This window comes from Pelobates fuscus, chromosome 9 (genome assembly GCF_036172605.1).
Source record: "Pelobates fuscus isolate aPelFus1 chromosome 9, aPelFus1.pri, whole genome shotgun sequence".
Lineage (NCBI taxonomy): Eukaryota > Metazoa > Chordata > Amphibia > Anura > Pelobatidae > Pelobates > Pelobates fuscus.
In genome coordinates this window covers 26,664,813-26,736,901 of record NC_086325.1, presented here as the reverse complement: position 1 = coordinate 26,736,901, position 72,089 = coordinate 26,664,813, and the positions used below count along the sequence as shown (strand labels likewise).

General features: G+C 42.8%; 3 protein-coding genes across 3 annotated transcripts; 2 read left to right on the top strand and 1 right to left on the bottom strand.

Annotated features, from left to right (window-relative positions):
- The first annotated feature begins 6,080 nt into the window (after positions 1-6,080).
- Positions 6,081-12,669, top strand: LOC134572606 (peptidoglycan recognition protein 1-like). Its single transcript, XM_063431673.1, has 4 exons — positions 6,081-6,221; positions 6,589-6,793; positions 10,212-10,330; positions 12,105-12,669. Exons 1-4 carry the CDS (start codon positions 6,173-6,175, stop codon positions 12,281-12,283), a joined length of 552 nt encoding a protein of 183 aa, XP_063287743.1. The 5' UTR covers positions 6,081-6,172; the 3' UTR covers positions 12,284-12,669.
- A 42,287-nt stretch (positions 12,670-54,956) lies between these two features.
- LOC134572601 (peptidoglycan recognition protein 1-like) lies at positions 54,957-58,356 on the top strand. The gene is made up of 4 exons (XM_063431666.1): positions 54,957-55,005; positions 55,426-55,627; positions 57,557-57,675; positions 58,020-58,356. The coding sequence occupies exons 1-4, from the start codon at positions 54,957-54,959 to the stop codon at positions 58,196-58,198; spliced, it is 549 nt and encodes a 182-aa protein (XP_063287736.1). The 3' UTR covers positions 58,199-58,356.
- An 866-nt stretch (positions 58,357-59,222) lies between these two features.
- LOC134573626 (zinc finger protein 614-like) lies at positions 59,223-59,717 on the bottom strand. The gene has a single exon (XM_063433410.1). It carries the CDS (start codon positions 59,715-59,717, stop codon positions 59,223-59,225), a length of 495 nt encoding a protein of 164 aa, XP_063289480.1.
- Between the last annotated feature and the right edge of the window lie 12,372 nt (positions 59,718-72,089).

Here is a 72,089-nt window from a genome sequence, read left to right as displayed (position 1 = left end):
CTAGGAACATGGGGAGACCTGGGGACACGGAGACACCAGGGACACTGGGAGATTAGGGGCACTGGCTGGGATACATGGGGACACTGGGAAAATAGGGCACACTTGAAGACATGGGGACACAAAAACCAGGGACACAGACACTAGAGACACTGGCTGGGAGACATGGGGACACTGAGACACCAGGGCCACAGACACTTGGGACACTGGCTTGGAGACATAGGGACATTGAGACACGTGGGGCACCGGGAGACATGGAGACAGTGAGACACTGGGAGACTAGGGGGCACTGGAGACATGGGGCACTGTGCCTCCTCATGTGTCTCTGTGTCCCCAAGTGTCTGTCATAATGTCTCCCAATGTCCTTTAGTGTCTCAGTGTCCCCATGTCTCCCAGTGTCTGTCATAATGTCTCCCAATGTCCCTTAGTGTCTCAGTGTCCCCTACAGGGTGTAGCCTGGGTGGAATTAAGTGACAGTTTTTCTTTTATTTCTCAATGAGAAACTTCCCTGTGTTTAGGGGGATTTTGTGAATATACATGTAACAAATTAGAGACTCTTCAGAACAATATTTGTAGAGCCTCCCAATTACCTATAGTAAAAGTACAATTGTTTGTTTAACCCCTTAAGGACACACGACATGTCTGACACGTCATGATTCCCTTTTATTCCAGAAGTTTGGTCCTTAAGGGGTTAAAGGTATACTATAGGCATCAAAACAGCTTTATCTAGTGAAGCAGTTTTTGGTGTATATAGCATGCCCATCCAGTCTCACTGCTCAATTCACTACCATTTACCATTTAAAACACTTTAGTTTTTGGCCACGCAGCCCTAGCCACACCTCCCCTGCCTGCAACTCACAAAGCCTGTAAGAAAGAAATGGATTCATTTTCATCCTGATCTTAAACTAGAATTAAATTAGAAGTTCTTATCTCCTGCTTTGTAAATTAAAGGATCACTATAGTGTCAGTAAAACATAGCGGTTTTCCTGACACTATAGTGCCCTGAGGGTGCCCCCACCCTCAGGGTCCCCCTCCCGTGGCGCTGAGGGGGTTAAAACCCTTTCAGCCACTAACCTTATTCCAGCACCAGGCTCCCTCAGCGCTGGTGACCTCTCCTACCCCGCCGACGTCAGCTCAGCCGAATGCGCATTTCTCAATGCTTTCCTATGGACGCTCTGCGTGATGGAGGCATAATATGCCTCCAGATGCGCCTCCGGAAGACAGCCACTAGAGGCTGGCTTAACCCCAAATGTAAACATAGCAGTTTCTTTGAAACTGCTATGTTTGCATCTGAAGAGATAAAACCTGAGGGACATTGCACCCAGACCACTTAATTGAGCTGAAGTGGTCTGGGTGAATATAGTGTCCCTTTAAACTGTAATCACACACATAAGGCCCCTGCAGCCTCTAGCAGACTACCTATGTGAGTCCTACATTAACAATTCACCTTGTTGCTTTCAGCTAAAAGGTAAAATCTTTAATGAGACAGAAAGGGGCATTTTTCTAAAAACCTAGACACTTATTAACCCTTAATAGGGCACACATGGGGTTGGCGGAAGCACAGTAACATGGCTGTGTAATACAAATGCAAACATGGATGAATCCTTGCGCTTAAACTCCCACTACTCCTTGGCGGCAGCAATGACTATAGTACACATCAGCCCCAATACATATAATAAAATCAGATAGAGACATTACTAGTGCACTATCCCAAATCCCTATTTACATTTAAATAACTAGAGTGTTTTTAGTATCACTCTGCTGGCCATTGAAGTGTAAGCTCACCTGCCAAATCAAGACAAAACCACTTAGGTGAGTCCTCTGCTAACAATTTACCGTGCTGTTTTCAGCTAGAATGCAAAATCTTTAGAGACAGAGAGGGTTATTTTCTGAACCCCTACACACGTATTAACCCTTAATAAATCCTTAATGGGGAGTAAATGAACAAAAGGGTAGGTAGCCTAAACACTGATCAATTGATCTCCATTTCCCTATTTCTTAACCTTAGACACTTTTTTTTGTTTAAACTTAAACAATTGTACTTTTACTCTAGGGAAATGGAAGGCCTTAATTTGTTGTGTGAATTCATAAAATTCCCTAAACATGGGAACGTTTTACATTGGGCAATAGAAGCAAACTGTCACTTAGTTCCATCTAGCCTACACCCTGTTTTTAGTAAAGTAATTATGTGGTTGTTTTTTTCTGTTTTAATTTATATCTTTGTTCAAGTATAACCTTTAATAAAATATGTTTTTTAATTCAATAATAAGATCCATGCAGAGTGTGGAGACGCTGAACGTCAGTGCAGCATGCTGCATACTATGCAGCACTGCCCTAGGAAGCACCTCAAATAGCCGTTTTAGGAGTGGCCATTAGAGGTATCACTAGGGAGCAATGTAAACACTGCCATTTATCTGAAAAGGCAGTGTTTACATAAAAAAAGGCCGCAGGGACTGACTATACTAACCAGAACAACTCAATTAAGCTGTAGTTGTTCTGGTGAGTTTAGTGTCCCTTTAAAACTCCAATAGTATTTTCAATGTAGTTACACAGATTACTACAGTACATATATGAGAAATACAAAAAACACATAGTGTAAAACTGTATATAAATAAAGTGCAAGGTGAGGGATAGAATCACACTCACATGATTTAGAGCCATACCAGGTTCTGTGTAGAAAGTCTCAGGGTGCCTATACAGGTTAGGAGAAATTCTCCTCTTAGCAGGACATGGAAATCCCAATGTTTGGGTTAAAAGTATATATTTATTGGTAACACAATGAATATAACAGGATTAAAAAAGTTAAATCAATTAAGGCAATAAAAGGTAAGATGGTGTACCTAATTACAGCAGTGTGTATAATGCAAAGTAAATGTCAGTAAGTAAAAGCTCACGGCTGGCATTACCACTGCTTTAATTAGGCACGCCACCTTAGCTTTTATTGCGTACTTTGGACTCTTGTTTAGGTGGTGATGCCAGCCGTGAGCTTTTACTTACTAACATTTACTTTGCATTATTCACACTTCTATAATTAGGCACGCCACCTTACTTTTCATTGCTTTGATTGTTTTTACTTTTTTAATCCTGTTATATTCATTGTAAACTTTTAACCCAAACATTGGGATTTCCATGTCCTGCTAAGAGGAGGATTTCTCCAAGCCTATATAGGCACCCCGAGGCTTTCTACACAGAGCCTGGTACGACTCTGAGTCATGTGAGTGTGATTCTATCCCTCAGCCTGTATGTGGCCCTGTAGAGTGGCTACCTCCTCCCTCACCACCAAGATATTTGCTGCGAATAAAGCCTTGATGTCACACGGGAGGGCCAACTAGCCGGTAGATTAACATCCATCACCTGCACACCTGGTCTGGCCTCTGCTACCGCTCGGAATTCATCCAGGGTGTTCAAGTCATCTGCCCCTGAAGTGTTAGGCATCATGTGGCCCTGGCCTCTACTCTAGCAGGCCTGAGCTGTGGCATAGGAGGTCTTGTACCTGTAGCTTGTGAGGGATGTAGAGTAGCTGCTACCATCAAGTTTGACCCAGCCACTGTTGCCTTCACCAAGTTAGGTATGTCCTGCGCATGACTGTGCTCTGAAGAAGGTGAGGGCTCCCGTAGGGGTGCTCTTGGGAGCACAAGTCCCTGGGGCCTGGTGGAACAGTTCACAAATGTCAGGGGATTTTTGGAGTGTGGAGCCTCTGGATGCAGTGTTACAGTGCCCCATACTTCCCCAAGAAGTACAGGAGAGTAGACAGTCTCTGTCAGTCAGAAATTGAGAGGTAATTATCTGCTTTCCATAACAATTTCACTTTATATATATACAGTTTTATACTATGTGTTTTTTCATATTTCTTCTAGATGTACTGTATTCTATCTGTGGAACTACATTGAACATACTATTGGAGTTTTAACCCCTTAAGGACGGAGCCAAATGTACAAGTTGTGAATGAAACAAAATGTAAACAAAACCTGGCATTTGCGCTATATGTCTGTCCAACCTCTTTCATATTAAATGCACCCCCCTTATTATATATAATTTTATTCAGGGAAACAGGGCTTTCATTTAATATCAAATATTTAGCTATGAAACGTAATTTAATATGAAAAAAATGGGAAAAATAAGATTGTCTTTAATTGTTTTTAGTTCTACATGACATTTTAACTGTCAATGCCATAATACTGTTTGCTTTTACTGCAATACAATACACATTTTTGTAATCAGCAAAGTCTCACGTGTAAAACAGTACCCCCTATGTACAGGTTTTATGGTGTTTTGGGAAGTTACAGGGTCAAATATAGCGTGTTAAATTTGAAATTGAAATTCGCCAGATTGGTTACGTTGCCTTTGAGACTGTATAGTAGCCCAGGAAATACATTTACACCCATAATGGCATACCATTTACAATAGTAGACGACCCAAGGTATTGCAAATGGGGTATGTCCAGTCTTTTTTAGTAGCCATTTGGTCACAAACACTGGCCAAAGTTAGCTTTAGTATTTGTTTGTGTGTGAAAAATGCAAAAAACACCAATTTTGGCCAGTGTTTGTGACTAAGTGGCTACTAACAATGACTGGACATACCCCTTTTGCAATACCTTGGGTTGTCTGCTATTGCAAATAGTATGCCATCATAGGGGTAATTTTCATTCTTGGGCTACCATAGGGTCATAAAGGCAACGTAAGCAACCTGGCGAATTTTAATGTGAAAAAAATGAAACACAAGCCTTATATTTGACGCTGTAATTTTTGAAAACACCATAAAACCTGTACATGAGGGGTACTGTTGTACTCGGGAGACTTCGCTGAACACAAATATTTGTGTTTCAAAACAGTAAAAAGTACTGCAACAATAATATCGTCCGTGTAAGTGCTGTTTGTGCGTGAAAAATGCAAAAAACGTCACTTTTACTGGCGATCACTTTTGTGTTCAGCGAAGTCTCCCAAGTAAAACAGTACCCCCCATGTACAGGTTTTATGGTGTCTTGGAAAGTTATAGGGTTAAATATAGTGCTAGCAAATTAAATTCCCTTTACTTTCGGCATGGGTTGTCAGGCAGGTCCCGCTAATTGTAATTAATTAGGATACCTAATTATGTAAAATTATTACATAAATATATGTGTAGAATTAATATATGTATATATATATATACATATGTGTATATATATACGTATATATATATCATTTTTAAAAAATATTTGTATTTATATATAGGTATATTTATAGTGATATATACGTATATATTTATGTATATAGATATATATATTATTTCGTCCTACGTGTATTTTGATATAAATATATATATATTAATATCACAATACAGTTAGAACGAAATAAAACACATCTATATATTTTTTACTATTTTATTTCTAATTTTTTTATTTATTTTTCTTTTTACGTATTTACATATTTTTTTTATATTATATATAAATATATATATAACAATAATTCTATATATATTTAATCAGTATCAGTCTACGTGTAATTTGATATTAATATATATATATATATATATAATTATATATATATTAATATTAAAATACACCTAAACAGTGTATGTGTGTATCTGTGTGTGTATATGTGTGTATATATATATACTTAGATCATATATATATATTATATCTAAGTATATATATTTTTTTACACTTATTTTAACTGTATTTAATTTTATTTCCAGCCAGCAGAGGGACTAACTGTCATTACAGTTAGTCTCCCTGTTGGCATTGCTGCAGCCAGCTATCCCGGCCATGTGATTGTGAGTTGTGAGGTCCTCGCAAGGACCTCACTCTCACATGGCCCGGGGGGGGGGCTGAAGAGGACGGAGGTGCCGCGGGGGGCTCCCTGGGAGTCCCCCCAACCGCGACTGCCGGCGTGGGATGTAGACTGCAAACCCCCTACACTGGTTGTCTTATGGGAAATGCAGCCTGAGTCCATTGTAAAATCTGCAGAGTATTCACACACTGCCCTGTACCCTCTACTAAAATCTAAAGTTTTATAATGGACTACATCTCCTTTAACTTCTTCCTGATGTCCTTTTTTGGTCTTAAATGGGTTTATGGGAGTAAGCTGTGTACATATTTGACAGCACATATGAAGTACAAACACTCCTAACAAAGCATTTTTGAGCTTTGAATTAATTTTGATTCCAGGTATCTGATGTGTTATCTGAAAACTAAACCATGAAACTCCTCGTTATCCTTCTGTTGGCTTTCTGTGCCATAACGCATGGTAAGTGCTTTAAATACATCACAGTTTAGTAGATAGGACAGGGAGTTAAACAAAACACAGTGAATGGGGTGTTAACCAGGCAAACAGGACACAGGTTAAAAACACACTATACAATATGAGAAACATAGTACTCCTCCCCGGGTCACAGGCAGGGAGGGAGGAGCAAAAAGCAAGGGGTAATTGGTGTTTTAAGACACACAAGGAGGAAAGTGGGGTTAAGCGTAGAGGCACAAAAAGGGTGGAGGAACACACAGATAAAACAAATTACATTTCAGTGCGGGGTATAAACCTGCAGTTCCACCCATGTACTAAATAACTTCTGTATGGTTCTGGCACTGAATTCTCCCTTTCTCTCCATTTTTACCAGGATGTCCCACCATATTATCCAAGTCAGCATGGGGAGGGAAGGCTGCCAAATGCAGCAGCAATCGTTTACCCAGACCAGTCAAATTTGTGATCATCCACCACACTGCGGGGGAATTTTGTTCCTCACAGTCTACATGTTCTGCTCAAGCCAGGATTGCCCAGAAACATCACATGGACAATCAAGGCTGGTGTGACATTGGATACAAGTAAGCTGCTTAAAAAGAGAGGTCTTCCAAAAAAAACTTCATTGGGCAACGGGAAAACTTTGCAACTACAATGTCCTGTGATTGGAGGTCAATGGGGATATGATATAAGATATAGTAAAACAAAAGAGGACTATTGGCATGGGAATCTGCAGCCTTAGGCAAGAGGAGGCAAGCTCCCCCTCCCCACAGAATTTGCCTTTCCTTTAATTTAAATGTGTCCCTATGAGTGACAGTGCCTATACACATTACGGTTCCCCCACCCCACCCCGATAAGCAGTGCTATTTGCTAGAATGTACTCAATAGAACAGATCTCTAATGCAAAACCAGCCAAATTAACTGAAGGCTTCAGAGTATGATTTCTTAATCCAGTGCGTTTATCATTTGATGCAACATACTGCTAAGATCAGGGCCGGATTAACATAGGGGCTGATGGAGCTGCAGCTCCAGGCCCAGGCCCATGGAATAGGCCCATTTAAAAAAAATATATATATATATTTTTTTTTTTTACACACTACTCTTAGGTTTGCCACCTGACTGGTATTTTACTGGCACAGCCAGTATTTGAGGCTGCCTGGCCGTGCCGGTATTGCAGTAATACCAGCAATACAAATGCTGTGCTCCCATGTCTCTGTGTCCCTAGTGTCTTAGTGTCCCCAAATGTTTCAGTGTCCCCATGTCTCTCAGTGTCCCCAAGTGTCTGTCTCCCAGTATCTGTGTCCCCATGTCTCTGTGTCCCTAGTGTCTTAGTGTCCCCATGTCTCCCAGTGTCTGTGTTCCTAGTGTCTCAGTGTGCCTAGTGTCCCCATGTCTCCCAGTGTCCCTATATGTCCCATTGTCCCCATGTCTATGTCCACAACTGTCCCCATGTCTCCCAGTGTCCCCAAGTGTCTGTCTCCCAGCCAGTGTCCCCTAGTCTCCCAGTGTCCCCTAGTCTCCCAGTGTCCCCTAGTCTCCCAGTGTCACCTAGTCTCCCAGTGTCTGTGTTCCCATGTCTCTGTGTCCCTAGTGTCTTAGTGCCCCCAAATGTTTCAGTGTCCCCATGTCTCTCAGTGTCCCCAAGTTTCTGTCTCCCAGTCTCCCAGTGTCTGTGTTCCCATGTCTCTGTGTCCCTAGTGTCTTAGTGTCCCCATGTCTCCCAGTGTCTGTGTTCCTAGTGTCTCAGTGTGCCTAGTGTCCCCATGTCTCCCAGTGTCCCTATATGTCCCATTGTCCACATGTCTATGTCCACAACTGTCCCCATGTCTCCCAGTGTCCCCAAGTGTCTGTCTCCCAGCCAGTGTCCCCTAGTCTCCCAGTGTCTGTGTTCCCATATCTCTGTGTCCCAAGTGTCTTAGTGTCCCCAAATGTTTCAGTGTCCCCATGTCTCAGTGTCTGTGTCCCTAGTGTCTCAGTGTCCCCATTTCTCCCAGTTTCCCTAAATGTCTCAGTGTCCCCATGTCTCCCAGTGTCCCCATGTCTGTGTGTTCCCGGTCTCTCAGTGTCCCCATGTCTCTCAGTGTCCCCGGGTCTCACTGTGTCCCCAGTATCCTAGTGACATGGGGACACACTGAGACATTGGGACACTGGGAGAAATGGGGACACTGAGACACTGGGAGACTAAGGGACTGGGCGACATGGGGACACTGACACTGTGATATATAGGGACACTGAGACACTGGGTGACTTGCGAGACTGAGACACTGGGAGACAGAGAGACATTGGGAGCAATCCATCTATACAGCAGAATCAAACTGTGAGTAGTTTGTTGGTGATTTTACAGAATTTTCATGTCACTCCTTGTGATTATACAAATGATTAAGGCTGGTATTTTTTCCCAAGAAAGGTGGCAACCCTAACTACTCTTCACATACTCTTGCTTAAAGGAGCACTACAGGGTCAGGAACACAATCATGTATTTCTGACCGTATTATGTTAAAACCACCACCACCCTGGCCCCTTCTTGCCTCCCAAAGTATAGTAAAATATAACTTGTATTCAAGTCTGCAGCTGCTGGCTCTGCCTCTGAACTGACTGTCTGCTGACATCATCAGAAGTGGTGGTCTGAGCAAATTACAATACTTGCCCATAAGATTGGCTGAGACTGTTAACTAGGCAGATCAGGGGCCGAGCCAGCACAAGTCCAACATAGCCCTGGCCAATCAGCATCTCCTCATAAAGATAAATTGAATCAATGCATCTCTATGAGGAAAGTTCAGTGTCTGCATGCAGAGGGTGGAGACACTGAATGGCAGTGCTGCACACTAGGCAGTACTGCCCCAGGAAGCACCTCTAGCAGCCATCTAAGGAGTGGCCAGTGGAGTTATTTTCTCTGAAAAGACAGTGTTTACTGCAAAAGGCCTGAATGGAATGATTCTACTTACCAGAATAAATACAATAAGCTGTAGTTGTTCTGGTGACTATAGTGTCCCTTTAAGTTTGGAAGCTTAAGAGGGATGTATGGGAACAACACCTGTGTGGACTGGCTGACAATAAAATTAGTTTAGGTAATGCTGTTGGTCTCTCTAACACTGTGATATGTCCCCTCCTTTCTTCTACACTCACTACATACGCCTTTTCTCTGTCTCACACTGTATACCAGGAACTTCTGCCTGCTAGTAAGAAGATAAGGAGACAAGTGGACCAGCGAGTGCTAGGGGACAGTCCTTAGAAAGCATGGAGTGAGCGCATCATTAGACGCATTTATGTCAATCTCAGAATGCTGCCTGCATAGTATGCCCTTAGTTGGCCAGCCTGCAGGATTGGCGGGCAGCCTGACATGCATTCATGCCAGGCTGTCCTTCAAATTCTTTGGACAGACATGCCCCCTTTTTGGGCATGTTCTCCCCCTTTTTCAGGTCTGGTGACGTGATTCGCACCAGTGGCCCACCCTTTTACCCCGCCCATTGACTTCCTGCTTCACTGGACACTGCTGTTAGGGGGTATGGATTTACTTGAAAGATGAAAGCATAAATTAGAGAGAGATTAGCATAGAGTATGTGTTTTCTTAGAGCTGCATCCTATGAGTTTCCCTCCAACACCATCTCCATCAGATACATGACGCTTGGGAGGTATGACCGTTTTAGTGTTTTTGGTCGATAAGATTCTGTAAATAGGCCCATCATAATTGTCAGCACCAGGCCCACTGAGCTCTTAATCCGGCCCTGGCTAAGATATATTTGTTACCTCTGATGTCTAAATTAAAGAGCCAGTAATTGGCTCAGCTTGTCTTCCTGGGTGAGGAGATGGGGAAAGAAATGGGAGACTATTTTTATTTTTATTGCAAAGAGGGAGAAGACCTAAAAGAAGAGATTCAATCTCTAGAAAGGGTTTTACAATCAGCAGAAAGATTAGCAAAGAAATCGACTTTTTTGAAATGTAATAATTTATATAAATGATGATATATACTTATATATTTATTTTTTATACTTCTAAATTTAGCTTCCTAGTTGGGGAAGATGGGCAAGTATATGAAGGACGTGGCTGGGCAAACGTTGGAGTTCATGCTCCACCGTACAACTCAATTTCCATCAGAATCAGCTTTATTGGAACATTCACTAGTGAGTTGGTAGAGTGGGGTACGATTAGAAAAAACAATAAGATAAAATATTAATATTGAGTAAATGCGTTTCTCTGTCATACAGGCCCTGGTTAAAAAATTAAAACCTTTTGGATAAATTATTATAAAGTCTCCATTTATCATGTTATGTCGTTATTCTATTCTGATTCGACCTTGTTGTATGTTTTAAAAACATGGTATGCATTTGATCTAACACAGACATTTTATTTATTTTGATTTCAGCTAAACAACCATTTTTATTAGTCTATTCATAGCTATTTATGTCTTAATCTATTTTTTTTAATATATATATTTTTTATATAATATAAGCAGATTTAACATTGTAGCTTCAGCTTAAGAATATACGATTATGTTATAGTCAAGTTTAGTCAGAGCGTGGGTTAGGTTAGTGACAGCATGAGTAACCAATCATATAAGAACATTAAACTATGCATGCATGTAACCTTAGGGAAAACAGTCCACGTTGATATAATTTGACCAGCTGGATAAGCACAGAGTCACTTATGCTGGCATTACAGTAGTGAGCACCACTGTCATCCACTGGCTGTAACGTGTTGTCTGACGATCAAAGGAGTGAGTCAGGAGGCTTGTGAGTTTGTGGCAGCGGTTGGTGGTCATGACTGGCAGCGGTATATCAGTCCTGAACTTTGGTTGGGGCATTCACCCCACCCCGGTCATAGGGAACAAGTAGGTGTAAACCGGAGGGGTTGCTGGGCTAGGTGTTGCTTGTCTCCACCTCCAGTCCTTGTCCGAGTCAGTGATAGCTGCAGTGAGGCAGTGTGCAGAGTTGGCGGCCCGTTGGGAGCAAGGTAACCGCAGCCTCCCGCCCCGGGCTGGTGAGGAGGCCAACATCTTCTTGCCACGGACCCAGTACCCCTGATGGGCCAGGTCTCTCCCGGGTGGGGAGCAGCGGTGGGTTCCAATGGTGTGTCGATGCCTATGGCGGTGGACCCTCCGTCGATGTGGGCGATGTCTTAGGGTCAAGCCCTTGGTGGCCCTCAGCCCAGGTAGGCCAGTGGCCGGAGCAACTAGGCCCGAGGGGGTCTCCTGCGCTCCCCGGTTCACAGCTCTCCGCGCCTTCACGTGTGGTTGAGGCTGCAGCTGAGCTACCCGGTGCCCCAGAGCTCTCCAGAAGTGCCGAAAGCGCTCATCAATTCGCTGTATGAGTCGCTCTACTGGAAAACTAGGGGACAGTCCTGATTGCTCGCTTGTATCGTCTCGAGGATGAGACGCTGCTGCCATTTTGATGCAGGTTGCTGTTCTCCGACTGAGTTGGCAGTTAGGCCTGTAGATTGCTTCTAGGCCCTGGTTTGGACTAAAAGGTAAGTGCCGTGGTGGCTCGTCGTGATGGTCCAGTGGGGACCGGGATAACCCCCGCTGGTCTAAGGGGGGGGAGGTTAGGAGTGTTTCCAGAGGCTTGTGTTGCTTGTGAACAGGGAGATCGGCTGCCTCTCCTCCGCTCTGTCACAGCAGGCCGCAGTGTTGGATCGCCGGTCCCCAGCGTGTATTAGACTTTGCTTAGGCTTCAGGTCGCTTTGCTGGACCCCCCTTAGTTTGTGGTTCTCGTTGGTGTGTTTAAATCACTGGTTTACTGGGGTTAAAGTCCTAAATTCAGCCCAATTTGCAGGAGCTCAGGACACACACGTCTGCTCTGCTTGATAGCTAGGCTCCGCCCCCTTAATCTATCTTTTTATATCCATAATTTTTGTAACTTTTTTTGCAAAAAATTTATTTTTAACATTTCTTCCCTCCAGACCGTGCTCCCAGTGCTAGCGCCCTAAATGCTGCTCAAAGTCTGATAAGGTGCGGGGTCTCGGGAGGTTATATCAGTTCAAGTTATATTGTGAAGGGACATCGCAATGTAGGGAGCACAGAATGCCCTGGAGCCAAATTATACGCAATCATTAAAAAATGGAGCAATTTTAAGGCTTAAAACTCAAGCATTGTGCAATGAATTACATTTTTTTGCTTTATACGTGTCATAATCAGTGGAATTTTTAAAGTTGCATATGCAATTTCCTTCATACTTGCCATCATTTTATACTTGTTGACATGCTGTAGGTATGCTATTTTTTGCTAAACAGCTCTGTGCATGTGCAGAGCCCTTCAAAGCAATAACACAAGACAGATCCTTACAGTGAGATGCTCACACACATGTATGCTTTAGTTTTAATGACATCTCTCAAAAAATGGTGACATGATGATAAAGAATACACTAAGAATACACTATTATCAATTAAGGAGATTCTTGCCATGCAATAAAATGTTCAGCTTTTTCTTCTGACACAGCAAATGCTAAAAAATGTTAATCTACTTTAATCCACATTGTGCTTTTAGTTTACTATAGAAACCTGCTTTTACAAGGAAATATTTATGTAATAAAATATATATATGTAATTTTATATGACTTGTTTGTTATTTTAGACTGCGCTTCTTGTCTTTTTTGTATGTGTGTGTGTATATATAGGTATATTATTGATACCGGAGAAACTGACGGAAGCCAAGCACAGAGAGATGGACACAGGTTTCTTCAGGAAGGAAGAGATTCTTTATTGGATCACCGATCGGGACTCAGAGGGACTAATGTCACCAAAATACAACAAGTTCTGAGCCCCGGACAATAGTGCAGGCTCCTTATATAGGCACATAACTCCTCCCATATTAAGCTCCACCCGCACATTCTCTTAACCAATCAATACAAATAAGAATTAACTTCCTGCTTGACCGCATGGCTTGTCCAGCACAATGGAGGAGGGGAATACTACATCCGGTATTCTTGCACATGCTCCGTACACTACTGATCGTATCTTTGCCACGTGCAACCAACCGACCGATACGTCAGCATATGCACGTACACATGCCACGTGGTAATCTCGGCCTACTAAATTTATTTTTACCGAGATTCCACCACATTCCCCCCTTTGATGCCTCTGATATTTCACAATTACTTGAGGCATCACTTAACCTTGGTTTGCATACACCTCAGGTTACCATGAATCAGACCAGACTTTTCTATGATGTGAATCCCTCAACACTCCTCTTCCTGCATTGGTTCTCCCTGATTTAGAGCCTCATATTTATATATGGCCATTATCTGTGCTGCAGCCTTCCTCTCTGCTATATTTTCTATCAGGCTCTGCACAGACCTAACTACTAAAGGAATAAGACATGGCAGGAGTAGACACAACATTAAAATCAGTATGACTCCGCCTACCAGTGCCTTAAGCCCTCCAAACTGCTCATACCAGTTACCAAACCAACTACTTGGATTATACCCTTTCCATACCTGAGTAGGCACATGCGCTAGTTTAACCATATGGCTAGTAAGCTCAGCTATTGCTTGCCCTTCGTCATCTATTTGAAGACAGCAATTGCTCAGGTTAAACTTCCCACATACACCTCCCTCTACTGCCAATAAGTAATCCAAGGCTAATCTATTTTGGTACACTGCTGTCCTCATCCTGGTATTATGCTTCGCTAGAAGATTGAGCGCTTGTGAGGTCTCATTAGTAATTATCTCAACCACCGCCTGTAACCTTATAATGCGGTTGAGCATATATATTGGGGTCCTATACCCGAAAGTACCATCCTCTGCCCAAGTGGCTGGCCCATAATAGTCTATAATACGCTGGGGAGGCCATTCATCATCTTCCCAGGCGCCTATCTCTATGGGTCCTCTTTTCTTCCTATGATTCACATCATACACTTTAACTCCCAAAGTCTCACCTGTTTCAATAGGTAACAAGGAGAAGGATGGTTTGAGCATACCCAACACACATGCCCCTTCCCAGTCCTGTGGCAACTCCGAATAGGCCTTCTTACCACAGATCCAGTACAAATTTGCTGGGGCTTTCCAACTAGATGTGATAGATAAGTCAAACCATACGTCCTTTAAATTGGCATATCTTGCAAACGGGTTAGATGGTTCTGAGACATTTGAAGCCGACCACCAAGTTGTATTCTTTGTATCATCATCATAAGCTTTTTGCCCTAGACAAGTTAATTCTCCTACAGAAGTATTAAACATCAGTCCTTTCCTTGCTATGCAAACATAACCTATGATGGAGGTTTTCAATCTCCACTCAGATTTACCTCTAACACTCATCTGATAATCGGCTTGTGAAGATATTAATTGTTCAACTGCCTCAGAACCGGACATTACCTCCTTTGCTTCCCAAGGCCATTGGTCTCCCATGTTAGTACCTCCACACACATAGCAGTTGGTTACATTAAGACTACCAGCAATACTCTCAGCTAAATCTATGAACAGGTTTTTAGCGTTATGGGGAATCTTATTATCTACACTCATCTCTTCATAAAAGGAATGGAATACCTGATGAGTTTGGGAGGTTACAGTATCGGTCTCTATCCCTATAAACAATATTGTCCCAGGGTCTAATCCCGTCCCATATATTTGAAACCCAAATAAGTTACCATATTTATCTAAGAATTGGTCAGGATTATTCATAAGAATATGGACTGGATTACATTCCATAGACTTACAGTATGGATTGGTAGGCAACTTAGTAACAATCATATCCTTGTCTGCTGTCTGTCCCCAAGTCGCCCACCCCACACAAGACCAATATGGGCAAAAATTATATTCTCTATTTGGGCATTTTGGACTCACATACTTATTTTTACTACTGGGACAAATATATTTATCATTAGACCCATACGTTCTCTCCCATCTAAGATCCCCACATACATTCCACGGCTTTCTACCACTTGATATCGCTTTACATGCATCAAATAGCAGAACACCCGAAGAATGTACGGATTCTAACACTGTTTTATTTATTAGGGTCCCCTGAGGATCTCCATTCCTGAGGGTCAACCAAATTGTACGGGGTTGATACTCTGGATTGAAGCACTTAGGTTCTCCTACTCCTAAATGGCATACACTATACTCTACATTTAAGTATCTACACCTAGACACATCTCCTTTACACTCATATTGCGAATGCCAAATTAGGGTCTGGGAAATATGATTACCTGTTCTTGCAGTCTTAATGCAAACCTCACAGCTAGGAGTGTCGGTACCTCTACCTTCCTGAATATAAAAAGACATATAAATAAACATTATCATAAGCACATCTTTCGTCGGCTGCATCCTCAATCTTCGTCCGTGCGATGGCACCTCAGCTTCCAGGCTGTAAGGGCTGCAGGGAATGGAGTTCTGCTCGTCTTCACAGGGGTCCCTTCGAGACTTTCCTGGCTTTTAAATAACACGTTGGTGAGCGGACAGGCTTTATTATGGCCGTCTAAACACTCACTTACCAATCTCTGAAACAATAAAATTTGTAATCCACAAGATTTCCTCGTCACTCCGACTGAGTCGTGCGCTTTAACCGGATCTTGCAGGGATTCTCTGGATCTGTTGTAGCTTGCCAAGAATCTACTGCTGCTGGTTTTACCCTGGAGTGATGAATCCACGGAGTCACTTCGGCCACTTTTATCGCTGTAGGGGTAGACAAAAGAACAACATAAGGACCCCTCCACTTAGACCCTAACGGTATATTATTCCACTCCTTAATCCACACTTGGTCTCCTGGATGGTAACTATGAACAGGGGGATAAATATTCACAGGTAATCTATCTTTTACCCATTTCTGTACCTCCTCCATAGTCTTACCCAACTCTACAACCTGCTGCCGAGTAATTCCTTCTCCCAACTGACTCAAATCCCCCCTTAAGTTACCAAGTACGGGAGGTGGACGCCCATACATGATTTCAAAAGGAGAGAGACCCATCCTTCTGGTAGGTGTACTTCGAATTCGCAACAGAGCTATAGGCAAAAGAACGTTCCACTTAAGTTGGGTTTCCTGACACATCTTTGCCAACTGATTCTTAATAGTTCTATTCATTCTCTCTACTTTACCAGAACTCTGAGGTCTATATGCCGTATGAAGTCTCCACTTTATACCAAGCATATGAGTCAGTTGTTGTAGGCACTGATGAACAAAAGCTGGACCATTATCCGATCCTATAGAGCAGGGTAGTCCATATCGGGGTATTATTTCTCGTAGCAGGAATCGCACAACTTCTCCTGCTTTCTCTGTACGAGTAGGACATGCTTCTACCCAGCCTGAATAGGTGCACACAACTACTAGTAGGTAGCGATGTCCACCAGATTTAGGCATAACTGTATAGTCAATTTGTAGATCGGACATAGGGAGTCCCCCCATATACTGAACTCCTGGTGGCTTCACTGGTCCTTGCCTTGCATTATTTTTAGCACACGTTACACATCTTCGTACAATGGCTTGAGTTAAGTTAGACAATCTTGGTATGTAGAAATGTTTTCTGAGAGATTCTTCTGTACTATCTCTTCCAGAATGTGTCCCGTTGTGATAGTTTTGGACAATTTCTACCGCTAGTGATGCTGGAATAACTATTCTCCCATCTTCTAACTGATACCATTTGTTCTCCAGGTACTCTCCAGGTTCAGTCTTTAACCACTCCTCTTCTTTTTTTGCAATTTACTCTTTATTCTTTTACTACATGAAAAATAAAAGGGGATACAGAAAGCAAAAAGGGAGGGTACATAGAAATATTAACCCTGTTATCATAATTCAGATCACAGGAAACTCTGTTATCAGAGAGACAATGCTAACATAATGCATATCATGAGATATAGTCTTGTGTTATACTTCTAATAAAGTTAACTTATTTCATATTAACATATTTAACAGTTGAAAAGGAAATTCCTGATCTTCTGTCTCTCCTTCTGCTTAAATATCTATTACAGCCTGGGTTTAGCAGCTCTACTTCTATTATAAAAAAACAAAGAACAGAAAAAAACAAAAAGACAAAACGGGGAGAAAAAAAAAAACACAGAACCCCAAAAAAAAGGAAACAAAAAAAAAAAAAACATTTTGGCAATTATATTGTTGTTTTTCCTTTCTTATCTTTTTAAATGTTTCAATTTACATCCATTTGCTATGTTACCCGCTATTATTCTATTTTTTTTAATTTTGCACAGGTATAGTTTCCTTGCTTCCTTTCCCTATTAAAAGTGAATAAGATTGTCGAGTTAGACATTCAAAAAAAATAAAAAAAAAATAAAACCTTATCCGAAACCAGTAAGTCTAATTTCTCCCCGTATAATAGTTCTTATTATCAGATTCAAGGTAAGTTTGCCACATTTGGGCTATTTGTGGGCTCAGTTTCCCTATTTTTCTTTGGTTCCACATTAATAATTCAAATTCTACTGTTGTCGACATTACTTCCTCAATTTCTTGTAGTGAAGGTAGATCTTTGGACTTCCAATATCTAGCTATTAATATAGACCCTGTGCCCAGTAAAAGAAATATAATTTTCTTGATTGTTTTAGTAGTGTTTATTGGGAATAATCGCAGCAGTATTGTTTTTGGGTCATGAGGTATTTGCTGATTTGTGGTTTGTTTTACTATTTTTTCAATCTTCTTCCAGAATATATTCACCTCTTTACATGTCCACCAGACATGCAACATAGTGCCTCTATCTGTGTCGCAGCGCCAACACCTGTCTGGTGAGTCCGGGAAGATAGTGTGCAGGCGAGCTGGTACCATGTACCACCTGTACATTATCTTCCTTGTTACTTCTAGGTGCGCAGTGCTAGTAGTTAATCCAGAATGTGCGTTAAAAATATATTCCCATTCCCTTATTGGAATATTCTGTTGGAGATCTTCTTGCCAATATTGCATAAATTTCCAGTCTGCTTTATCCGCTGGATTGACTAATATTTGATAGCATAAAGACAATGATTTTTTCGGGGGGCTTAATGATAAGCATTTCTCTTCAAACTTTAGTATAGAGGATTGCAACGTGTCTGTTCTTACTTGAACCTTTTCTGTATCTAGAATCGCTTTAATTTGGAAATATGCGAATGTGTAGCTTGCTGGTAATAAAAACTCTTTTTGTAGAGTCGAAAATGATTTTAAACCTTCTGTGGTACATAGATGGAACAGATGTGTAATTCCTGCCTTTTCCCATTTCTGGTATGGAAATGTTCCATTACAAAAATATAAAGTTTTGATTGGAGTCGCTAGGGCCCATGGGTTAGCTGTGCACAGTTTATCTCTGTAAGTATCCCAGATTTTCAATAGATGTTTAGTAGAGGGCAGCATATTAGGATTTAGTTGACGTCGTTGTTGAGGCTTCCATAAAAGTGTCGAAAGATCTTGTGATCCACAATAGTTATTTTCTATTGCCACCCATTGAGGGGTATAATTGGTTGAATGAACACTGATAACGTTCATAAGTATTGAAGAGTAATAATATGCTTTTATATTTGGTATCCCCATTCCTCCCTTTTCCAGGTATCTCATCAGTAATGTTTTAGGCATTCGCAGGTGTTTATTACCCCAGCTAAAGCGAACCATAGCAGCTTGCATAGCTGTTATATATTTTTGTGGGAGTATTAAATTCAGCGATCTGAAGTGATATAGTATCTTAGGTAATATTGACATTTTGAGTGCTGATATTTTCCCTACCCAGGATAAGAACAAATTCTTCCAGGATTTTAACTGACTGTCGATTTCCTTCAATAGCTTCGTGTAATTAACTGGTAGGAGATCTTTTTCTTTTTTGGTGATTCTGATTCCTAAGAATATTAGATGGTCTTCCCTCCAATCATAAGAGAAACTTATTTTCAATCTTTCATCTGTAGATTTAGTTGTATTAAGGCACATTGCTTGAGTTTTTGTCATATTTAATTTATAATATGATTGTTGACTGTAATGCTGCAGTTCTTTATGTAATGAAGGAAGTGATATAAATGGTTGGTTGATTGTTAAAAGAATGTCATCAGCAAATAAACTAAGTTTATATTCCTTATGACCAACTAGTACCCCATGTATATTCATATTATTTCTTATAGATATAGCCAGAGGTTCTAGGGCCAATACGTAAAGAAATGGTGACAGTGGGCACCCCTGTCGGGTCCCGTTAGTAATGCTAAAAGTCTTTGACTTGAATCCTGAGTAGAGTACTGCTGCTGTTGGTGTATTATAGAGGGCTTCTACTGCTGAAATAAATCCGGGTGGGAATCCGTAGGCCAATAGTGTTTCATGTAAAAAATTCCAGTTTAACCTATCGAATGCCTTTTCGGCATCTAATGATAGCATAATGCTTTCCTGCTTGGTAGTCTGTAATATTTTATATAAATTTAACACCTTTCTCGTGTTATCCTGTCCTTGTCTACCGGCCACAAATCCTACCTGGTCCGAGTGTATTAGTGTTGGTATAATGTCCTTTAATCGTTCTGCCAAGATCTTGGCATAGAGTTTTGCATCTGTATTGAATAAAGATATAGGTCTGAAGTTTTGGCAGGATGTTGTGGACTTCCCTGGTTTAGGAATAGTAATGACATGGCCAGACAGGACCTCAGGCGGAAAGGTGCCCTTCGTTTGAACGTTATTGTAAAAGCTAATAAGAGCTGGGGCTAGTTCTTTCTTGAATATATTATAATATATATTGGTGAAGCCATCCGGCCCTGGGGCTTTTTCTTTCGGCATCTTGTCTATTTGCTGGAGGACTTCTTCTATAGTGATAGGTGAACAAAGCATCTCTGATTGAGTTACCTCTATTTTTGGGAAAGCAATCTTAGACAGATATGAACGAATAGATGTTGACGTGGGTGTTAGCTGTGAGTTTTGATCTTTTAAATTATATAATGATTTATAGTAATGGGCAAAGGCATTGCATATTTGTACGGGTTGCATAACTTTATGACCCAGATGTGTATTGATAAAAGGAATTCGTGTCTGGGCCTGCTTATTTCGGATTCTTTGCGCTAGCACTTTTGTAGCCTTATTTCCTAATGAGTATGACGTTGCTCGAAGTTTTTTCAGTGCTATACTAGCTTTCTTGAGTTGAATTGTTTTAATGTCTTGATGGACAGACTTTATTTGTTGTTGTAGAGCTTGGGTGGGGCTTATTTGATTAATTCTATGGATGTCTTGCAGTTTCCTTAATGAATTAATTAATGTTTTATAGTTTGTTTTCTTTATATACGATGCTCTGCTCACTAATATGCCCCGAATTACGGCCTTATGCGCCAACCAAAGTGTCATCGGGTTTGTGCCTTCATTGTCGTTGTACTGAAAATATTGCTGTATTTCATTCCGTAGTTTGTCTTTAAATGTGGGATCATTTAGCAATTGTTCATTTAGTCTCCATGGACTTTTATCTTTGTATTGGTATGAGTCTAACAGGGTTAATATCACTGGGTTATGATCTGATTGTACTGTAACTCCTATCTCACAGCCTTTAACCAATTCCAAATGTGTGCTAAGCATAAAGTATCCGTCTATTCGTGAATACGTGTTGTGCACTTGTGAATGATGTGTATATTCTCGATCTTCCGGATGAATCGTTCTCCATATATCGTATAAACCGTATGAAGCTATTGTTTTGTTAAGGGATGTACAATGCTTTTGCAGGGATTTTTTCCTTTTGTGTGAATGTAGGGCAGTTGAATCTGCGCTCAGTTCCATTATATGATTAAAGTCCCCACATATTATCAAAATTCCTGTTTGTACTTTCTCAATTTTTTCCAATAGAGTTGCCATATAAACTTGCCTGGTTTTTGTTTGGGAAATAGCAATTCACTATTGTGTAGGTGGTATTATTTAGTATACAGACAAGGATAATAAATCTGCCTTGCTCGTCTAATTGGACAGATATTTGATCAAAAGCCAATGCTTGACTCACTAATATTGACACTCCTTTACTTTTGGTTGAAGATGTGGCGTGGTATTGGTGCGGAATTTTTTTTCGCATTTATTGTAGGATTAGATCTATGTTTAAAATGTGTCTCTTGGAGACATATTATATCCGCATGTATGCTTCGTAATTCTTTCAATAGGGTATATCGCTTATGAGGTATATTTAAACCTCTGATATTGTGTGTATAAAACTTCATTATGCTGTTGTTTGCAGCAAACAATCGAAATTATTTAAGTATGCTAGCCAAAATACCAAAGAACAACAAAAAAAAAAAAACACACACACAACAAAAAAAAGATAAATAAATGACCCAGTTGGTCAACTATACTGATATGTGCCCTAATATTGCCACTCCTCTTCTTGAGCTGTATAAACTGGAGTCCATTGAGACAGTGGAGTCGGTATAAGAGCAGTTATATGTTCCACATATTCCTGTCTTCCCGATTCCGCGGCACGCTTAGCTGCATTATCTGCCATCCGATTTCCTTTGGTGACATCACCATTGCCTCTCAGATGCGCTCGACAATGTATAATACCAACTTCTTTCGGTTCCCATACTGCTTCCAATAGTTGTAGTATTTCAGCTGCGTACTTAATTTCTTTGCCCTCTGAATTCAATAGTCCTCTTTCTTTATACAAAGCTCCGTGGGCATGAGTGGTTAAAAACGCATACTTGGAGTCCGTGTAGATGTTCACTCTTAAACCTACAGCCAATTGTAACGCTTGTGTTAGTGCTATCAATTCTGCCTTTTGTGCTGATGTTCCTTTTGACAGTGGCCGAGCTTCTATCACCTTGTCTATTGTTGTTACTGCATATCCTGCATAGCGAATCCCTTCTTTCACATAACTACTGCCGTCCGTATAGTATTGGACATCAGGGTTCTGGATGGGAAAGTCACGAAGATCTGGTCTACTTGAAAATACTTCATCCATCACCTCCAAACAATCGTGTTGACTTTCAGTAGGTTGCGGCAAAAGGGTAGCTGGATTTAAGGTATTGACAGTCTCTAAATGCACTCTTGGGTTTTCACACAACATTGCTTGATACTTGGTCATACGGCTGTTACTGAACCAATGATTGCCTTTGTAATCCAACAACGTCTGTACTGCGTGCGGGACTCGTACATAAAGTTCTTGACCCAGAGTGAGTTTATCGGCTTCAGCTACCAGCAGGGCGGCTGCAGCTACGGCTCTTAGACAAGGTGGAAGACCACTGGCCACTGCATCCAATTGCTTAGACATGTAGGCAACAGCTCTTTGCCATGATCCCAAGTACTGTGTCAATACTCCCACAGCCATTCTTCTTTGCTCGTGTACATACAGGTAGAATGGTCGTGTGTGATCAGGTAGACCTAATGCTGGGGCACTCATCAAAGCCTTCTTCACATCTTCAAATGCCTTTTGCTGTTCTTGAGTCCATAAGAAGGGGTCGTGTTCTGTACCCTTGATAGATGCATACAGTGGTTTCGCCAGTATCGCATAACTGGGAATCCATATCCTACAGAAGCCTGCTGCCCCCAAGAATTCTCGCACTTGTCTTCTATTCTTGGGTATTGGTATTTGGCACACAGCTTCTTTTCTCTCTGGCCCCATTATTCTTTGACCTTCAGAGATATGGAATCCCAGATATTTGACAGTTGGCAGATCCAACTGAGCCTTCTTCCTAGACACCTTGTATCCTGCCTTCCAGAGAATGTGTAGTAGATCATGTGTCGCTTGCTGACATATTTCTCTTGTGACTGCGGCTATCAACAAGTCATCTACATATTGTAATAAAACACACTCTCCTGGGATGGACTTGAAATCCAGTAAGTCTTGACTTAAAGCTGAACCAAATAGGGTAGGTGAATTTTTAAACCCTTGGGGCAGTCTTGTCCAAGTCATCTGGCGTTTCGAGCCCGTTACAGCATTTTCCCATTGGAAAGCGAAGATACATTGGCTTTCTGCAGCAATTCGGAGGCAAAAGAAGGCATCTTTGAGGTCTAAGACTGTAAAATAGGTAGCCCCGCCCGGAATTAAAGCAAGCAGGTTATACGGATTGGGCACAACTGGGTGTATACTTACAACCGCATCATTGACTGCTCTCAAGTCCTGCACAGGACGATACTCATCTGTACCGGGCTTTTGAACAGGCAGCAATGGGGTGTTCCAGGGGGAAGTACAGAATTTTAGGATACCATACCGTATGAACTTATCCAGATAAGATTGAATATTCTTCTTAGCCTTCTGCGGGATATGATATTGCCGTAGGCTCACTGGATAAACCCCAAGTTTTAGTTCAATTCGAATGGGTGGAATATTGCGGGCCAGTCCTGGTGGGTTGTTCTCTGCCCAAACTCCTGGTATGTTGAATAAGGATTCATCACTCTTAGGGTTTTGGCTAGTCAACGCTGTATAAAGTCGCCACTCTTCTTCCTTTGGTACAGATAATGTCATAATACCTGAAGGTCCATTAAACTTTAAAGATGTTGTTCCATTTGGTAGGAAAGTTATCTGCGCTTGTAATTTTGATAGCAAATCACGTCCTAGCAATTGGACTGGACATTCAGGCATATAAAGGAATTGATGTTTCACTTCGTGGCCTCCCAATGCACATTGTCGACTTTTAAGAACCGGTTTTGCAGCACTTCTTCCAGTTGCTCCTATTACGGTGATAGTTCTTCCAGATGGAGGAGCAACTAGGTCAGTCACCACCGAATGTTCAGCACCAGTATCAATCATGAATGCACTCCTTTTTCCCCCTATTGATACTTCGACCATAGGCTCCGCTCGGCCAAGGGGGATAGAGCCCAGTCGGTATCAATAGTCATCCATGACCGTGTCAGCCAATCCTACAAAGTCCCTATCTTCTCTATCGCGGGACCTTTGCGCTGCGGGATAATATCTGTCTTCCCTAACACTACCTCTGTCATTACCATTATTCCCTCTGGGACCTCCTCTACCTCACGCTCTACCTCTAAAGTTTCCATATCCTGCCCTGGGTGGGTCTCTCTCGTACTGCTCTCTTTTTGGACACTCGCTTCTCCAATGCCCTTCTTCTCTACAGTAAGCGCACTGATTCCTACTCAGGGGTTCCCTATTCCACTTGCTATCTGCTCTATCCGGGCCCCGTCTATCTACGCCTGCGATCGCTACCGCTAGCATATCCGCCTTTTTACGCATCTTGCGCTCTTCCTCTTTCTTACTCTCTGATTCCCTATTCATATAAACCTTATTAGCTACCTCCATTAGTTGGGTGATGGACATTCCTACGAACCCTTCTAACTTTTGTAGCTTGCGCTTAATATCTCTGTAGGCTTGGCTGACAAAGGCAGAGTTTATCATTCGGGAATTCTCAGGGGCTTCCGGATTAAAGGGGGTATACAAGCGGTATGCCTCCAATAATCGGTCATAAAAGACACTAGGCGCTTCATCACTTTTCTGTATCACCTCAGCCGTCTTAGACATATTTATGGCTTTCTTCCCTCCGGCTTTCATGCCAGCAATTATAGCGTCTCTATAGGCTCTTAAATGAACCATGTCTGCGCCATTAACATCCCATTCGGGATCAGCATTAGGATAATGAGTTGCGGCCCATGCTGCTGGATTAGCTTGGTTTAATGTACGAGCTTCTTCTTCCAGCGCTTTAATGGCCGCTTGGTTTATCCTAGTCCTCTCCTCGTTGTTAAACAGTGTCATTAGTAATTGCTGGCAATCAGCCCAAGTTGGATTATGCGTCTGGACTATCGAGGTGAACAGGTCGGTCATGGCTTGAGGTTTGTCAGTGTACGAGGAATTATGGGTTTTCCAATTCAAGAGATCCGTAGTCGTGAAGGGGACGTATACGAAGATTGAGTCAGCATACACCATTTGACCTAAATCATTAAGGTATGCTGACCCAGGAGTCAAACGAAGTGGCATCTGATAATTTTTAGGTTTTTGGGTACCGGTCAGTTGTCGGGTTAGTACAGGGCTTCGTTGAGGGGCGTCGGTTAGGGGTTCCGGTCGCGGGGTAGTAAGACATGAGGATGTGGAAGCTTGATTGTGGGGAAGGTCGGTGAATAGAATATTCCGAGCCGGGCTAGAGGAAGCCTGACCGGAAGCTTGAATTGGCGCCAAATCAGGATATATGGGTTTAACGGGGGTTGGTACCAGAAGGGGAGGTTTAGTAACAGGGGGTGTGGACTCTGAACTAGAGGAGGAGGCGGATGGGGACAATGGGGGAAGGGATGTAGAACTTCCTGTATCACTTCCCCTAGAGGAGAAATAAGGGGGCGGCATAGGGATCTCGGACTCAGGGGGCGTGTCCAGAATGGGCGTAACCATGGCCCCAGTGGACACACGAGTCCTGGCCACCATGAGGCGACATTGCTCCTCGTGGCATATTCGGACCCATCTTGGCGAGTCGTTTACGGCCTGTCTCCAACAATCAATGTATGGAAACTGTCCGTAAAGTTCAGGCCTACCTGATACAGCCACGTGTACACGCTGTACCAGATTAGGATCCAAACTGCCACGTGGTGGCCATGCGGCAACCAAAGTAGGCCATTCCCTAGTACACAAAGTGATCAAACGTGCAGGAGACATTTTAACCCCAAAATCACATACTGTAAATCCCTTTTTAAAATTCTTTATCATACAACCTAAGGGATCTAAAATCGTCGACTCCGACGCGCCCATACTTATCAATGAAGCGTTGTTTACAACGAATACTACACACGCACTCTATTCAACGGTCACACCCGTTCCCTCGGCAACAGCACCACGTGGTACAGTTACTAAGTGAAACGTACACAATAAAAACACTCAGGGAATTCCCGTACACACACAGCTGTTACACCAGTCACTAAATAACCGATACTATGTCCTTTGGCGAAACTATACAGTCACCCACGCTATAATTCCTATATATGAATTACCCGTCTATAACATACCCCAGTAACATCGTCTTTACAAACAGTAGTTACAGTACGGTTAGCATAGGTCAAGTACAATTTAAGGTCACAGTACAATTAGTAGTGGTTATGGTGTTAGACATGCAATAAACGACAATTATTAGTATTTATATACAGTGTCAGTAAATATACAGGGTTATGGTACCGTGCACTATAATACAGCTACACACTATTAACACTCTCGCTAGACGGCAGAGCTCACGCTATCTAGCAAGATATACACGCTACTAAACAATCTTTAACACATATACAATCCCAACTAATCTATTGGCCAGTACCTTGATGGACTACCTAAAACTATCTACATCCGTTTTGGTTAGCCACACTGCCCAAGCACCACATATAGCGAACTAGAGGGCGGAATTTACAACAGAACCCTTTTAGTCTATCTACTCTATCAAAAGTCTAGTGGGTTCCAAATTTACACGCCTTCCCACTTAGCCAAGATAGGTTGAGAGCTAGCGGACCGAATTTACACAGACGCCGCTTAGTCTCCCGGTCCCTCCGACCTAGCGAACAAATTGTACACCCTAGAACGCTAGTCTAGACAAGACACCGGTGTCCGGCTAGGGCTATTTACACAGAACCCCGCCTGACTCCAAACCAAATTAAACGGTCTTACTAAAGAGCGTTCAGTTGAGCGGTGCGCCTTCGCTCCTTCCCTCCGACAGAGGGGGCAGATTCCGTACACAAATAACCCCTTATGGGCCTACCGCACAATCGGTATACCCCTAGTGGGTCTGCCGTCTAAAACAGCAGTTGTCTTACCTCCTCGTTCCTGAACCTGAGTTCACACTCATCGACGGGGACACCCCAGCACTTACTACGTAGAGGCCGATGATCTCCTGGACAACAGACCAGTGGCGCCGAGACGAAGGGAGGTCCACGCAGAAGTTCAGGGGTGTAGCCGTAGAGAACGTGGGCAAAGATAGACCGTCTCACGCCTCTGCTTCTCAGCTACCGTTGAACGATGAGCTTCCCGGCCAATGCACCAAATGATACCGGAGAAACTGATGGAAGCCAAGCACAGAGATATGGACACAGGTTTCTTCAGGAAGGAAGAGATTCTTTATTCGGTTCACCGATCGGGACTCAGATGGACTAATGTCACCAAAATACAACAAGTTCTGAGCCCCGGACAATAGTGCAGGCTCCTTATATAGGCACATAACTCCTCCCATATTAAGCTCCACCCGCACATTCTCATAACCAATCAAAACAAATAAGAATTAACTTCCTGCTTGACTGCATGGCTTGTCCAGCACAATGGAGGAGGGGAATACTACATCCGGTATTCTTGCACATGCTCCGTACACTACTGATCGTATCTTTGCCACGTGCAACCAACCGACCGATACGTCAGTATATGCACGTACGCATGCCACGTGGTAATCTCGGCCTACTAAATTTATTTTTACCGAGATTCCACCACATTATTGCTTATCATAACATGTTATGATAATGTATGTTCTACATTAGTTATCAATCTTTAAAACACAGATGGAATAAAGAATAGATAATTAATATTATCAATGAATGAGATTAGAAATTTGTGTGAATTCTCTCTCACACTCTGAACAAGAATATGGCCTCTCACCTCTGTGGGCCCTCTGGTGTGATTAGATGTGAGCTGCGAGAAAATCGCTTTCCACACTCTGTGCATTTATACGGTTTCTCCCCAGTGTGAGCCCTCTGGTGAGTAACATGGTTTGAAACAAGTGTAAAGCTCTTTTCACAGTCACTGCATACATACAGTCGCTCCCCTGTGTGTGTTCGCTGGTGGGCAATAAGGTTTGAGCTATCAGTGAAGGTTTTACCACAGTCTGTGCATGCGTATGGTCTCTCGCCTGTGTGTGTTCGCTGGTGTTTGACAAGATTTGAGCTGTCAGTGAATCATTTCCCACACTCAATGCAAACATATGGTTTCTCTCCCGTGTGGATTCGGTGGTGTGTAATTAAAGATGACCTACGAGTAAATGTTTTGCCGCAATCTGTACATGGAAACTGTTTCTCAATGTCTTGTCTGTTTTTAGACCTTTGCCCGATTTTATAGCATTTATAACTTTTTCTTTGGACGTGTTTTTCAACTTTTGACATTTTTTTCTTCTTTGTGTTGCATAGCTCATTTTCACAAGTTCACTTGTTAGCCTCTCTTTGCTCGGTTTGACTAAGTTGTGAATCCGATTCAGCTTTCCTGGTTTCTCTCTGAGTTTCGGACATGTATTCATTCTTAGGTTCTGGGATATTCTTCTCTATAGAACTAGGTGTATTACAAGTTTGGCAAAATCTGGTTTACCTACTAATGGCAAATTATATTATGTTTTTAGTTGTGTAGCATTTGAACATGGGATAAATTGCACCATTAGCACTTAATAAAAGTTGGCACAGATAACAGGCTAATGCAATACAGACACAGTTAATATGAATCATCACTTGTAAAAGTTACTTGGGTGGAGAAATAGACACACAAAGGTGCTGGGGGAGAGAAATAAATCTAGAACTTTAACTTACCATGATAAACGCCAACAAGATGTCAGGTGAGTTGGACAGCCGGCGTAGATGAGTGTGAGTTACATATCCAGAAGACATATAATTCCATGCGAGTTCAGATGAAAGACTTACTAAACCACAGTGTAGGTGTCAGGATCGGGTCAGGGATCCAACACGCAGAGTACAAAGAGTAGCAGATACGTATACCGGTCCTTAGAATGGCCGGACTTAACGTAGAACTACGATAGAATGGTCAGAGACAAGCCGAGGTCGAGGGAACGAGAAGACAGGTAAGCGAGAGACAAGCCGGGTCAAGGATAACAGAAAGACAGGAGAGTAAATACCAAAGCCGGGTCAAAACCAAAAGGCAAGGGAATAACAAAGCACTGTGTGACTAGGCAGACTAGAACCACGACAGGGCAATGAGTAAGTGAGAGAGCCACTGTTAAGTATCCTGGTTAGAGAGAGAAGACACGCCTCCGGCGAGTCCTGATTCGTCTCCCGAGATTTGAGTGACAGGACGTTCCGGGTTGGCGTCATGACGTCGACCTCCGGTCCTCCTGCTATAAAAGGAAGTGACTCCCTCGCGGCCGGCGTTAGCAAGACCGAGTGAACCGCGAGGGGCCGGGGAGACATGCCGTCCGGACGGATAAACTTCTAAGTCTCTACCTCTCTCAGAGGTAGAGGCTTCAGGTACCCTGACAGTAGGCACCATACTTCAGGCATTGTAATTTATTTTAATTTTACAATATAATTTCTAAATAAAATTGTCAATTCTAAGCAAAAAAAATAAAATAAAACTATCCTACCAGTCCAAGAATACATGATCACGAATTTTAGATTTAAAAAAAAAAAAAAAAATTTCCTGAAAGAAATAAAAAAAAATGAAATGTTATTAATCATTAAGAAGAATAAACATTACATTTTCAGTTTTGCAAGTTTATTGGATTGAAAAGGATATTGTAGACAATAAGCTTCCTGTCTAGAATGTTTCAAATATTATCTACACCGATAGCATTAAAACGTTAATAATCACCATCTGACATTTCTTATCGATATGTAAGGAACGTAACAAAGATTGGACTGGGGACATTACACACTATTCTCTTACTAGATAAAAAAAAATATAGTGTTATTAATGAATAGCAATTGTATCGAAGAAGATATTGCAATACACTGGACAAAGTAAATACTTACCCTGGAAAAAGGATCTAGGCCAAAACATCTCACAATTGACTATTTTATTATACAGATTATCTACACCAAAAAAAAAAAAAAATCAATGAAAGAAAGAAAGAAAGAAAAAAGGAATTAACTGTTTGTATTCACATGCAAAGGGACACCGTTTTAAAAGACCATTGACATATGAGGTCAAGCAGGGCAACGCATTTCATGTGCAGCTCAACAATAAGCGTGTGAAATAAAAAAATGGAAAATGCAGTAGAGCCTTTATTGAGTACCCACTGGGCATTACAGCAAAGGGGCTTGTTTGCTGTGTGCTGAAACACAAGAAGCAAGCTAACACTTGTCTTGTGCTGACAACAGTGGAACAAGAAAAGCGAGACTGCGGCACTGAAAAAATAAATAAAAGAAAATAATAAACACAACCAAAGAAAAAACACCTACATTTTTTTTTTTAAATAAAAATCAGCTGGAAAAAAAAATTAACTCACAGTTTAAAATTAATTCACAAATTATTTCCTTGTCTGTGAACCTATATGGCCACACGATAAAATATATAAACAATGACCAGTGTCCTGGTAGACCAGAGGTAAGTCACACTCATATCTGGTGTGACTATAGCGTGCCTTTAATAATAAAAAACTTTTTTCACTGCTATAGATTGAATAGCAGTTAGTTGTCTTCAAGCGGGTGTGTCAGGCCTACAGCGTGTACTCTGCCAACCTCTGCCACTGCACAGTGCCACTCATTTCTGGTATCACAGTAGCTTGCACGCATAGTACCACTAATCCCCAAAAAAATGACAGGCAGAGGCAGGCCACCCCGCAGGGGCCATCGTGGTCGTGGTGCTGTGATTCCCTTTGGCCCTAGAATAATGCCCAGTTTTCAGAGGCCACGTACCCTGAACTTGAAAGTTCTGAGGACATAGTTGACTGGCTAACACAGGACACCCAATCTTCTACAGCTTCCGCTCGGAACCTTGACGCACCATCCTCCTCCAGCTTAGCTTCGGGCACCTCTCAAGATACCACTCACCCGCCTGCCGCCACCACCAAAGCTAGCACCACAGCCGCTTCACTTGGTATGTCAGAGGAGTTATTCACACATCCGTTTGAAGAAATGAGTGATGTACAACCATTATTGCCAGAGCATGTAGATAACAGGGATATGTCTCAGGCAGGCAGCATTACTCACATGGACGTACGGTGTGATGATGATGATGTTGTACCCGCTGCTGCTTCCTTTGCTGAGTACTCAGATACAAGTGAAGCGGTTGATGATGACGATGCGTCCATGGATGTCACGTGGGTGCCCGCTCGGCAAGAAGAAGAACAGGACGAAAGTTCAGATGGGGAGACAGAGAAGAGGAGGAGGAGACGAGTTGGAAGCAGGGGGAGGTCGTCGCAAGGAGCTAGTGGCACAGTCAGACAGCATGCATCGGCACCCGGGGTCAGCCCGACAGCACGCCAATCAATGCATGCTGTGTCCACCACCAGAATGCCGTCATTGCAGAGCTCAGCAGTGTTGAATTTTTTTTGTGTGTCTGCCTCTGACAACAGCGATGCCATTTGCAACCTGTGCCAAAAGAAACTGAGTCGTGGGAAGTCCAACACCCACCTGGGTACAACTGCTTTGCGTAGGCACATGATCGCACATCACAAACACCTATGGGATCAACACATGAGTACAAGCAGCACGGAAACTCAAAGCTGCAATCCTCCTCCTGGTCCAGCATCTTCAGCCACGTCAACCACTGCTGTCCTCCTTGCCCCCTCTCAACCATCCGCCACTCCGTCTCTCGCCTTGAGCAGTTCCCGCTCATCTGCCCACAGTCAGGTGTCTGTCAAGGACATGTTTGAGCGTAAGAAGCCAATGTCAGAAAGTCACCCCCTTGCCCAGTGTCTGACAGCTGGCTTGCCCGAACTATTAGCCCGCCAGCTTTTACCATACGAGCTGGTGGAGTCTGAGGCGTTCAAAAAATTTGTAGCTATTGGGACACCGCAGTGGAAGGTACCTGGCCGAAATGTATTTTCACAAAAGGCAATCCCCAACCTGTATTCGATTGTGCAAAATGAAGTAATGGCATGTCTGGCACACACTGTTGGGGCAAGGGTCCATCTGACCACTGATACCTGGTCTGCAAAGCATGGTCAGGGCAGGTATATCACCTACACTGCGCATTGGGTCAACCTGCTGACGGCTGCCAAGCATGGAATGCGTGGCTCTGCAGAGGAGTTGGTGACACCGCCACGACTTGCAGGCAGGCCTCTACTCCTCCTACTCCATCCTCTTCCATAACCTCCTCAGCTGAGTCCTCTTCTGCTGCTGCGTCTTGCTCCACATCAACTGCACCCCCCCAGCTCCCAGGTACTATTCCACATCCCGGATACGGCAGTGTCACGCCGTCTTGGGTTTGACTTGCTTGAAAGCAGAGAGTCACACCGGACAAGCACTCCTGTCCGCCCTGAACGCACAGGTGGAAAAGTGGCTGACTCCGCAGCAACTGGATATCGGCAAAGTGGTTTGTGACAACGGAAAAAAATTGTTGGCGGCATTGAAGTTGGGCAAGTTGACACATGTGCCGTGCATGGCACATGTGTGTAATCTGATCGTACAACGCTTTGTGCATAAGTGCACAGGCTTACAGGACGTCCTAAAGCAGGCCAGGAAGGTGTGTGGCCATTTCAGGCGTTCCTACACGGCCATGGCGCACTTTGCCAATATCCAGCGGCGAAACAACATGCCAGTGAGGTGCTTGATTTACGACAGCCCGACACGTTGGAATTCAACACTCCTAATGTTCGACCGCCTGCTCCAACAAGAAAAAGCCGTTAATGAATATTTGTATGACCGGGGTGCAAGGACAGCCTCTGGGGAGCTGGGAATTTTTTTGCCACGTTACTGGACGCTCATGCGCAATGCCTGTAGGCTCATGCGTCCTTTTGAGGAGGTGACAAACCTAGTCAGTCGCACCGAAGGCACCATCAGCGACATCATACCATTTGTTTTCTTCCTGGAGCGTGCCCTGCGAATAGTGCTGGATTAGGCGTAGATGAGCGTGAAGAGGAAGAGTTGTGGTCACCATCACCACCAGAAACAGCCTTATCAGCATCGCTTGCTGCACGTGCGGCAACGCTGGAAGAGGATTGTGAGGAAGAGGAGTCAGAGGAGGAATGTGGCTTTGAGGAGGAGGAGGAAGACCAACAACAACAGGCATCCCAGGGTGCTCGTTGTCACCTATCTGGTACCCGTGGTGTTGTACGTGGCTGGGGTGAAGAACATACCTTCATTGACATCACTGAGGAGGAGGAACAGGAAATGAATAGCTCGGCATCCAACCTTGTGCAAATGGGGTCTTTCATGCTGTCGTGCCTGTTGAGGGACCCTCGAATAAAAAGGCTGAAGGAGAACGACCTGTACTGGGTGTCCACGCTACTAGACCCCCGGTATAAGCAGAAAGTGGCGGAAATGTTACCGAATTACAACAAGTCGGAAAGGATGCAGCATTTGCAAAATAAATTAAAAAGTATGCTTTACACAGCGTATAAGGGTGATGTCACAGCACAACGGGAATCTAACAGGGGAAGAGGTGGAAGTCATCCTCCTCCTCCCACGACCACGCCGGCAAGGACAGGACGCTTTACAGATGTGTTGTTGATGGAGGACATGCGGAGCTTTTTAAGTCCTACGCATCGCCACAGCCCTTTGGGATCCACCCTCAGAGAACTACTCGACCGACAGGTAGCAGACTACCTCGCCTTAACTGCAGATATCGACACTCTGAGGAGCGATGAACCCCTTGACTACTGGGTGTGCAGGCTTGACCTGTGGCCTGAGCTAAACCAATTTGCGATAGAACTTCTGGCCTGCCCCGCTTCAAGTGTCCTGTCAGAAAGGACATTCAGTGCAGCAGGAGGTATTGTCACTGAGAAGAGAAGTCGCCTAGGTCAAAAAAGTCTAGAATACCTCACCTTTATTAAGATCAATGAGGGATGGATCCCGAAGGGACTGACACTGGGCGATACATTTGACTAAAAAAGGCCTGATGAGATGAGCTGCCTTGGGCTAAAAATGGTCCACACGCTGCTGTATTTTAGTTCTGAATGCCGGTTGACTTGCGTGACTTATCCGCCACCAACTAGGGTTCAAGCCGCAATATTTTAGGGCACTTTCTGCCTGGGAAACAAACATCAATTTTTATGGACGCTGCTACAGCAGCGGCTGCAACAATACCTAATTTTTCAGGCATGTGTACATGCCTAATTGTTCGGCCCTCTGGTGCTGCACTGTGGCTTCAAAAACCAAACCAAAAAAAAGGCACATAGTGATCCTATGTAGGGGGAACAGTCCCTATTCTGTTCTGTGTCAGTGTGTTTCAGGGATCCTTAGGATAGGTGTCAATCCATATCTGCCAAGTGACCCTATGTAGGAGGAACAGTCCCTATTCTGCTCTGTGTAAGTGTGTTTCAGGGATCCTCAGGATAGGTGTCGATCCATATCTGCCTAGTGACCCTATGTAGGGAGAAACAGTCCCTATTCTGCTCTGTGTCAGTGTGTATCAGGGATCATTAGGATAGGTGTCAATCCATATCTGCCAAGTGACCCTATGTAGGGGGAACAGTCCCTATTCTGCTCTGTGTCAGTGTGTATCAGGGTCTCTGAGGACAGGTGTCAATCCAAATCTGCCAAGTGACCCTATGTAGGGGGAACAGTCCCTATTCCGCTCTGTGTCAGTGTGTATCAGGGATCCTTAGGACAGGTGTCAATCCATATGTGCCAAGTGACCCTATGTAGGGGGAACAGTCCCTATTCTGCTCTGTGTCAGTGTGTATCATGGTCTCTGAGGACAGGTGTCAATCCATACCTGCCAAGTGACTCTATGTAGAAGGAACAGTCCCTATTCTGCTCTGTGTCAGTGTGTATCACGGTCTCTGAGGACAGGTGTCAATCCATACCTGCAGAGTGACCCTATGTAGGGGGAACAGTCCCTATTCTGCTCTGTGTCAGTGTGTATCAGGGTCTCTGAGCACAGGTGTCAATCCACATCTGCCAAGTGATCCTATGTAGGGGGAACAGTCCCTATTCTGCTCTGTGTCAGTGTGTATCAGGGATCCTTAGGACAGGTGTCAATCCATATGTGCCAAGTGACCCTATGTAGGGGGAACAGTCCCTATTCTGCTCTTTGTCAGTGTGTATCGTGGTTTCTGAGGACAGGTGTCAATCCATACCTGCCAAGTGACTCTATGTAGAAGGAACAGTCCCCATTCTGCTCTGTGTCAGTGTGTATCAGGGTCTCTGAGGACAGGTGTCAATCCATATCTGCCAAGTGACCCTATGTAGGGGTAACAGTCCCTATTCTGCTCTGTGTCAGTGTGTATCAGGGTCTCCGAGGACAGGTGTCAATCCATATGTCAAGGTGTCAATCCATATCCATTGTGATCTAGGAATGTTAGGTGATTTATGCCCTTTATGGATTAAAACCAGACTCTGCATCAACTGTGTAATTTTCCATGGGAGTTTTGCCATGGATCCCCCTCCGGCATGCCACAGTCCAGGTGTTAGTCCCCTTGAAACAACTTTTCCATCACTATTGTGGCCAGAAAGAGTCCCTGTGGGCTTTAAAATTCGCCTGCCCATTGAAGTCTATGGCGGTTCGCCCGGTTCACGAACGTTTCGTGTCAGTTCGCGTTCGCCGTTCGCGACAATGTTATGAAACATGTTATGTTCGCGACATCACTAGCAGTAAGGTAAGGAATATAGCCTGAGATGGCGACAGGATGAGCAAGTCAACATAACATCTAAAGAGCTCCATGACAGATAAGCACAGAGTATAATCTTTCAATATTATGATGTCTGAATTTAGAAAAAGATATTTAGCAATCTCTACCTGCATGTTCCTCTCTCTTTTTATATGTTGGAAGGCCATTTGGCCTGAATTTGTGGGAGGAGTTATGATCCTATTTAAACCCTACCCCCCTACTTACCTTTGTCATGCAAGCTGTTTGTCTTCTCCATAGCAACCAGCACTTGCGGTCCGTTGTTCCCGCCGAATTCAGTCTCCAGCAAACAGTCCGTCGCCAGCAGCTTCTGCCTCTGTATTTCGTGCCTATTCACCGGCTTCAACCCGACTTCCCTACTTTCTACCTGGTTTCCAGTCACGAGACCAGCACGTCCACGTAAGCATAACGTGGGAAATAGCATTCAGCTATTTCCCACATTCAGGCCTAAAAACGTGGGGGTAGGCTCCCTTCATTACTTACCTGTTCGTGCTATTGCGCTGTTCGTGTACTTCCACGTTCGTGCGGCTAACAGCCGAACGCGGAATACACATGCTTTCATTTAATTCTATGTACCGTACGTGCATACTTGCCTTACGTTCGTCTGTTCTTTCATACGTTTGTTCAGCCGAACACGTTCAAACGGCTTTTTCGTGCAACCTTTCGTTAATTTACATGTTACAACCTGCAGCTGATTATTCAATTGGCTTTCGTTTAAATCTTTTCTAATGTTCCATTTACCGAATGCGTGAGTTCTTTCTATTTATAGTACTCTTGTTCATTCGGTTAACTGAACGCAAGGGGCTACAGTGTTTAAATTTACTAATCTACTGTTAATATATTTAGTTATGTCTCTTACTTATACCAAGCACTCACATTAATTTTCCTATATGAAGTTACGTTTATTATATGGCTCTTAAAGTCACCACTGGTTAAAAAAATATGTGTTTTACAAATTTCCCGTCCATGGTCACATAATTGTGACCTATTTTTCACAGGGTAATCTTCTTAAAGGCACAGTTTGGCAACTTTCTTTTATAATTTATGTATAAAATACACCTCCACTCCTCCAAACAGTCTTCAAGAAGTCGTATCCCAGTACCCTGTATTACTGTATTAGGTAAGTAGGTTTACTAGTTCTCTTTTCCCTCGAGGCCTCATTCAGCCTCCACGGCCTCATTCTCCCCACCTCCCAAAGTGGGTTCTAACTTCTAACAGGCCAGATCTCACGTCATTTAAAACATCAAATCACACAAACCTACACCACCTTGCTACTACTTATACTTTTCTTCAAACAGAGCTCCAGGAAGAGGTATCCAGTATCCCGCATTCAGCCTCACGGCCCCCACCTCTGAAAGTCAGTTCTAAACTTCGTGACGTACCTGGTCTAAGATTCCTCACAAAATGTCAACCACAATCTCATAATCATAATCCACCGTATTACTACTATATTTAACGGTACATGTTTTGTCATTCATTTCTACATATCATTACTTAGACCTGTGTCATTACCGCAGACAACCTACAGGCTACCTCGTTCCCTGCATTGCAGTATCAGGTATTGGTAATCTTACTCACTACGACTACATTTCTCCTTAAGGCCTCACTTTGCCTTCGTTTCATTCAGAAAAATTCACATTTGAGGGACCCCAGGGGCTTGTCTCTAATTTACGGACCAACGTTCAGGTCCCTCAGCTTACCCAAGTTCTTACGTTATGGTATCTCTGATACACACCTACCCATACGTTCAACATTTTTACACTCATTATACCAGTGGCACGCCTCAGGCCCTCTAGCATCTTTTTCCCCCGAGTTTTCCCAGTCTGGGCCCGTTCCTTGCAGAAGCAAGAATATATTGTAATCTTCCTGCGCATCGCCCAAAGAAAGAGGACAAACACTCAAAGTTAAGTATCTAAGAGACGAGTCCTATCAGGCTAGAGAACTGGCATTGAGGGTCCTTAGCTATCCTAAGTAAATACTACGGTCCCGCAAGGTCTACACCCCACCTCATACACGGAGGTTTCAGCCCCACGACCAAATCATAGTTAGCCACCTCGCTCGCCCTTCTTTAGAGCTACAGTTAGGGCCTCCCAAGTCACGGCCACACGTTTTGAATCTCCTACAGTCACCGAGAGACCGACATCCTGCCACCACGTTCTAGTGGCCACAAAATTCCCTTGGGCCAAATCATAGGTAGAGCCTCTCTCCGCCACTTGGCACTAGCAGGGCCTCATCTGTCACTTGGTTCTAAGTAAATTATTTGCCTCTGCACTAGCAAGCAGGCCAGATCTCATCCACACCTCTAAGACACTTTACTTATACAAATCATTATTTCATTTTCACAATGTCCTTTTTCAAAGTATCCATCCCAACAATCGGTCTGCTGTTGGACGAAATACCCAGCACGCCAGTCTGGCCTGGGCCTCCAAAGGATTCCCTCACCCCTTCTACCCTCAGTTAACTAGGATTCTGGTACATTTAAAAAATATCAGCAGAGCTCAGACACAGGGGTATGCCCTCCCCAGCCACTGCCAGTAAGGCAGAACTACACAGGCTCACGATGGCTCAGCCCAACGTTCCCAGGCCTGGCTCTAGTTCACAAGGGCCGTCAGCTTTCTCCTCAGATTCCAATCAGGAAACCCCAGTCGCTATCCTGGCCAGCCTCCAAATGATTAACAGGATGATAAATGGAATCAGCTATAGCCACACCAGGTGTCTCATTAAGCCCGGCCGGCCCTTACCTGGCGATCTCGGTCATACAGTCTAGCTTACCTCTCATTTCCCTCCCCGTCCTCAACCATCACGATCATTACTCCATACGTCTCACCGGCCCACTCTGTTCCAATTTCCATGGAGAAGGTTATTCTCATTGGAAAGGATGTTAAACTAACATCACTACTTAACTTCACAAGACACCCTACAGTGCAAAGGTTATATTCATGATGACATTTCAGTAGTCCTAAACAGAGAGACCCACGATTTAACAAAGCTTTCCATTCCTCTGTTTATCATTGCCTCTCGCATAGAGACAGCCACTTCCACTTCTCACCACTCCTTCACCCCACGCACTAGTTAGGGAGGCGGCCCGAGGGTCAAGCTGGGCTGACCATTTCATTTCTGGGGAAGGCTCGGGTGCACCATTAATTTAATACTGGGGTAGGCTATTTCACTACATGCAGGGTTTTGCACATCTGCTCCAGAACCCACCTAGTCCACATACGCAGACCATCTGTCACCTAAAATACGCCCAACTAAGGTTAACCCCTTAAGGACACATGACATGTGTGACATGTCACGATTCTCTTTTATTTCAGAAGTTTGGTCCTTAAGGGGTTAAAATTGATATCCTGGAATACTATCTGCATTTACACCCAGGTAGGCATCTGGTAGATGCTGGGTTTCTCACAGGGGTTAACACGGGCCTTATCACCATTCCCATGGGTAAACTTGTATGCCCTATCCTATTATCTGCACCCATTGACCCTCTTACGGTGGACCACTTTCTGTCCACAGCAGTCATACGCTGTGACTTTATAATACGTCTGATCATAGACCTCTTCCGCACCGCACTCTACATCCATTCCCAGCATTAACTCCCTCATTCCCGCTATGGAGTTCTCACTGCACTACGCAAATCGACCATGCCATACAAACTATCACTTCAGCAAGTAGTTTGGCTTGGTTGAGCAAGACTGACTTATCCAACGCCTTTAATCTACTACCTATTCACCCTTCACCATGGCACCTGGCCATGTTCGGGCGCCATCCAGGCTAACCATTTTGTGGCTCATTCACAGGCTGGCTAGGCTGGCAGCAACCTCTCAGCTCTTTTTAGTCTGCTTTTACATTCCTGGTGTCTACAACACAGTCACTGACGCTCTTTCACGCTCAGTTTAAAGTCTTCTTGCAGGCACTCCCTACGACCCAATACATACCATCCAGGATACCACCTTTCCATGAGATAATCTTGGACTAAGCACACAATTACACCTCGTACAGGTACCCACGCTTCACGCAGTTTCATAACTACTCTATCAACCACGCCAGGGCTTTGTATATTGTTGATAGTCACAAGTAGAATTTGCTCGATTTAAGACTTTTGCAGTTAACCTATTGTACTTTTTGCCTCTTCCTCTAAACCTACAAATTCAAGCATCTTATTTATACCTCCTATGCTGTCACTCCGTTTTACGTAGCCACACACTATCAGTACTACTCCATTACTTCACGTCTAAACCTTCCATTAAGGTAAGCTACATCATGGCTTCCTTCGCTGGTCTCTCTTTTTCGCAAAAGCGCTGCATCAGCAGCTTCGAGCTCTTACACCCCAGTCTACATCACTAAGTGTCGGCACCACAAGTAATCCTCAGCTCAGTTACATATATACCTCAATCAGAGTAAAAGCTCGACTCAGAGTAAAAGCGTGACTTAAATATGAATATTAATCTCTTAATACATAATTAATTAAGCAATACGGAACAACATTAATATTTTTATAGTTCATGGTATTATGGTCGAATATGTGGATAGAAAATACACAAACGTTGTAATATTAAATGTATATTTAATTGAACTATAATAAATAAACAGATGCTAGCAGAACAGATGCTAGCAGAATGTCAATTTACCACAATAATTATACAATACAAAACTACAACATATTACTTACAATAATGAACAACTCAAACCATGTTTTCTTAGATTAACCAATGATATTGTGTTCATGTGAGGATGTGTTTTGGAGCTTAATATAGCATTAGACACGACAAACCTATAACACCTGTCAATCATGACACAGACGGACAGTCACTGGAGCTCGTTTTCTGTAGCCTATGGCTGGTCTGTGTGCCTGGCATTTTCACAAACATTAGTCCTGGAAACTGGATACTCTCTTCTTGGACAGTCTCATAGAACATACACATGTAGACAGAGATGAATGAAATAATTTGATCAAACAAGGACGTAGGATTTTGTAAAACAACAGTTCATGTGTGCAGGGACTTTCTTGTGTTTTGTGGTCACTTGTCACAGTATCCTGCTCTGCATGTATTATTTTACCTACTCCCATCACTCTCAGCTTCAGTATTTCTTCTCATAAGAACAGTTTATGTGTTCAGGGACTTTAGTGTGTTTTGTAGTCACGTTTTGTTTACCACCTTGACGTAACACAGTTTCCTACTCCTGATGTATTTTGTCCCTACTCTCATCACTCTCAGCTGCACTATTTTTTAATTGTGGTGTCTTAACTATATTTACCCTATGGCATTAAGTAAATACCTACACACCTCCTGAGAATTCTCTCTTCACATCCAGCGCACTCCTGATTCACAGATAAACACAATATCACTGTTGTATTTAACCAATTTAACCTAAACACCCACCAAAACAAAATAAATTCCAATTTACCACCCTTCTATTTAAACATGTATAGATAACCCTAAATGCGGACTTTCTCTTATCCCTCTTATCACTCTTCCGTCCACTCATGCACTTTACAGAGACACAAATCAAGCACCTACTGGACAATGGGGTTCCCTCGTTGGAGCCCTCCCACCCCAGTTCTGTTTACACAAATACCCCCTGGTCCCTATGGGTCAATTCCCCTTTTCCCAGGCAAGCACACATACATACATACATACATACAACAACAACACATAAAGTTTTCAATTGCAATACAATCATAAAAAAATAAGAGACTAGTATGCACAAAATCATAGCATAGACATGTTAAATAAACACAATAAAATAAAACACATTTAATAGCTAATCACAGGTCAACATTTAAACACTGATCTCCATCTGGTATTCTATCTGTGATTCAATGTCCACCCCTGGTTTCTGCTATATCTGAAAAAGGTAAGAAAACAGATCTACTCGGCTCTTAAAATAAACAATCAGCTAATAGCTGCTTTCTGCATCTTCCTTGCAATTCAGGAGTACACAAAACAAATTTCTAGCCAACTTAAACATGTTTAATAACTCTCCACCCTTTGGATAAATTATAGAGGAGTGAACCACAACACCTCTTCTGCCTCTGATGAAAGACTATAGGTCAATATGTCTCAAAGTGCAACACTTCTGACAGCTATGAGTGACTCCCTATTAATTTTTAGCCTTTCCACGGACATTTCTGCACCTCGCGGCTAAGGGCCTGCACAACTATCCACCCTGTGGTGGCAGTGGCTTTCCGTATGGGGGTGACTGCCCCCGCAAAATTATAGAGTTGCAAACATGCAGCAACCTCTTTTCCGGCTCGATTAAAGGTTATGGGCCAATATGTCTGCAATTTAACCAGTACACTCACGTATCACTTATTGTATATTTCCTGGTCTCTCAGGAATTTCTATTAAATAGCTTATCCCCTTCCCAGGCAATATACAATGAAAACTAGTCACCAAGGGTCTCTATGGTCATGATAGGCCACCCTACCACTAGTGTAATACGTCCTTATTTTATATATTTCCTGGTCTCTCAGAGATTTTGCATATCCCTTTCCAAGAGCAATATATATAAACTATTACTAATAAGTTACAAAAGGCTACTTATAAGTAATACAGGATTTCAAATACAGGATAGAACTGCACAACAACTATTGGGTATGCTCCCCCTTCTTCGGACACATATATTCATAGGATGGAAATATTAAAATCAGTTATATAGAGGGCTTCTAAAAGAATATAAATCTCAATCTGAGCCCATACACTTACTTTGTTAAAAATGCTAACTTGTTAAAATATTCTAACCAGACCAAACAGGACAACAAGGAATTATTTTACCATTTTTTCTGTTCATTTGTTACCACTTCCTGAACACATATCCTGTAATTCCTTAGTCCTGGATATGAAAGCTGAAAAACACTCCACAAATTGATTAGTTTAGGCAATTAAATTTACAAAACAATGCATCCTTTACTATGCAGTTTATTTTCTCATACAGGTAAGACTACCCGCCCCCCAAAAGGACAAATTCTCCCCCAGCCGTAGCTGAAAAGGACCAACCATCACCAACCATCCCCCAAACATGTGCTTCACTGTTTTGACTAGGATGTACACTACATGTTCACACAACTGTTAAATAAAAAAGTGGTCTTTCCTTCATGAGTCATAATCATATATATATATATATATCCATACTAATATTCTATGTATACACTCACATAAATCTATTATTCGCTCAATCTGCTTTACTAAACTTATCTTTTTCTTAACTACTAATTTAATCAGTTTAGTTTAAATATTTTTTCAACTAAACAAATCCTTGAATGCCAAACAAATGTAAATTTGTACACAAACAAACAGGGTCAAGTAACCAGCAATAAAAACCTGGTGAACAGGTTTAGTGAAAAATCTTTTCCTATGCAAATTTACTAGGCCTCAACCCATTCACACCATGTGGTCAATGGTGGATTGAAACCCACATGGTCAGACAAAAAGTAAAATATTTTTTTTTTCTATATAAAAATGACCAAAGATTGGTAAAACGTAACAAGCAACACAATAATTCATCACTATATTCTACAGCAAGAGATACCATAAGAACAAATATCTAATCCCTATCTGCTATCTGCATTCATTCAATTAAAACCAAATCATCATTCATGTATTCACTTGTATACAGACAGACAATTTACTGTATGATTTAAGTAAAATGCATAACATTTATATTTTCCCCAATATTCAAGCATAACCCTGCTCGCAGCGCCATATGTTGTGGTCGTGACTTAAATATGAATATTAATCTCTTAATACATAATAATTAAGCAATACGGAACAACATTAATATTTTTATAGTTCATGGTATTATGGTCGAATATGTGGATAGAAAATACACAAAATGTTGTAATATTAAATGTATATTTAATTTAACTATAATAAATAAACAGATGCTAGCAGAACATATGCTAGCAGAATGTCAATTTACCACAATAATTATACAATACAAAACTACAACATATTACTTACAAAAGGTTGCTAAATGTTATACAAAAGGCAATGCAGAAAAGTGGCCAAAATGGAGTATAACGATGTTAGGGAACAGAGAAGGGGGTAACCCTAGGTAGTAAATATGCAAACAGGGGGGAAACAAGGGGAGAAAGAAAAGAGTCTGTTCCTGGTAAAGAACAATTAAAAGTCCTTTATTATAAATAGAGGGACATCAACAAAGACCATCTCAGCAATGACCATCTCAGCAATGACTGCCTGACCGAAAAAAGAAGGGTGTCAGTAAGGTAGGTCAAAAAACGAGAATCTATCAATACAAAAAAGCAACAAACAAAAAAGTGATAAGAGAAAACTATGTACAAAAATAAATAAATAAATAAATGTATACACATAAAGAGTGTATACACAGGGTTGGTAAGGTAGCGCCTTGGCACTCAAAGTAGTTGGTATACAGTAGCGCCGTCACGCTCAGGTATAGTGCCGCGAGAAGCCTTAAATGATGAGTCAATATGTGCCTATACTTGACAACTCATGGTGTCTGGCTGTGGGGAAAAACCCACATAATATATAATGCAAAAGCAACAGGCTTATAGGGTGATAATAACCTCCTATGATGTCTCAATATCGGTTTATCGGATGGAAGTTTCTATTCACTACAGCTCATAGTACACGTGATACAGAATGATAATGAGAGATCAATAAAGGACACATGTATCCGAATCTGTAGCGGCTGAGCGAGTGATTTCCCTAATCAGTTACAAATTGTATGTGTGCACTGAAGGTGCATAAAGGAAGAAACAGTGTCAGAAAATCGCTGACAGTATGTTAACCCACTCTATAATACAAGATGTTATAAAATAGGCAATCTGTATGAGACCAAAAGTCAGAAAGGTGCCTTCAAGGGCACCTGGTACAGGAAAGAGACGGAGGAGTATAAAGAAAAAGATATTAATACCAAGATAGCCAACCCTGTGTAAATAATCCCTGATCGGTACTAAATAAAGGTAAAAGTCAAAGTATCGTTGTTAGTGCACCTGGACGGCAAAATCCCGTGCAAATCGCGGGATATATTTTCGTCGTGTCTAGTCATGGGTATATTGACCTAAGTGACAGACCACAACGACAGATAGGGAGTAATACCCATGAAGGGCAACAAGTCCTGATAGACTGTATTGGTAGTAAACGGCTAAATGCCGTGAAAAGTATAAAGTGAATAGTCACGTCTAGCAGAAGCTAGTTGAACATCCAGAGACAGAGGAGAGGAATGTCGCGCCCCGACACGCGTTTGGCCTGACTCCAAGGCTCATACATTTATTTATTTATTTTTGTACATAGTTTTCTCTTATCACTTTTTTGTTTGTTGCTTTTTTTGATTTATAGATTCTCGGTTTTTGACCTACCTTACTGACACCCCTCTTTTTTCGGTCAGGCAGTCATTGCTGAGATGGTCTTTGTTGATGTCCCTCTATTTATAATAAAGGACTTTTAATTGTTCTTTACCAGGAACACACTCTTTTCTTTCTCCGCTTGTTTCCCCCCTGTTTGCATGTTATACAAAAGGCTTTTACAATTGCTAAATGTTACAATGGATTCATATTACTTACAAAGCCCCAGCCCTTTGGCTGGGGTTAAGTCAGAGTTGGTACTACATCTTAGGTTCAGTCAGTGTCAGGATCGGGACAGGGATCCAACACGCAGCGTACAAACAGTAGCCAGATACGTATACCGGACCTTAGAATGGCCGGACTAACGTAAATAGTACTGAGAGAATAGTCAAAGACAAGCCGAGGTCGAGGGTAACAGAAGGCAGGAGAGCGAGAGACAAGCCGAATCAAGGATACAGAGGTAAGCAGAGTAGAATAAGCAAGCCGGGTCAAAACCAAAGGGAATAAGCAGAACACAAGCACTGAGTGACTAGAACAAGCTAGAACCACGACAGGGCAATGAGCTGACGAGAGAAGCTCCGTTAAATACCCTGTTCCGAAAAGTAACCACGCCTCTGAGGCGTCCTGATTGGTCCTGCAGCAATTGACTGACAGGTCGTTCCGGTAGTTTCCTGACGACTTCCGGACGTGATGCTGTAAAAGGCAGTCACTCCCTCGCGGCCGGCTTTGCACGACCGGATAGACCGCGAGAAAGGAAGCCATCAGGCCGTCCGGATGAAGGAACTGCTAAGTCTCTACCTCTTTCAGAGGTAGAGACCACAGGTACCCTGACAGTACCCCCCCTCTCAGATACGCCCACCGGGCGGAAGACACAAGGGCGAGAGGGGAAGCGAGAGTGGAACGCCCTGCGGAGACGGGGAGCATGCACCTCCTCCTGAGTACCCAACTTCTCTCCTCAGGACCATAACCCTTCCAATCGACCAGATACTGCAGTTTCCCTCGGGAGACTCGAGAATCAACGATGGAATTGACCTCATACTCCTCCTGACCCTCCACTTGCACAGAGCGAGGAGGGGCGATCGCTGAGGAGAACCTGTTACATATTAGTGGTTTTAGCAAGGAAACATGAAATGAATTCGGAATGCGCAAGGCATTAGGCAACGCTAAACGATACGCAACTGGGTTAATTTGAGACAGTACCCTGTAAGGTCCAATATATCGAGGAGCAAACTTCATGGACGGCACCTTTAACCGAATGTTTCTAGTACTTAACCATACTCTATCGCCTGGAACAAACACCGGTGCTGCCCTTCTACGTTTGTCAGCGTGTTTTTTAACCAGCATGGAATTGTGCAGAAGGATTTGTCGAGTCTGATCCCACAACTTCCTTAAATTGGCAACATGAATATCCACCGACGGTACCCCTTGAGAAGAAGACTCCGAAGGAAGGATGGAAGGATGGAAGCCATAATTCAAGAAAAAAGGGCTAGACTGCGTAGAATCACAAACGAGATTGTTATGTGCAAACTCCGCCCAAGGAATCAAACCGACCCAATCGTCCTGGTGTTCAGAAACGAAACAACGTAAATATTGTTCAACTTTTTGGTTAGTACGTTCAGCAGCTCCATTGGACTGAGGATGATAGGCAGAGGAGAAATTCAATTTGATGCCTAGTTGGGAGCAGAAAGATTTCCAAAAACGGGAAACAAATTGAGAGCCTCTGTCAGAGACAATTTGGGAAGGTATCCCATGCAAACGGAAAATCTCCCTAGCGAATATCTCCGCTAATTCAGGCGAAGATGGGAGTTTAGGTAAGGGAATGAAGTGAGCCATCTTAGTAAATCTGTCCACCACAGTGAGGATAACAGTCTGCTTTTTAGAGATAGGCAAATCAACAATGAAGTCCATAGCCAAACAGGACCATGGCTTTTCAGGGACCTCTAAAGGATGCAGAAATCCGCATGGAAGCGAATGAGGTTGCTTAGTCTTGGTACAAACCTCACATGCCCCTATGAATTCTTTAATATCCTTACGTAAGTCAGGCCACCAAAAATCTTTAGAGACCAGAGCATATGTTTTGCGGATGCCCGGATGCCCCGCCACTTTGCTGTTATGGAGACAGCGTAGCACCTCCAGTTGGAGAGTGGCAGGAACGAAGTGTCGATCCCCAGGAGTCTGTTTGGGTGCCAAATGCTGAGATTTCATGATCTCGGAAAGCAATGGAGAGTGAATCCTAAGATTCGTGTTTGCGTTGATATTTCCCTTGGGAACTATGGAGGACAGGACTGGTTCAGTTATAGTGGATGGTTCATATTGACGAGACAAAGCATCGGCTTTAGAGTTCTTAGAACCAGGTCTATAAGTAAGTACATAATTAAAGTGAGTGAGGAACAAGGACCAGCGAGCCTGTCTGGCGGATAAGCGCTTAGCCTCCCCAATATAAGACAAGTTCTTATGATCCGTTAATATAGTAACAGGGTGTAATGTCCCTTCCAGTAAATGTCTCCACTCCTTTAAAGCCTTAATGACCGCTAACAGTTCCCTCTCCCCGATGTCATATCTGCTCTCAGGCCCAGATAATTTCTTAGAGAAGAAACCACAAGGGTGTAACGGTTTATCCACCCCTAACCTTTGAGATAGAACAGCCCCAACTCCTGTCTCAGAGGCATCGACCTCGAGCAAGAAAGGCAGAGTCGTATCAGGATGAACTAGAATGGGAGCCGAGGCAAACAGTTCCTTGAGAGTTTTGAAAGCAACAAGAGCCTCCTTAGACCAGACCTTAGTATCAGCCCCTTGTTTGGTCATATTGGTAATAGGCGAAATGATAGAGGAGTATCCCTTAATGAAGCGCCTATAGTAGTTGGAAAAACCAATAAACCTCTGGATAGCCTTGAGTCCTTTGGGCAAAGGCCAGTCTAAAATAGATTGGAGTTTTCCAGGGTCCATTTTAAAACCTTCCCCAGAAATCACGTACCCAATAAAGTCTGTCTGAGACTGATCAAAACTGCATTTCTCCAATTTGCAGTATAGACCATGTTGCAGAAGTTTGTGTAATACCTTTCTGACCTGTTTATGGTGAGTCTCAATCTCCTTAGAGTGTATTAGTATGTCGTCCAGGTAAACAATAACACAATCATGTTGAAACTCCCTAAGTACCTCATTAATCAAATCTTGAAATACTGCAGGAGCATTGCAAAGTCCAAATGGCATAACCGTGTATTCGTAGTGGCCATACCGGGTATTGAATGCCGTCATCCACTCGTGACCATGCTGGATTCTCACCAAATTGTATGCCCCTCTAAGATCTAACTTGGTGAAGATCTTGGAGCCCTTAAGACGATCAAATAACTCAGTAATCAGTGGGATAGGATAGGCATTTCTGACAGTTATTTTATTCAAGCCTCGGTAATCGATACAAGGTCTCAGCGTACCATCCTTTTTCTTAATAAAAAAGAACCCAGCCCCGGCCGGAGAAGAAGACCTCCTAATGAATCCTTTTTCTAAATTCTCCCGAATATACTCCTCCAGAACCGAGTTTTCCTGAACAGACAAAGGATATACATGACCCCTCGGAGGCATCGTCCCTGGTAAAAGCTTAATCTTACAATCAAATGACCTGTGTGGCGGCAAAGAATCGGCATTCTTCTTGTCAAATACTGCCTTTAAGTCTAGGTAAAGGTCTGGTATTTGTCTTTCTGTGGACTGAGTAGGATTCTCCGGTATGTTAATATTAGCTAAGGGAGAAACCTTGCTTAAACACCTCTCCTGGCAGCCCTGGCCCCACGAGAGTATCTCCCCTAACTCCCAATCAATAATAGGGTTATGTTTCTTCAACCATGAGTACCCTAGAACTATGGGAACGGAAGGGGACGAAATGAGCATAAGAGATAAATTCTCAACGTGTAGGATACCAACATTTAAATCAATGGGTATGGTCTCACGAAAGATAACAGGGTCTAGTAGTGGTCTACCATCTATGGCCTCAACGGCCAAGGGTGTCTCCCTTAGCTGGGTTGGGATGTTGTTTTTACTCGCAAAGGCCTGGTCGATAAAATTCTCCGCAGCACCGGAATCTATCAATGCCATAGCCATTACTACTTCCCTCTCCCAAGTCAAGGAAACTGGTAGCAGAAGTCTGTGATCTTTATAATTAGGAGTAGAGGACAAAATCGAAACACCCAAGGCCTGTCCTCTAGAAAGACTTAGGTGCGAGCGTTTCCCGGACGGTTAGAACAGTTCGAGAGTAAATGACCTTTGGCTCCACAATACATACACAAACCCTCTCTTCTTCTGTACTGTCTCTCCTCTTCAGAGAGGCGGGTATACCCTATCTGCATAGGTTCAGGAAGCAAAGATACCGTGGAGTCAGGACTTGGAAAAGAGGGAGCTAACCTAAAAGAAGGTCTCCGATTCCTCTCTCGAGTGTTCTGTCTCTCTCTTAAACGTTCATCTATACGAGAGATGAACGAAATTAAATCTTCTAAATTCTCAGGGAGTTCTCTAGTAGCAACCTCATCAAGGATTACATCAGATAGACCATTCAAAAATACATCCATATACGCCAGCTCGTTCCACTTGACTTCTGACGCCAGAGACCTGAACTCTAGTGCATAATCCACAAGTGTTCGGTTCTCCTGTCTCAGGCGCAACAGTAATCTGGCTGCATTAACCTTTCTACCTGGAGGGTCAAATGTTCTTCTAAAAGCAGCTACAAATGCGTTATAGTTATATACTAATGGGTTATCGTTCTCCCATAGTGGATTGGACCATCTTAGAGCCTTCTCAATAAGTAGGGTGATAATAAATCCTACCTTTGCCCTATCTGTAGGATAGGAGCGAGGTTGCAATTCAAAATGGATACTAATTTGGTTTAAAAAACCACGACACTTCTCAGGCGCCCCACCATAGCGTACTGGGGGGTAATGCGAGAAGAAGCACCCACTGTGGCTACCTCTAAACCTGAACTGACAGGAGAAATAGGGGTATTACGTATCTCCTCTGGTGGGTTATTGGCACGAGATAATAGTGCCTGTAGCGCAAGTGCCATCTGATCCATTCTGTGATCCATGGCTTCAAACCTAGGATCAGGAGAAGCAAGCTGACTGTTTGTACTTGCAGGATCCATTGGCCCTGTCGTAATGTCAGGATCGGGACAGGGATCCAACACGCAGCGTACAAACAGTAGCCAGATACGTATACCGGACCTTAGAATGGCCGGACTAACGTAAATAGTACTGAGAGAATAGTCAAAGACAAGCCGAGGTCGAGGGTAACAGAAGGCAGGAGAGCGAGAGACAAGCCGAATCAAGGATACAGAGGTAAGCAGAGTAGAATAAGCAAGCCGGGTCAAAACCAAAGGGAATAAGCAGAACACAAGCACTGAGTGACTAGAACAAGCTAGAACCACGACAGGGCAATGAGCTGACGAGAGAAGCTCCGTTAAATACCCTGTTCCGAAAAGTAACCACGCCTCTGAGGCGTCCTGATTGGTCCTGCAGCAATTGACTGACAGGTCGTTCCGGTAGTTTCCTGACGACTTCCGGACGTGATGCTGTAAAAGGCAGTCACTCCCTCGCGGCCGGCTTTGCACGACCGGATAGACCGCGAGAAAGGAAGCCATCAGGCCGTCCGGATGAAGGAACTGCTAAGTCTCTACCTCTTTCGGAGGTAGAGACCACAGGTACCCTGACAGTCAGGTACAGGCAAAGAGCCAGAGTTTCTCCTACATCTGTTTTTTTATTCAGTGTAAGTAGGCTGGCCTGTGATGTCACTGCCAGAAGCACATGTCTTCCTACACACTGCCCCTAGTGGTGCCTCCAAAGCATTACACTAAATATGCTTTCTTTATGATGTAAAGTCATTAATTAATAGATACCATTACAGCTCCTTACAAGCTTTCATTACAGAAGCTGTATAAACTTGCAATAAAGTGTGTTTATTTGAATCCTCTCTTTACAGGCCTACTCGCTCGTTGGTTTCGGCACACCTCAACCAACCTTGCTTCCCCTTCTACATTTCATTACGTATTAGATAAATTTCAAGCACAAGTTGGAAGGCCATTTGGCCTTAATTTGTAGGAGGAGTTATGATCCTATTTAAACCCTACCCTCCTACTTACCTTTGTCGTGCAAGCTGTTTGTCCCCACCCATCTACACTCATCTATATTAAACAATTCACCTTTGTGGGCCCTCTTTTTACAGACCTACTCGTATGTTGGTTTCGGCACACCTCAACCAACCTTCTACATTCCATTACGTATTAGATAAATTCCGAGCTTTACTGTCTAATGCCAATTATGTGAATATTTCTATGCACAGACGCTCAAAAATGGGCAGAGTGCAGTTTGCTGACTGTGTTTCGACATAGCAAATTATTTAATTTCATACAATCAACAAACCACTACATGAGTCAGTCTCAAGTCTTCAAATTGACAGCAATTAAAAACGGAAGCAATTAAAAACGGAAACACTCAATAAGGTTACTCAAGATCTTTCAATATTATCCTGTGCTACGCCCTGAAGGAAACAGTAACTGAAAGTGTGAATCTCTTCCCATCCAGAGACAGAGAATATATAAACAGCAAGGAATGGGATTTTTTGTATTCATCAAGTTTACAGTAGCAAAGGTGAGTCTCAAGGAGATCAGCAGAGAATGACATCTCTGGACTTAATGATTTAACTTCTGCTTTGAACCAGCCAGCCATTCACTAAACTGGGAACTGTTGGAAACTAACCTGGGGATTTCATATTTCAGGCTAAACTTGCATAAATCTCAGCTATTTTCATACCTCGCAACATTTCAGATGGACAAAGAGGACACTTTTCATTTTTGGGGTGTGAGTAGCGGTGTGGCCAGGGGCGAGTTGTTCTGAGATATTTTTGATGACTAACTAATGACTATTTATACAACTGAAAGTGATTTAGAATTATAATAATGTAACTTATTTACACAGACTTATTTCTAATCACATTTATTGTTGTTTAAAGACACATTAGTGCGTGATTTATTGCTGTGGAGCTCTGGCATAAATTTAGCCTGACCAATAATGTGAAGCTTTAAGGAAAGAGGGACATTAGAATAGAATAGATAGGGAATTGGGCCAGAAATAGTAACTGTACCTCCAAGGTAGGGAAAACTTGAAAAATATGTATTTTTCTGCTTGTTTTTTTTTTGACGAAATATGTGCAATTCCCGTTTAGTGCACAGAGTCTGCTTAAGGTTGCCCAGGGTCCTACGCAGGCTCAAGCAGGGTCCCCTCACAGCCAGAGTCCACCAGGGAGTCTAGGTAACCTGACTCTGTTAATGCATATGTGACAGGTACTTTGTTTCACAGTTTAAAAACACCTGCAAAATTTGGCTTTACAAAAAATAGGAAAATAATAATAATAATAATAATAATAATAATAATAATAATGCCAGAGTGTGAAGCAGTTTTATCCTTTGATCAACAAGATATCTCGGTAATTATGGCAATATTGCTATAATATTTTACTATTAAATTTTGATGCCAATTTTCATTCCAGACATGTGGATGTGTGTTGAGAAAAATAGTAAAATAATTCATATGAATTTGTGAATCTGATCACATGGAACATATTGGCTTACATACATACACTATAGGTTGAAAACAAGTCCACAAAGTGACTTTAGGAATGAGTCACCTAATTATTTGTGGGCTCAAGCCCAAGGTGTTTTTGGCCAAAGCAACTCAACTGGTTGAATGCGTATGGGGAAGTCTGTGGTGGGGTTGTGTCTGTGCATGGGCTGTTTGTGGTGTTGTATGTGTGCGCATGTTAATAGTGGTGTAAGAGAATCTTGCAGAAAAGCTTGTGTGCTAGCTTCTTACCCAGAGACTATGGGCCCTCTGTGGCAATAACAGAACAAGTGGACATATAAAGGGTTAATGGTGTGTAAATGTTATATTCTACAATCTCTGTTTTTTTGGAGTGTGGAGATGTTTTGTGTGTAAGTTTAATTCAATCAGTACAGCTTGTCACTTTGATTAAGTTAGTGGTGCCCAGACACTCTGGCACCAGGGGTGGATGCAATGTAATTAAACCTGCCATTGTTATTGGTTACTTTCCCAAGTCCTGTCCCTATTATTGGTTGTTATGCTTCATCCTCCCCTTGGGTTTCCCTATATAAACATCAATAAAATACAATTTGTTCTTCCCTTCACTAAGTTTTGTGTGGTATTTGGGAGAGAGATATGTAGCAGATGGTATCAGGGCTGTCCTAAAAGACTGTAATATTATTGCAATTTGTGTGTTATTTTTGTTCTTATGGTTAGAATGTATGTGGGATTCGTATAATTGTTCGGTAGTTTCCATCCGTACTCCATACGAATGTAAACTACCGAACCAATAGACCACCCCAGAGAGAAGTGTGTACCTTATTAATCGTTCACACTTCACTAACCGCAGGTTAATCGGTACTTTAGTGCTGTATCTGGGTGGCCGCTGTTCGGTATACGAACACGTGGCGGCCATCTTACGCACAAAAATCTCAGCGGTGTTTGGTCGTCGAGTGTCTGGAACTCAAATCGGACACTCGATTACCCGAACACCGCTGAGACCTCCATGGCTCCGTAATTCCCGAACGGGAAGGCTAATCAGTCTCTCGTTCGGTAGTTTCAAAGTACCGAACAAGGGGATTCATACGAATCCAAGATTAATCGTGGATGGCAGTATTTGATGTGTATTTTACCTCCCGAATGAAGACCGACCGCAGGGCCAAAACCTATGGAACCCTTTTCGGATACCACCTCGTGTGCGGTCGGTCAAATTACACCCTCCACCTAACTCCCGAACCCCTGGACCGATCTGGGTGATTTTTGGATGTTAGTCACCCAGATCAGGGCTACCAGGATTATTGTAACTACTTGTTTTGGGGTACATTCAGAACTGGGGGAAAACTACAGTATGTGTAATGGGATTAAGTGTCATACTGAAGGGAGGAGATGTGTGGGAGGTAACAGTTATACTGTTGGATACTGTCCTAATTAATGTGAATCCCTCCCTTGCATGGGAGAATGCTTTATAAGGAGACTGTGTGGATTAAAAGTCAGTTCTGCTCCTGATGCTGTGTGTCGTCCAGTCATTGGGATCTGTATGGGGATATTCTTGGATTATTTTATTTGCTGGAATTACTGTTTCATGATGTTTTTATTACTTGTTCCTGAGCCTCACTGGGATCTATAGTGGAGTTAACCTGTGGAATATCAGGCCTCCGTTACAAGATATAAAAGAGCTATCTGATCAGAGAACTGTTGTGGAAGAAGTAAAAAACTGTTAGAAGAACCCCTGGAGGTTGCCTCTCAGAGCCCTTGTGGACAGGGACGAATGGTATAGCAGGACATTTCTGGTCCTCAAGCCCGACACCAGTCTAACCTGCTCCTCTTACAAGTGTCTGTATGTGGATTGATGCTATAGTGTGTGTTTAAGGTGATGGGGACTGTAGGGGTTGGAGGGGATACTTGCCATATGGTGTTATTTGGATAGATAAGGGCCCAGGGTATCTTTGGGGGATTGGAGCTCTAGGACATGTGGGAATATAAGGTCTGTAAGGATTTTATTTGAGGAATATAGTGTGTGTTGATCGATAGGAGCACTAGGGTGTGTTTGGGAGGGATAGGGTTGTGGTTATGGGTTGGATGGGGACTGTAGGTTATGTGTTTGGTTGGGGTTATGGGGTCTGTAGAGTTTTGTTTTAGGGAAAGGGGCTGTAGAGTGTATGTGGAAATAAGGGCTGTATTGTGTGATGGGGAGGTTAGACTGGATTGCATATTTGTGGGAGAATAGAGGTTGTAGTACAAATGTGCATGTTGAATAGGGGCTTTAGTGTGTGTGTAAGGAAAAATAGGAACAGTTGTGTGAGTGTTGGTGGGGGATAGGACTGCATTGTGTGTTGGGAATGACATGGGTTGAAGTGTGTGTTGCGGGTAATAGTAGCTGTTGTGAGTTTCAGGGGCTGTTCTGTGCATTGGGAACATTTTAAAAATTATGTTTATTTCCCCCTCCGCTTACTTAGCTTGGACCTCCTAATACTTCTTCCTGCTGTTTTTTTTGTCTTAAATGGGTTATGAAAGAAGTAGTCTAGGTACATATGTGACTACACATGTGTAGTGCAAACACTGAAAACGATTTTTGAACTTCCAGGTATCTGACGTGCAATCTGAAAACAACATGAAACTCCTTGTTATCCTTCTGTCGGCCTTCTGTGCCCTTACGCATGGTAAGTGCTTGAAATATATCACAGTTTAGTAGATAGGACATGGAGTTATACACTGTGAATGGGGTGTTAACCAGGAAATAGGTAAGAGATTCACTAAAACACTATGAGAAACGTCTCTTTGTAACTGTCGTCTGTCGCCAATAGCATACAATTATGAGAGTAGCACAAAGCAAGAAGTATTGGTCGGTTAAAAGACACACAAGATGGTAAATGGGGTCAAGCAACACACAAGGAGGAAAGGAAGAATTAAGAGACTCGCAAAGGGTGAGTGTATATAGAGGCACAAAGAGGGTTGAGCAATACATAGATAAAACATATTACAGTTCAGCGTGTAGTACCAACCTGCAGTTACGCCATGGTACCAAATAAAAGAGGTATGGTTCTTGAACGGAATTCTCCTTTTCTCTATATTTTAACCAGGATGTCCCACCATCGTGTCCAAGTCAGCATGGGGAGGAAAGGCTGCCAAATGCAGCCATCGTTTAGCCACTCCAGTCACAAATGTGATCATCCACCACACTAAGGGGGCATTTTGTTCCTCACCGGCTACATGTTCTGCTCAAGCCAGAAATGTCCAGAATTATCACATGAGCAGTCGAGGCTGGTGTGACATTGGATACAAGTAAGCTGCTTAAAAAGAGAGGTCTTCAAAAAAAATCAAGTGGGTAGCTGGAAAACTTTGCAACTACAATGTCCTGAGTTTGAAGGTCAAGGGGGTAGAATTAAAAGATAGAATAGATAAAAGAAGACAATTGGCATGGGCATCCCCAGCCTTGGGCAGGAGCAGGAAAAATTCCCCCAGGAATTTGCCTTTCCTTTATTTTAAATGGTTACGATCATTCCCCTTCGCAAAAATGCATCTAGTAGAACAGATCTCTAATGCAAAACGTTCTCTATCTTCTGCTTGCTAAACCAGACCAATTAAATGAAGACTTCAAAGTATGGCTTCTTGATCCAGTGCATTCGTTCATTGAGGCAACATACTGCCAAGATATATTTATATAGCTCTGATGTCAAAATTAAAGATCCAGTGATTGGCTCATCTGGTCTCTCTGGGTGAGAAGATAGGAGAAAAATATGGGAGACTGTGTATTGAAAAGCTGGAGAAGCTGGAGAAGACCTACAAGAAAATATTCCATCCCTAGAATGGGTTTTCAGGCAGTGAAAAGATTAGCAAAGAAATAGGCAATTATGAAGTTTACTATATCATACAAATAATCAGGACCACCATCAGAAAATGTGTGGCCCCTGACACAGCTCAAGGTCTGGGCCCCCTTGTGCCCACCTCCAAGCCCCGCTGACAGATATATACATACACACACACACACACACAGACATACATACATACAGACATATATACATACTGACAAACACACACACACATACAGATAGACACACACACAGACATACAGACATACTAACATACCGACACACACACACACAGACATACATACACAGACAGACATAGATACTGACATACACACAGACAGACATATACATACTGACATACACACACAAACATACATACTGATATACACACAGACATACATACACGCAAACGACACACAGACAGACATATACATACTGACATACACACACAGAAATACATACTGACATACACACAGACAGATATACACAGACAGACATACATACTGACACACACACATACATACATACAGACATACTGACATGCACACAGACTTATATACATACTGACATACACAGACAGACATACATACTGACATACACACAGACAGGCTGACATAGACAGACAGACAGACATACATACTGACACACTGACATACACACAGACATATATACATACTGACATACGCACACAGACATACATGCTGACATACACACATACATACATACTGACACACACAGACATACATACAGACATACTGACATACACACAGACATATATACATACTGACATACACACACAGACATATATACATACTGACATACACACAGACATATACTGACATACACACAGACATATATACATACTGAAATACACACAGACATACATACAGACATACACACACAGACATACATACTGACATACACACACATACATACATACTGACATACACACAGACATACATACTGACATACACACACAGACATACATACTGACATACACACAGACATACATACTGACATACACACAGACAGGTATATATACACACACCTCATTTATCAGCCACCCTCCTCTTACCTTTAAGTTGCTGGAGGGTGGATGGGGATGATGGGAGTGGATGCCTCTGCCCTCTGGTGTCCTCTCCTCCGCTCTCCCTCTGCTCTGCCTCTCCCCCCGCGCGGAGTAAGCTGGGAGGAAGTGACCGTCCGTCACTTCCTCCCAGCAGCCCTTGCAGTTTAGCCGCAAATTATTTTTTTTCAAAGGGGCCCGGTAGCGCAATTACCTAAATGCTTGGGCCCCCAGGGCCACCGGCAACCAGTATGGTTGTCACCCCCTGATGGCGGCCCTGCAAATAATGATATATACTTATATATTTTTTGTTTTTATACTCCCAAATTAAATTAGCTTTCTAGTTGGAGAAGATGGCCGTGTATATGAAGGACGTGGCTGGAGAAACCTCGGAGCTCATGCAAAATCGTTCAGCTCAGTTTCCATTGGAATTAGCTTTATTGGATCGTTCACTAGTAAGTTGATACAATGGGGTATTGCCATACTATCACATTTGGGAAAAATTATTATAGAGTCTCCGTTTATCACCGTATGTCTTTACTCTTTTCTGTCTCCACCTTGTTATACGTTTATAAAAAATAACATGTATTTCTTCTAACACAGAAATGCTATTTATTTTGATTTCAGCAGAACAACCATTTTTATTGGTTTATTTCTAGCTATTTATGTCTTCAACTATCTCCTCATTTCCATTTTGAATTATCCTACCTATACTAATACTTTTTGATCTCAGTTTATATCCATCAACTTTTTGATCCCAGTTTATATACATTGTAACTTGTATTTTTTTTCCACCCAGAGCGCGCTCCCAGTGCTAGCGCCCTAAAGGCTGCTCAAAGTCTGATAAAGTGTGGAGTCTCGAAAGGTTATATCAAATCAGCTTATATTCTGAAGGGACATCGCAATGTAGGGAACACAGATTGCCCTGGAGACAAATTATACCAAATCATTCAAAAATGGCGTAATTTTAAGGCTTGAGACTCAAGCATTGTGCAATGAATTTATCTTGCTGTACTGCGTTATTTTTTTTTTCTTTATATGTGTCACAATCATTGGAACAGTTTTAAAGTTGGATGTGCAGTTTCTATCATACTTGACATTATTTTACACCTGAAAACATTTTGCAGATATGCCATTTTGTGCCACACAGCTCCTTAAATGTGCAGAGAGCTTCAAACCAATAACACAAGACAGATACTTTCTGGGACATACTCACACATGTACGCTTTAGTTTTTATGACATCTCTCAAAGAAGGGCAATACATGATGATACTCCATCTTAAAGAGTACACTCTATTCTCTCCTGTATCTCATTGAAATATAAAATGTTCAGCTTTTTCTACTAACAGCAAAACATATTAATTTACTTTAATCCACATTGTGCTTTAATTTACTACAGAAATCTGCTTTTACAAGGAAATACTGCTGTAATAAAATATATATCATTTTATTTGACTTTTTGCTATTTAATAAGAGTGCTTCTTGTCTTACAAGGTAGAAATTACTTCAAAATAATGAAACTGAAATAGTATTCTCTTGTATTAAAGTTTTGTCCAATAAAATATAAGCTGGTCAGTTCACGGCTTGGCCATTACTACTTTATGGACTCCAGTCAATGATGATTTTTTTCGGTGGAATCTTCAAGATCTTCGTTCATCTAATTTTTCATGTGTAATTTTCGGTGTTTAATAATACTTGAATTCTGGCTGAAGCTTTTCCCACACTCGGTGCAGATATAAGGCCTCTCCCCAGTATGGGTCCTCTGATGCTCAATGAGGTTGGATCGCTGTGTATAACACGAGTATGGCCATAGCCCTGTGTGGGCTCTCTGGTGGGCAATAAGATTAGAAATTTGTGTAAATCTTCTCCCACACTCCGAACAAGAATATGGCCTCTCGCCTCTGTGGGCCCTCTGGTGTGTGATTAGATGTGAGCTTTCTCCCCAGTGTGAGCCCTCGGGTGAGTAACAAGGTTTGAAACAAGTGTAAAGCTCTTTTCACAGTCACTGCATACATACGGTTGCTTCCCTTGTGTGTGCTCTCTGGTGGGCAATAAGGTTTGAGCTATCAGTGAAGGTTTTACCACAGTCTGTGCATGCGTATGGTCTCTCTCCTGTGTGTGTTCGCTGGTGTTTGACACGATTTGAGCTGTCAGTGAATCCTTTCCCACACTCAATGCAAACATATGGTTTCTCTCCTGTGTGGATTCGGTGGTGTGTAATTAAAGATGACCTACGAGTAAATGTTTTGCTGCAATCTGTACATGGAAACTGTTTCTCAATGTATTGTCTGCTTTTAGACCTTTGCCCGATTTTGTAGCATTTATAACTTTTTGGTTGGGTGTGTTTTTCTACTTTTGACATTTTTTTCTTCTTTGTATTGCATAGCTCATTTTCACTAGTTCTCTTTAGCCTCTTTTTGCTCTGTTGGAGCAAGCTGTCCATGTGAATACGATTCAGATTTCCTGGTTTCTTTTTGAGTTTTTGACATGTATTCATTCCTAGGCTCTGGGATACCTTTCTCCATATAACTGGGTGTATTACAAGTTTGGCAAGGACTGGTATACCTAGGAAAGACAAATTACATTATGTTATTAGTTGTGTATCATTTGAACATGGGGAAAAACTGCAATGAAATACATATTGTGATAAAGTGAAGGCAGAGAAGCCATTTAACCCCAAGGGGAGTATATGTAGTTTGTGTTTTGTACAACACAAAGCGTTGTTTAGTTATGGGCCCCTGGGGTGGAGTATTTGGAGAGAAGGGAGGGCCAATGCTCCACTCCACAGTTTAGTGGTTTTCATGGGAGACATAGATCCAGGCCAGGGTTTTTTGGACTGTCTCCAATACACTGCTCAGCTGCTGATAATCCGCTGTAGCAGTGGGAATAAACCACTCCCTGCTAGGCAGGTAAAGGGGGATTGCTGGCTTCCTCTCAGGAAGCAGGTAGGAGAGAGGGTGTTCTCTCCAGTAAGAGAATCAAGGAGACTAGGCACTGGGAGTGCTGGCTTGAGGCACTGGGAGTGCTGGCTTGGAGCACTAGGAGTGCTGTGAAGAAGCAGTCAAGGCTGGCTTGGAGCACTGGAGTGCTGAGAGCAGACAAATACACTAGGTTGGTGAAACCCACAAATTTTGTTATAGTTTAACCCCTGATAGATAGGGAATCTGATGTGAGTTAGTGCTCAGACGAGCTAGGCTTTTTGTTATAGGGATTTGTGTTACATTATTTCATTTATGGTTACATTTGCTGCTGCCTCATGTGTGGATTTACGAATAAAGTTGCCTGAATTATATGAAAATAAAAGGACTGTGCATGTGTTTGCCCTAGAGGACCGTGCTATCTACAAACAAGGATCACAATATGGTGGAGAATGCGGGCACAGTAGCACATTGAGGGTCTGTGGGTGTGCCAGTCATCCGGTTGTCTGCTTGAGGACTTTTGTTTTGGCAGACATGTTAATCAAACAGTAGCACTGTACCTTTAAGACTGTTACCTGCGTGGTGCTGTAATGGAGGACCTGCTGAAGGCTCTGGTACAGGCAACCGCTGTACAACAAGAGGCCACTGCTATACAACAAGACACCAACCATTTCCTGGCTGCACAGGTTATAAACCTGAGGGAGGCTCAGCAGGAGAATAGAGCTGCCCTTACTGAGGTTTTGCAGACTGCCCCCTGCAGGGAGCGTGGGGACAAGGGACCCCGTAACCAAGCTACTGACATCCTGCATAAGATAACAGAGGCAGTAGAAGAAGTCTTTAGCAAGCTGAAAAGCATGGAGGAAGCAAAGCGTGATGTTGAGAAACACGCAGAAGAGAGAGAACAGGAATTAGAAGGCAAGAAGGATATAACTGAGCCTGAAAGTAGTGATAACGTGGAAGAGAGTGAAAAGGCAGCTGGATCCTCCAAGGAACAAAAAGCAAAAGAAAAAAAGGTAGTAATGAGACCAGCAAAACTAAAGGAAAAAGCGGAATTGTCAAGAGGCAGTGATGGTGACACTGATGACATGCGCCAAAGTAAGAAAGGTCAGAGGACTCCGAAGGGAGAACAAGACAAACTGATTACTGAAGTTGACAAGTGTTTATATGAAAATCAAAACATTGCAGCTTCACGTGAAAGCCTCAAACTTGCTCTGAGTGACATCACAACAGATGAAGTCTTAGAAAAAGAGTTGAAAACTAAAACATTTTCAAGCTCAGACACTGAATCTTGCATGTTTCAAGAGAAAGCTGGAAAGGCATTTGGAAACAGAAAGGTACTGAGAAATCTTCCCAAGGCAACAAAAGGAGAAAGAAAGACTGTGACTGAGGCCAGCAGTGTAAAGTCGGTTTGTGCTATAAAGCATGAGACAAGTAAAAATACACCATGTAAAGGTGATAAGACCAAAGCATGCAGAAACATCCTAAAGAAAACTGCAAAGATGAGAAATAAATGTACGCAAGGCCAAGTGTTGGTCGTAAGCAAAACCCACCCGGAAGGTGCAAGTGAAGCTAGTGGATACAGCCAGGGAAAGAAAAATGAAGCAGAAGCCGCTGATGTTCACCCAAGTGAACAAGTTAAAGGCATGAGAAGCAGACTGACTTGGGGAGTCAGAGAAGACAACAGCGAAGGAGCTGGGCTTAATAGAGAGAAGCAAAGCACCCCAGTTGAGCTAAAAAATACTGTGCACTGTTTAGTAGCAGAGGCTACCCAAAAAGTGCAACCAGCTGTTGGACAGTTTGGCAGAGAAAAGCAAGGCAGAGAAGTAGTGGCAAAACCAAGTCAAAATAAGAAAGGCAAAGTAGCCGCTTCTGATCTAAGTCAAGAGAGAGCGACAGTTACAGAACCAAGCTGTCGTGACAAGATGGGTATGTCTGCACCTAAGCCCAACCAAGTCGAAAGTGACAATGTAGATGACATTGGCATAGCAGAATTAAATATTTCTGAGACACCTGCTGCTGCTACAAGGCCTGGGTGCACTGACTACCTGGAACAGCTGGCAGATTCTGGGAACACAGCCATGGAATTAAAGGCGGAGCTCGGAATGCCTGACTGGCTGTTTGATACCGGGGCTGTCATGACCCAGCGAGAGGCCATGACTGCGTCTCTGCACACCCCCGAGGGAGCAGGGAGACTGCCAGACAGTCCAGAGGAAAGCTTTGCTGACATTGAGAGGTGGCCACTCAAGGCCGAGCAAGCAGAGGATACCCCTGGGAAGGAAACCAAGCAAAGGAAAGAGGAGCTAAGCTGGGAGTCTGGGCCTCCGGCAGAAGAACAGCGTTCCATACCAGGCCAGGCCGAGCATGATAACATGGAGCTGAGATCAAAGGCTGCATTCATGCAGGAGGAGGTTGCTCTAGACAGCCTCCCTGGCAAACCCCCTGAGGATATAGAGGTGACACCTGCAGCATTAACCGTAGAAAGCAAGGAAGGTTCCCAGGGATTCACAGAACAGATGGAGGATGTTGTGGAGCCCTTCACGGAGGGACCTGTTCCAGTGAAGGATGAGCGTGACTCTGCCTCTGAGGACGAAGCGAATGAAGTTGGAAGTTCAGGGCACCAGTACGAGAATGAACATAGCGATGCAGAGGAGGACAAGAGAGGGGGTGCCAGTGGATCAGAGAATGATGAAGCTCCTGCAAGGCGGGTTGCAAGTGACTCTGAAGATGAGACGCCTGCTAAGTGCATAGCTGCCAATAAGCGAAAGAAAGTTGCAAAGCACGCAAAAAGAGCGACTCTGAAGATAATGCTCCAGCAAAGAAGGCAGGAAGTGACTCCGATGAGGCTCCCCCGAAGCACACAGCAAGCGATACTGAAGATCAAGTTCCTGCTAAGCGTGCAGTTATTGATTCTGATGATGATGTACTTGAGCCAATGGTTATTAATGACGATAAAGCTCCTCCTAAAAGTATTCCTTCTAAAATAGAAGACAATTCAGAGGATGAATTTCCTAGAATGAAGAGGAAAATTGTGTCATCTGACGACGGTGAGGATGATTTTAAACCTGACCCTAAGAAGAATAAGAAGTCCTTGCAGCGCAGCTCCGGTAGTGATGATAGTGAAAATGAGGGTACGAAAAAAGAGAGACCTGAAAGTGAAGGAGATAAAGCAGGGAAAAGGAAAGCGGAAAATGGAAAGAGAGGACAATATAACTATGATGGTAGAACGTACCTAAAAACCCCATTTTGGCTACAAGACCAGACTGAGAAACAACTCCGATGCTTCAACTGCCACATGCAAGGACATATTGCATATAACTGTCCTGACAGTGAAGAGCCAATACAATATGACATAGTAATAAGGGCTCTGCATGGGATTGTATTGACTTGCTTAAAGAGGTGTATGGTGACTGGTGGTGGTACAGCACAGATAAAAGTGTTGATGGTGGTAGGAAAGAGCGCACAAGCACTGATAGATTCAGGGAGTGAGGTTACTTTGATGAAAAGTGTTCTGTTCCAGCAAGAGTATGCAGCTGCCCACCTTGGTGGTGTGGTGATTCACGTGGTGGACTGGGTAGCACACCTGATGAAGGTCCAGTTAGTTGTGAGTAATGTAAGGGCTGACGGTTTGACCGCTAACACTGCTAAGCGTTATCTGGGATTTGAGGTAGCTAACTATTTTGGTTATCCACTTGGGTGGAGGTTCCTTAAACTACAAGGGAGCAAGGTAGCAGCCATCTGCAATAGGCCACGGCCTGTAACTGAGGAGCAAGTCAGGGCTGGTAAAGCCCTAGGTGACGTGAATGTTCACGGTTTGTGTTTAAAGGCCGCTCGACCCGATGGGTCTGAGCTGGGGGGGAGGATATGTGATAAAGTGAAGGCAGAGAAGCCATTTAACCCCAAGGGGAGTATATGTAGTTTGTGTTTTGTACAACACAAAGCGTTGTTTAGTTATGGGCCCCTGGGGTGGAGTATTTGGAGAGAAGGGAGGGCCAATGCTCCACTCCACAGTTTAGTGGTTTTCATGGGAGACATAGATCCAGGCCAGGGTTTTTTGGACTGTCTCCAATACACTGCTCAGCTGCTGATAATCCGCTGTAGCAGTGGGAATAAACCACTCCCTGCTAGGCAGGTAAAGGGGGATTGCTGGCTTCCTCTCAGGAAGCAGGTAGGAGAGAGGGTGTTCTCTCCAGTAAGAGAATCAAGGAGACTAGGCACTGGGAGTGCTGGCTTGAGGCACTGGGAGTGCTGGCTTGAGGCACTGGGAGTGCTGGCTTGGAGCACTAGGAGTGCTGAGAAGAAGCAGTCAAGGCTGGCTTGGAGCACTGGAGTGCTGAGAGCAGACAAATACACTAGGTTGGTGAAACCCACAAATTTTGTTATAGTTTAACCCCTGATAGATAGGGAATCTGATGTGAGTTAGTGCTCAGACGAGCTAGGCTTTTTGTTATAGGGATTTGTGTTACATTATTTCATTTATGGTTACATTTGCTGCTGCCTCATGTGTGGATTTACGAATAAAGTTGCCTGAATTATATGAAAATAAAAGGACTGTGCATGTGTTTGCCCTAGAGGACCGTGCTATCTACAAACAAGGATCACAATATATTTACAAAATAGACCACCATTTGCAACTATCCACACATTGACAACAACTTAAGTTAGGGAACTTTCTGAGTTTTATTTCCGATAAATGCATTTAATAAAAGTTGGCACATAGAATAGGCTAATACAATATAGACACAGTTCATATGAATCATCACTTATAAAAGTTCTAGAAAAGATAAAGAAGAGAGCGCATATACTGAATTAGAAACCTGCGTCTTTGCTAATTTACTGTCTGACTGGACAACCTCTCGTTCTTAATGGAAATAGAGATTAGCAAAATAATGAAAATTGTATCCAAGCTACACAATAAATGTTAGCAGCTGCAACAAATTTTTTTCCCCAAATCCTATACTTTAGATGCTAATTGGTATTGTCAGCGCTTAGAAGATAATCCCCTTAAAATATATCAAGGGTGCACACATATAAAAATGTATCTAAAAAACAGTATCAATAAAAACAGTATAAATGTCCCTAAAATGTACAAAGTCTGTATAATTCACATATAGGTTCCTTTGGGGGAAAGTCCAAATTCCTACTGGACCCAATAGTGTACTGGAAATTCTTTTAGGCAAAGAGAGACAAAATATAGTGTAACTCTATAACATTTATTGCCCCAGTACAAAAAATCCTCCCCTCCCCCCTCTTACAAAATTAAAATGTGGTACTTATCACTAAGGACCACGAAAATGGCTCTTGTAGCTGCGCGTTCTCTTGAAGTCCCCGAGGGAATGCCCGGTTCTCCAGAGGAGACAGCATCTGCCTCGTGCACAAAGGCAGGCTGTCAGAAGATTTTCAAGTGGAGAAACACTAAGGATCAATCTGGCTTGTTCCTGGAACCTGGTCGAAAAGTATATGCAGCAGAGCTCAATCACTAGCACCTTATCAACGCGTTTCGCCCTTCTTCTAAGGGCTTTCTCAAGATAGGTGCTGTGGCCGTTGCTTGGCGGTTTTATACTTTACTGGGCAAGCAGATTCAAAAATCTTAAAGGTATATACACTTATTAAAAAACAACAGCCTAAAACAGTCTTGTCTATACTGCTAGCGATACATTTCAACTCGTATACAAAGTCATGTTAAAAACTACTGCACAATACCATTATAATGTTCTTGTGACAGTTAATAAAAAGCGAATTAATTGTTAAGACAATAAAAGTACTGCTTGATTGACTTTGCCCCCGGCCAAATTAAAGAAATAGTGTGTGCAGGCTCCTGAAGTAATTCACACCAGACACAGGTTTCGGGTTAATGAAAAACTTGAAGAATGTTTATTCAGGGGGGACAGCATGCCGCTTATAAAGCAAAATTACATCATAGGCTTTGTCAGAGATAACATTGATTTATACATCAATAATTGGTTAGGTGTTAAGTGGTTCACTTATTTCTCTTCCAACCGGGTGTGATGTCACTGGTATCTTGGAGGTCTCCCCCAGATTCCAGCACCATCTTGTTAGTAAGGGTGTTAGTCGATGTCTAGGGGAAACTCCCTAGCGGCCATTTTAAGTAAATCATATCATTTGGATGATATCTTGAAGGCGACAGATTGGTCTAAGGCAGTGATGGCAAACCTGTGGCACGCCGGGCCCTCTCTGTGGGCACGCGGCCATAGGTTTGCCATCACTGCAGAGTAGGCACCTGCCTGCCCAAAACGGCAGGTGCCTACTCTGCTTCCATGTCGGGACGACCGAAAGCAGGGGGGAGGGATCGAGGAAGCAGCTCTCCCGTCCTCCCGCGAGCTGTGAGGAACGTAGCTGCGCGTTACCATGGCAACGCTCCACACAGCATCGCGCGGGAGGACAGGAGAGTAGTGCGTTCTACCTTACCACTACTCTGTGGGTGATAGGGTGTGTGGAATGCAAGGGTCACGCCCAGTGCTGCCTAGATCTCTTTGTTTAGCAAGGCCGTGAAGGAAGTTCCCCGGTCGCTTTCAATCACTTCAGGAACTCCATATCTGCAAATGATTTTGGTAAGTAGGTGCTTTGCCATGGTCTTGGCAGTGAGATTAGCGACTGGAAAAGCTTCTGGCCATCCTGAAAACATATCCACTATGACCAGTGCGTATTCATACCGGCCACTCTTTGGCATTATGAATATGATCAATTTGGATCCTCTGGAAAGGGTACTGTGGTTTGGCCAAATGGTTTGGTGCAGCCTTAATTATTTTCCCGGGATTACATTTGGCGCAGATGGTACAGGATCGGCAGTAATTTCGTGCCAAGGTGGTGATTCCGGGCGCTTCAAAATATTTATCAATCAAAGAGTTCATGAGATGCTTAGATAAATGAGCTGGTCCATGGGCCCATTGGACGACAGCTGGGTACACATTCTTGGGTAGACAGAATTTGAGGTTGATTGTGTATACTTCATTCTGGAGGGTTGCTTTTCTTGAGGGGTGGCAGCGGCCTGTTGTTCTCTTAGGAGCTTGAGATCGGTGGGTAAGTTCTGCATAGTGTTAATAGGAGTTTCTTCGACAGACACTATTCTGTCCACTTCCCGACACTTCCCGACACTGCCAGGTGCTTCTTCTGAATTCAGTCTCCCATGGGCCTTTACCTTCAGTATGGCCACTTCTTCAGGAAGCAGTAAGGCATCAATCAATTCTTTGATAGCTGTGCCATGTTTCACAGGGGTACCTGTTGCTGTAAGGAACCCCCTGGTTTTCCAGATTAAGCCAAAGTCATGTGCCACACCTAGGGCATACCTTGAGTCTGTGTAAATATTAACACGCTTTCCTTCAGACATTTTGCATGCCACCGTGAGGGCTATTAGTTCGGCTTCTTGTGCTGACTTAGGTGATGGTAGTGCAGATGCTTGGAGTATTTGGTCTTCTGTGGTGACTGCATACCCGTTATGATATTGTCCCTGCTCATCTGCAAATCTAGAACCATCCACAAACAGAGTGTAATCAGGGTTAGGTAGAGCAGCCTTGTGCACTGTTGGGAGATGGGTTGTTTCCATTTTCATCTGTTCATAGCAATCATGAGGGGCATCCGGGTCCTGTTCTGTAGGAGGGATGTCTTCACATATCTCTTTGTGATATCGAGGGTAACCGACTGTGTTGCAATTTATGGTCTTTTTAGTGACCCCCGTTAATGTTCGCTGTTCTTGAGTTGCAATACTCCATGTCTTGGCCATTGGGCCGAGTTCCTTCCATGAGAGATCTGGAGACTTGGTGAAAGAGATATGAGGAACTGCCACCTTCCAATGGTGATATAAATGCGATACTTCCATAGGTAGATAGACTAAAAGAACCATGTTGCCTTTGGAGTCACAGAACAATTCTGTCAGTGTGATGTGTATTTCTACCAGGCTGAATAGTTCTTCTTCATAGTATGGGTCAGGACCTGGGGTATCCTTGAACCACAGGGTGCAATGTAAGTGGTTCTCAGGCTGTTCATCATGTGGAACCGTGGGCTTTGTCACTTGAAATTCCATATGAACGTCAGGATTGATGTCCAGACTGTACCAGTATTGTGGGACTCCCCCCTTGGGAAGTGGCAGAAGAGTGGCCGGGTTCAATGAGTAACATCTCTGTAAAGTGACATTATCAGGCAAGAGGAGGGAAGTTTGAAGGCGGAGATGTCTCTGAGATGAGAGATGTTTCGGCTGGACTTGATTCAGGATTGCAGCGATATCATGTGGAGCAAGGACTGTTAGTTTATGTCCAAGAACAAAGTCATTAGTTTTGTCCAGTAGGGCACTGGCAGCAAACACAGTACGCAAACAGGAGGGACCACCCCTGGCTACAGGGTCTAGCATGCACGAGAAGTAACCAATGGGACGTTGACGGGAACCATGTGATTGATTAAGGACCCCTGAGGCATGGCCCATCTTCTCGGAAACGAATAGTTTGAACGGTAGCTGATAGTTGGGTAAGCCTAAGGCAGGGGCAGAGGAGATTGCCTTTTGAAGGACAAGGTAACAGGTGTTAGCTGTTGGAGACAATGAAAATGGTTCAGTCTTCAAGGCATCATAGAGAGGTTGCATGAGTTGAGAAGCCTCAGGGATCCAAGACCTGCAGTATGTGATGAGGCCCAAGAAGGCATGAAGAGCCTGGTGGGTAGATGGAGGGGTCAGGTTTGTAATAGCAAGTACTCTGTTCCTGGTTAGATGACGGGTGCATTGGGAAAGGCAATGTCCCAAGAAGACCACAGAGGGCTGGCACCACTGTAGTTTCGTTTTGGAGGCTTTACAACCTTCTTCAGCGAGGAAGCAAATGAAATCTTCGGAGTTTTGTTCAGCAGTTGAAATATCATCTGCACAGAGAAGTAAATCATCAACATACTGGAGCAGGACCACGTCTGGGTGAGACTTCTGCCAAGGTTCTAGGACAGCTGACACAGCTTTGGCGAATTGAGTAGGAGAATTCTGTGCCCCTTGAGGCATAACAGTCCAAGTATACTGTTGACGATCGTGTGTGAAGGCAAACAGGTATTGTCAAGAGGGATCCAAGGGCACACTGAAAAAGGCATTTGCAAGATCAACCACTGTGAAGAATCTAGCTATTGGAGGAACTTGTGACAACAGTGTATGTGGATTAGGGACAACAGCAGTATCTCGGTTTGTGACTTCATTAATAGCACGGAGGTCTTGGACCATATGGTACTGGTCAGGTTGTCCTTTTTCAGTTTTCTTCTTTACTGGAAATAGAGGGGTGTTACACTGTGACAGGCACTTGACCAGAGCATCTTTTGCCAACAGACTGTCAATTTGTTTTGAGATGGCAAGGGCCTGTGCAGGCTTCAATGGGTACTGTGGTCTTCGTGGTGGAGTAGCTCCCTTTATTAGTGTAACTACCACAGGTGGGACTCGTAGGCGTCCAATGTCATCAGGGCCCGTGGACCAGAGTGTAGCTGGGACCCTATCCAGGGCACTGGGGGGGCTGGGACCCTTACTTCCTCGGTGGGGGATGTCATGTGTAGTAGCAGGGGGAGAGAGCAAAGGACGGAAGTATCTTTACGAGAAGGGGGTTAATAGTTGGACCTGGCCATCAGCAGTAAAAGAGAGAGAAGCTTGGAGACGGGACAGAACATCAGCACCTAAAAGGTTAATTGGACAAGTGGAAGAAACAACAAAGCGTGAAAGTATGTCAGAACCCACCTGCAAGAGCTTAGTTAGTGGGTTGTTTCTGGGGGTACTTACATTCAATTTACTAACATAAATTGGGTTAATATTTTTGTCCACAACAAGTACATATAAAGTGCATTTTGTTAACAATATAATAAACCTTTAAACCTTTATACCAAATGCTTTATACACTTCTACCTTTAATTTAGGCACTCTTATATTGTAACATTAATATTTACAATGAGGGTTATCATACCGGTTAATCATTCTCGCTGCTATCGATGCTTCGTGCGGATACTCCTAATCTCTTACCTGGAAACCTTGATGTATTCAATGCTTATTGCCTCAAAGATTCCAGCTTGTCTAACTCTTTTTTTCTTTTTTTTCAAATATATCTTTATTAGATTTTAAATTTTTTGAATCATTATCAAGACATTTATATCATACAAAATATAAAAATGTAAACAATTACCACAGTATTGTTAGACATCCAACCCTCCAAACTTTATCATAAAACATCTTTCACAGTTCATTCATACATCATACATTCTTACAATAGTGGGAGTAGGCGGCCCCTTACAATAGGATTTAAACATGCATAGTCAATTTTATCTATTAACATTTCTGTGTATACATCACAAAAGAAAGGCGGCGGGACGTAAGCGCACGCACCGGGAGGTGGAGCTCAATGGGGGTAACGGAGGAAGGTGCAGCCACGAGGAAATGGCGTCTGTGCTGAGCTCGTCGGGGAACTGAGAAGCAGCAGCTGCCTGGTATCCCTCTGGAGAAATGTGGACACACAACTACAAGGAGACGAGGAATCGGGGTATATATTAATACTGGCACTAATCTATGTGGATTTATAATCGGACAGCCGGACGTATACCGGAGTAGTAGCTGGTAAACAACCACAGCGATTTCTATGTGGCTTGGTTTACTTTGAAGCAGTGGCCGATACCATTTAAGATATAACTGTTGGAAGCTGCAAGTTTATAGATCAATACCCTTGATTTTCACTTTTTGTTAAACAACCTATTAAATAATATGAGTATATAAAATTGGATGAGAGACAATATAAAGGTCAAAATATAATCAGTGGCTGAATAAAGTGGTTTAACAAAATGGAAGGGTTATGACCACAAGATTTGATGGCAAGGACTGATTGTTTGAGAAACAGATGAGGAGAATTCTAACAGTTTAACTATCAGTTGATAAATAACTACTATTTTGGTGCTATCTTGCTGCTTCAGTTTGGTTTGTTTTTGTTGTGGTGGCTGATACCACTTAAAATACATATGTTGGACCTGCAAGATCATAGATGTGAATTTTATAACGCTTGATTTCCCTGAATGAGATTACTGGTATCTTTGGACCTCTAATTGGATCCCTAATTGGATCATTGGTTCATTGGATTCCTTGCAAATAATTGTGAAAATAATGAGACCAAGAAACTGGGGGGAGAAAAACAGCATAAAAGTCATAAAGGTCAAATCACAATAAAGTCTAGACCATAGAAATTGACTATAAGGACAGATTGTTTTCAAGATAAGATAAAGAAAAGGAGAAGTTAGGGAGAAAGTGGAAAGGATAAGGGTTTCTAGACACAACACTAAAAAAAGATGGCGATGCCAAAGATCTCAAAAAAAAACCAAGGAGGTCAAAAAAGATAATAAAAATGAAAAAGCGGTCTCAAACTTTTTCTCACCACATAATAAACAGAGTGAGGAACTATCCTTTTTGGACGAATCAACATTGGAAGATAAAAGAGTTTCAATAACCAATTTTCAAGACTTTATAAAGATAAGCCTGGACAACCAAACTGAAATTTTTAAAAAAGAATTAGAAAATAGCACAGTTCAAATGACAAGACAAATGGAAGAAATTAACAGAAAAATAGTAAAAGTGGAAGAATCTCAAGAACAAATAACTAACCATTATAATCTAATCACAGAAGAACAAACCAAAATAAAGGTGGAAATAAACAATTTAGAAGACCGAGTAAATATGATGGAAGAAAGAATGAGAGCTAAAAATATACGGATAAAGAATATTCCAGAAGATATCTCTCATGATAAAATCAAGGATTATTTGAATGGGCTGTTTGCAGCATTAAACTTACAAACTCTAGTTTCGGCAGTGTGTATGGAAAACATATATAGAATTAAGAAGCCACAAGGAATCCAGAACGCCTTTCCTAGAGATACGATGGTTACTCTCCACTCCCTGATTGCCAAGCAACAAATAATAAATGCAATAAGAAATAAAAAATTCTCAGAAGAGG

Bases quoted from the DNA above. Each gene is read 5' to 3' on its own strand.
- LOC134572606 (XM_063431673.1), top strand. From the start codon at position 6,173: ATGAAACTCCTCGTTATCCTTCTGTTGGCTTTCTGTGCCATAACGCAT. The intron at 6,222-6,588 runs GTAAGTGCTTTA...CATTTTTACCAG, and splicing joins TTTCTGTGCCATAACGCATG to GATGTCCCACCATATTATCC. The intron at 6,794-10,211 runs GTAAGCTGCTTA...TTCTAAATTTAG, and splicing joins TGGTGTGACATTGGATACAA to CTTCCTAGTTGGGGAAGATG.
- LOC134572601 (XM_063431666.1), top strand. From the start codon at position 54,957: ATGAAACTCCTTGTTATCCTTCTGTCGGCCTTCTGTGCCCTTACGCAT. The intron at 55,628-57,556 runs GTAAGCTGCTTA...AAATTAAATTAG, and splicing joins TGGTGTGACATTGGATACAA to CTTTCTAGTTGGAGAAGATG. The intron at 57,676-58,019 runs GTAAGTTGATAC...TTTTCCACCCAG, and splicing joins CTTTATTGGATCGTTCACTA to AGCGCGCTCCCAGTGCTAGC.
- LOC134573626 (XM_063433410.1), bottom strand. From the start codon at position 59,717: ATGAATACATGTCAAAAACTCAAAAAGAAACCAGGAAATCTGAATCGT.